Raw genomic sequence first — 72,089 nt, forward strand, 5'->3', positions numbered from 1 at the left:
TTAGGTTTTCTCAGAAGTAGTCACTTAATGGGTCAGTGAGAACTATTTATAATAATGAGGGTAGGGACCAACCCTGCATAGAAACTAGGATTTTCTTTCCACTAAGGAAACAATACCTTAGGTCCACACATAGTAACTGGACTCATATCATTAAGGTAGCTCCCATCAACACAACTAAACCGATTTATTGAAAATAAAGTGGGACTATGTCAGCCCACCTTATGGAAATCTTACAATCTCCCACTTGGGCTGCATACGTCACAAGTTTTGATTTTGAAAATCTTTTAAAATGACTCTCCGATTTAGACAAACTGATTGTGGCCACAAAAGATAGTGTTGAATGAAGTACACCTTAAACCTGATACCTTGGTCCGAATGAAACTATAAACACCCAATAGTGCAGATCATCACATCTAAAGAGACATGGGACCTAACACATCAAAGTGTTTATAGAGTCACCGACTTGGGCTGTACAATATGAGAGTGTGGTATAGAAAATGCATGGTATCATGATCAACATACCAATTTCCAAATTGGTCCAAGCTTGAAAACCGAATGAGCCGCATGAGACAAATACTGGAGGTCTCATTTACCATAACCGTTGCCCAAACACAAACACTTCACATAAGGAAGCTCGTTGAAACTGGGTCCGAATGTCCCAACATACTAGTTCACGTCCTCGAGATCGAATGAGGCTCTTCTAGTGAACAAAATGTGTGTGTATTTACTGAAGGCCTCATATACCAAAGGAGATAAATACACCACATAGCCTCAAATATCTGAAGGAGGCAAATAACCAAGTGTACACAATAGAATCTGCATGTGTTTACTTAATAACTGGATCTGCGTGTATTGACTGGAACCTCGTATATCGAATGAGATAAATACACCACATATGACCTCAATTAATTCTCTATGAGGCAATTAATCAAGTGTATACACATAAACAAATAGTCATAATACAGATGCATGCATATTCTTGAGAATAAAATATTATAAAAGATAATAATGTGAAATCAGTTGCAACTGTTTAGTAAACAAAACTCCCACTAATAAAATGCATCAAAAGAACTAACAAGTTCTATATTACTGTCATACTCTTAAAATTTTTTGGACTCAAGTCCTTAGTAAGAGGATCAACAATCATACTATCTGTTGTAATGTACCCTAATGAGTTTATGACTCATATACTTTCTCTCTAACATGGAAGCATGAATATCAAATTTCCTGAGTTAAAAATTCCCCAACCATAGAGTCTAAACAGTGACATCATAGTAAGCCATAAATCCCTTGTTTGTATATAGAAAAGCAGTCAGTGTCTGTTAGACACTCTTCTAACATATAGTACCATCTGTCATCACTAAACAGATATCCACATGTGGTCTTTTAAGTCATGTTGGCAGTTACCTAATGTGCAATAAGATTTTCTTATCAAAATAGTTGCTATTGTTTTGTCTCAAGTAAAAGGGTAACATTATTACTCACAACAAGAATATCATCACTATTAAATATAAGAAAATATTATCTAACTCCCACTGATCTTCAGATAAACGTTGTCAAACTAAGATAAGAATAACTGAATGATATATCATATAAGAAACGTATTAAGTATTTTATCTCCATTTAACTCAACTTGTATAACATAATTAGTAATTTATAATATATTCACAAACACACTCACACTATTATAAGAACCGGGTGTAAACAACACAAAATCCATTTAAGTGTCCTTTAAAGCTCATTATGAACAATGAATCTTCTGTTTATAGGTATAATGAGTTTCTGTTCCTTAGCACTCTCATTTAAAATGACATTTTTCTTGATGGTTATGTCCATAATGTATATTATGACTATCAGACATAATCGATTTGATTCCTCCCACTTTTCATAAAGACCTTTATCTTCAATAGAGCTGTCAGCCAATGGCTTGGGATGTTTGTCAACTCTAAAATGGCAAAATCCATTCTCATTATAGCCACAGAAAATATTAAAGAATTCATTCCATTCCTTAAATTGGAAACATTCAAGATTTTGATGGAAGATAATTGAAAAGTTAAAACTGGTAACATGATCACACAAAATTTACCAAAATATATAATATGCAATAACTGAAGGCATATCTATATCCCAATAATATGACTGGAACTGATTAATTAGGGTTTATTAATCAGATTTAATCCAGTTTTATTTTCAGTAACTGTAGAAAAATATAAACTGGGAAAAAATTCGACGTCATTGGGGTCATACCTGTGGTGGCAAGATCACCTAACACGTAGTGGAATCTCTCACATGCAAGGCGAGACGCTTGCAACAACACCACTCTAAAGATTTCATCACATGTGATGGCAAGACAAGAACCTCCAAAGTAGCGAAGCCCAAAACGTCACCCTCACACCGTCAAGCGAAATCGACTAAATGATAACTCACCTGTGGTGGCAAGAGCACATCATTCGCCATATGATTTCTTTGACTGCAAACCATCCGAATAGTCAATGACGATCTCACAATCCAAGTAACTAGCCCACTAAGTGGAAGCATAATCACTTAAATCATGAACTCCATAGACTTGGATTGTTACTGAATGCCCATCTTATTTCAATAATGTCCATCAAGATTATTTTTATCATAAACACATAGCCAATATATTTAAAGGAATGTCACCTAAATTGATCCTTTCGTGACATTCAGAATTATCACAGGATGCTAACATCATGAATATGCTACATGCAATTCCTCGTGACAAAACCAAATGTCACAAACTATATAACACCAATGAGCAAGTAAAAATACATCAAATTGGCTAAAAATTCATGAAAGGCCAGTGTAATGCATATAAACCAATGTGTAATGCATCCATCACCCATAGTAGGATAGAATTTTATCTTCTCATAGTGACACCATAAGAAAGCTTCATATAAGTTCTAAACTTTGTTCAAATCGGTCATAAACCAAAAGACCCAAACTGGTCAAAATCAAAAGACCATACTAACAATGGGTCTACTGGCCCCAAAAACCAAGTCGACGGACCGGATTATTGAGTCGACCCAACCTAGTGGAATACGATGATAGAAAAATAGTGCACAATCGTAGGACTAACAAGACGATAGATTCATAATTACGACATCGTAGAAGTTCCAAAATAATAACTGTAAGCACAAAAATAATCCACAAATGTTTATTGATAAATAATTTTTCAAGACCAGAAATGATATATAGAACCAATCTACAGAAGCGATTTCTAGAATGAAGCCAAACACAATAATCATAAGGTCATATCTAGAATTCAGAAATTATTTTAATAGATTAAACTTAAACCGTATGATTTCTAATTCACTTCCATAAACAATTTATGGTCAATCCATTTATAAGACTTTTCAAGTAGGTTTCGTTAAAACTATGATGGAAGTATTTAATCCGTAACTTTATAAGCTGAAGCTTACTGCTTTAATGATCCAAAACATCAATTATATGCGGACATCATGTTCATCTTATACAGAAGTTACAAAAATTAAAATTTCAATGTCTTCACATATTTATAAGATTGCCTAAAATAACTTTATGAGATATAAAATGATGAAACATATGACAACAATATCCCCTCAATGGCAAACTTGTAAATATCAGATATTAAAGATGTGTTTTCCTAAATATCACAAATAACCAAAAGCGTACATCACTGATTATAATACCTCGTGACAATACAAAATGTCATAAATTCCTTAATGTATTATAATATACGTGTGATTTTATATACTACCTAGTGACATATTTAAATGTTATAACCTTAATGGCATTGAATCCACACTAAGAATAATCCAAAATATGATATTGCATATTGCATATGTGACATAGCATAACAGAAAACAAAGCATAAGTGATTAACTAATTAAACAATCAATATGCATCAAAAATTTACTTTATGTATCCAAATAACACCTTAAAAGGCTAAAGGGGCTTAATGCAGTCAAACAGACCCGTATGTGGGAATTTAATTTAATGCCTCTCAAATTGAAAGTATATTTTAACACATTCTTGACACTGTATAGAACATTAAATTACCCTTGACTTAAATTTTATACTCTCACTGGCTCAAGGTACTCTTAAGATTCAGGATCAAAACGGTTCAAAAATTGGCTTAAAATAGTTTTAAAAAATCACTTTTACCACAACTGTTTCCAAAATAGAAATAATTCAACCAATGGAAAATTTTCCTAAAATGTTTTCATGAATTATATCAACAAAAAATTACTTCTGTAAATATAATGAACCAAGTCATTTTCTACGAATAATCAATAACTTGAATTAAACAAAAACAAACAAAATTGAGCCAAAATCTGAATAAAGTTTATAATTACATTGTCCCACTAGTCGAACCATATAATCGGCTCGAAGTACATAATTCCATCTTCCTACCGGTTTGATCAGTCAATATGACAATATGATAAATATGGCATGAAACGATGATAAGTCTTTAACAAAGAAAATTAATACAGGCTTTTATATCCATATTACACATTTTCAAATTTAATGGACTTTATAATAATAATAAGCCACAAAAAATTGAATGGGCTCATTTTATTTTCATTAAAAGCCTCCTTTAAGCATGTAACAAATACAACAGAAATAAAAACTAAATGTTACCATGCAAGAAAGTTCTCTATCGTGACAGAAACAGAACACCACATGATAAATGTACTGCCCCATCGTGGCAAGAACAAACAGCCATGAGATATACATCACATATGCACTATTATTACAATGTCTGCCATCATAAGATAAGTACAAATTAAAACAGATTAATACAAATATCTCGTGACACAACAAGATGTAACAACTTTAAATTCTAATAAAAAATTGGTTCATAATTGCTCAAACTAGAAGAACAAAAAAAAAAAAAAAAAAAAAAAAAAGATTGAACTAGATCCGAACCAAAATAGAATTGAACCAAGAGATGAACCGATCTAAAACCAAGACAAAACCAGACCGATGAAAGGTTGAATGGTCAATCGAGGCAGGGCATGGATAAAAATATGGGCCAGTACATTGGGTCTTTGGATTGGGTTAGCAGGTCACCCGACTTACGATGCATTTTAGCACCATTGACCGGTGCACATTAGCAAATTCATCATCATTATAATAAGACAAAACCCATCCATTATCAATATAATAAAAAACTGTTTCTTTGTCATTATAATAAAAAACAAAACATTTTCCTTAAAATGATGAGGAGTTGCCAAGTGTAAAGCGTTACTTCCACCCCTCTTAAAATGAGGAATTTTTTTTTTTTTTTTGCTTTTTTTTTATTTATGGTAGACTCTTAAAAAGAGCATAATCTTAACAGTTTTTTTTTTGTATTTTTTTAATCCTGACTATAGAATAACGACAAAGACAGCTCATGCGTTTTGTTTTGTTTTTTTTTTTTTTTTTTATAGATTTCATTTTTGTTGAATCAGAATCAAACCGGTCAAACCATCAGGCAAACGGTCAGCATGTTGACTAGTCAACTGGTCCGATCGGGTCAAAATGGGTCACCCAACTGGGTTGGGTAATCTGGCAGACACGACCTGGGTGCACATTAGCAGCCCAGTCTGGCGCACAGTAGCGTATCCCTTATTACCTTTTATCTTTTATATTTTTACTTTTTGACCTTTTGACTTTTCGTTTTTGTTTTTTTTAATTCTAAATGGGGGAATCAGATGGGGAATATTCCCCCATCTTCTTCCCCAAAACGAAACAGAGAAAGTAGTTTGTGTTTTTTAGGGTTTTTGAAAAAAAAAACTTCCCACCACCTGCCGGCTATGGTGGTGGAAGCAAAAGGTTGATTACCAGGGAAGTGACCGGCGAAGTATTGCCGTCTTCCGACGAACATAATCTCGGCCTCAATGGCCGGTAAAACCTTATGGCCAAAACTCTTTTAGGGTTTCAAAATAATAAAAAAAACTTTACAGCCGCCCTTGATGGTGGTCGGACCAGCAACCGGTGGCCACGGATGACACCGGCGAAGGACCCCTTCCCTCCGGCGACCTCAACCCCAGTGTCGATTGGTCGAAAAAACTTTAAAACCCCTATTAGAGAAAATCCGATTGCCAAAAGGAGAAAAACTGGGGGTTTTTTTTTTTTTTCCTTTGTTGTTGTTTGTGGCTGCCAAAACAGGCTGGGAAAAAACAAAGATAACTGGCTATGGTTTCGGCAATGGCTGATCCAATCTTTTTTATTTTTTTTCATCGGTTGGATCGATTCACACACAATAATGATAAAATTAAGAACAATAGCCACATTGATCAACCATGATCAGGCTCTGATACCATTGATAGAATAATACATGTGGAACACTCATGGAGATCAATGAGCATACAAAAATTACAGAGGTGTTCTTGGCGTACCTGGATCCATGGTTTCGGAAGTTGAATTCTTGATGATCCTTTTCGCACACGAACTACGTTGGTCTGGTCTACCCTCTTCCACACAACTTTAAGTTTTCTCAGAAGTAGTCACTTAATGGGCCAGTGAGAACTATTTATAGTGGTGAGGGTAGGGACCAACCTTGCATAGAAACTAGGATTTCCTTCCCATTAAAGAAACAATACCTTAGGTCAACACATAGTAACTGGACTCATACCATTAAGGTAGCTCCCATCAACACAACTAAATCGATTTTGTGAAAATAAAGTAGGACTATGTCAGCCCACCTTATGGAAATCTTACAATATCTTGATCGAACAGTGCAATTTTTTCCCCCTTTTTACAGCTGCTTAAGTTCTTTAGTTCTTATTACTTCTCTGTTAATTTCCTCCATAGTAGGTCAGATCAATAGCTTTCTATTATGCCCTGTTATACTCTGTTCTCAAGTTATTTAGGTTTATCAATATCATCTAGTGCTACTAGTAATCTGATATTTAATGTATAAACTTTAGGTGATATTTTGTAGTATATTTGATCATTAATTCTGAAATTTTAGATCTCTGTTGGTGATTGTTTTATCCTGCTCTGTTCTGGCATCTTGTTCGTTAATTCTTGAATTCCCAATTCTCTAAGTCGATTACATCACCTTTTCGGCCCTTGCGGTTACCATATTTTGCATCCAATTTATAGCAACCTGCAAATCCCCATTCTGTTTTTCTTGAAATTTTAATCATTTTCCCTATCAGACGATTTAGTGTCCCTACTAATAAACCCTAATTTCGGAGCCGCTTTTTACTCTACTCAATCCCTTCCCCTATTCTAACCGCAGCCTTTCATGCTCTTTAAGCAGCAGTATAGTTCAGCCTTATGTTGGAGATTGGGCAATCGCCGCTTAGAGCTACACACACCTAGACATACTGAGAATGGCTGAATAATACCATTCCTTGTGGTTTCTTCAGATTTATTTGTAAGGGGAGATGGTTTGATTTGGAGAATAAGGCAAGGAAACAGTTGAAGGGATTTACATAGTGTAACCTATAATCTCCGGTGACCTTTGCGGCTGTTGTGAATCGAATTGGTTTGAGGCATTTCTTGTTGCATGTCCAAACGTTGCTAGTGTTTAAGTTCTGATGTTTGATAGAGAAAGGATCAAAAGTCATGGCCCATGGGCTAAATCGGATGAATGGGTGAAATTGGTAGGAGGTTCTCACTTATTTAACGGATATGAGGTCGCAAAGATGATGTCGTTCATTTGCAGAGATTCCATTGGACCTACCGGAAGTGATGAAGTCAAGCGAGCCGATGGGAGAGTAGCAGTGCTTCGATGATAAATCTGAGAAGATTTGTTGGTTGACAACGGAGGGGGTTTTGGGGGAAGAAGATGAAAAAGGGGTTTGGGGGTTGAAGAGGGCAAAATTGGAATAAAATTATATTAAGGGTAATATGGGGTTTTAGAAAATTTGTAAATACCCATGTCATCATTTAATGACGTTTTTTAACGATTAGGGTACGATTAATAGAATTTTCAAAAGTAGGGGCGGGCATTAACATTATTCAAAACTTGGGGGAGAGGTTTGATATTATGGATGCTTGGAGGGGAGGGGGATGATATTTACCCAAAGAACTATCAAATACGGACCAACACGAATGTGGTTCATGTCTTAATACGAGGACGGTCCTCGGGATGACGACCGTCTTCGTACAAGGACGTGAGAGGGACTTGACCTACACTGCATCAAATAAGACAGAAAAGAACCCGAACTGTAAATACCCATGTCATCACTTAATGACGTTTTTTAATGATTAGGGTACGGTTAACAGAATTTTTAAAAGTAGGGGAGGGCATTAACATTATTCAAAAGTTGGGGGAGAGGTTTGATATTATGGATACTTAGAGGGGAGGGGGATGATATTTACCCAAAGAACTATCAAATACGGACCAACACGAATGTGGTTCATGTCTTAATACGAGGACGGTCCTCGGGATGACGACTGTCTTCATACAAGGACGTGAGCGGGACTTGACCTACACTGCATCAATTAAGACATAGAAAAGAACCCGGGCTGAACGCCACATAGTCAGGGGGTGTCAAATTTCAGTTCGAATTGATCGGTCTAACTGGCCAGTCTCGACCTTAGTTAGTAAGTTTGCGTATTATATGCATATTAAATGCGTATCCGAATGTTTACTTCAAAAAAACATATTATGCCGTATATATCCGTATATTTACTAAAAAGTGTTGCCGTTTTATATCCGTATAACGTATTAAACGCGTATAATATGTTTAAAAAAAAAAAAACTAAAGGTAAAGTAAGAAAACACGCAAAACCCCTTCAGTTCGCCAAAAAGGAAAAAGGCTCTGGTCTTCTCTTCACTCTTCGAACCCTAGCCGTCTGCTGCAGTGCTGCTCGATCACCTGCTTCGTCTCCGTCTCCATTCAACGGCGGCCGGCGAGACTTCACATAAGGTTCAATACCCCCTAGCCCCTGCTCCCTTCCTATTCTCCGTCTCCGTTCAAGGTTAATTGCAGCGGTGGAGTGGCGGACAAGCTCTGTTCCTCTTCCATTATTTGCCCCTTTCTCCTCCTCTCGCTCCTGTAAGTTATACTATCTGCTGTGAATGTAAATAGCATTATTGAATGTTAAGCCCTTTGTGATTTTTTTTTTTGTCTCATGTGACCATGTCATTCTGCCGCTTCTTATTTCTTTACTCCTCAACCCCCCTCTTTTTTCTCTTGGTTCCATTGTTGTGTTAGTCAATATAACATCTTTTGTATTTTTCAATTCGAAACCCAGATGTGAATTAATGAAAGAACCCAAGTTCTGATCATCATTTCAAACCCAATAAGTTCTTCAATCTTAAAACAGCTTTCCGTTTTGGAAGTATCTGAAGCTTAAGTAATGGGAATAGGTGGTGGTGGCCTGAGTGTTTTGACTAATTTTTAATCTGTTATACTCAAATCAAGCACCATTGCTTTAGAGATTTGGAAATGGCAATTGCAGATTTGAAGATTTATATAGGATAAATAACCCTGCTAAGCTATGCTACAGGACAAAGATTCTAAAAGAACCACCCACTTTAACCCAGAATAAAGGTGTACTTGCATTGGTTCGATTTGCTTTTTTTTTTTTTGAAGTACATTGAATTTTAATCTGAAGATGTAAGCTTAGCTCTCTGATTAAGGCTGTAATTAGTGGAAGTAACACAAGTTGAGAATAGAGAATGATAGAAAATTCTGGTTCCCCAATGCTTCAATTATCTTGGAGATACGACTATCGTTTCTGATTTTGGTTAAAGATTCTAAAAGAATCACACACTAAAATCATTGTGTATATGCTATTATTTTGTTTATTAGGTGGTGAATGTCTGTTGCATAGTGAATATATGCCTGTATTTTTACTTATAGAGTGGTCGTATTAAATACGTATTAAACGCGTGTCGTATTATTGCCGTATGCGTTTTATTATGCCGGATTTTTTAAAAGTATTATTGCTGTCTAGTCCATTTAATTGTCGTATGTATCCGTCCCCGTTCAATTGCCGTTCCCGAACTTACTAACTAAGGTCTCGACGAACTAATACTCGTGACCTAAATCGATAGAAAACCAAACTGATAACAAACGAAAACCGAGAAAATTTAGAAAACTATTCCAAGGGTCATATCTTGGGGGATGGGTTTATATTATGGAAACTTAGAGGGGAGGGGGATGATATTTATCCTAGTTCTGTTACTCGATTCCCTTCTAAATTTCTGTGGAATCTCCCTTGTTGGATCCCTCAACTCTGACCTTAGACAGCGACGGTGGTCTTGCAGTTTTGCACGCTCCTCTCTTTTTTTTCTTGGTAAGTAGTCTTGCACGCTCCTCTTGGCTCTGTGGTTCATCTACTGATCTCGTCTCTAGTCCGCCCCCAGCATTTTCTCCCCCATAACTACATAACAGGGCCCTGTGGTGATACGTGAAAGCCCTGCCCTAGGCCTCCTTCAGGTCATGACATTGGGATTCTGAGAGCGGTGGGCAAGCCAGGTAATACGAATTCTTGCTTGCTTTGGGTCTTATTTGTTATTCTCATGCATCCAAAAACCCTAGACCTCCAGCTTGCTTTGTTTTGATCTGGCTTTTCTCCTCCTTTGGAAGGTTGAAATTAGTGGTTGAACTTACTGCAGCTGATACTCTCGAGTTTTGCAGTTCTTTGGATTTGTTGATTGAGATTGAAAATCTATGGGCTTTGTCAACCCCAAGTAATTTGTTTGAGTTTCTTTTGAAGCAGCTACTTGTTCGAAGAAAGGTTTGAGTGAAAGACTGTATACAGAAATTAGGTAAACTTTGCCTTTCTATATTTAGTTGATCACATATTTATTTGCATAATGGTCTAGGTGGTCTCGCGTTCCTGCATGAACTGATATATACAGCTTGAATTCAGTGAGTTTGGTATTATCCTTTTTGCTGGTGTGATATGTACAATAGAATACAAAGAATTTCTCTAAAGTCATTTTCCACTTATTCTTAATCAAAATGGTAAGATGTAAAGTAATGGTGCCATTGTTATTTTATAGGATGGTTTTCATCTTTGTGATTAAGGCGTTCAATGGGATTTTCTAGTACTTAGTGAAGCACTTCGGAATGAATCATTTCCATGTTCTACAGATTTGCCACTGATGGTTAGATTTTAACAACACATTGGCGATTGGTTATACTTCTAGAGAACATATAAATTACTGACTAAATAAAAACGGATATGCCAGATTTGTGTATCCATGGCCTTTAGGTAGTGCTTGCATGAGTTTTTTTTTTTTTTGTACTTTTCTCTGTAATCAGGTCAGGTTTTCTGATCTGTTCAAGTTCGGTATAATTTGCTCTGACTTGAGGTTCAACTTGGATTTAGTTCTGAATTCTTAATTCTGCTGTTGAGCAGTTATTTTACCTATATTATTTTGGTGTTGAAATAATCAAAGTTTCCTATATTTTTTCTTCTATTTCGAATTAATCTGCTTTGTGCATATTGAGGTTGTCTTCCTGGTTAATTGCACCTGTGAAATCAAGAGAGCAATTGATTCCTCTTCAACTGTAACTGTGCGATTATTCTGGGCCTATGTTTCAAGTTTCATTTCAGCCTGATCCTTTTGACTGAGTTTTCCTTTTCCGTAGTTATTGTACAAGCTGAGTTCCTATTAATAATTAATGTTCTTTTGAAATTTCAAAATCAGCTTGAGTTTCTGCTTCCTTGAGCATGTTCCATTTAGGATATCTAGCTCTCAATAATAGAGGGAGAGGTATTATCAATCCTACTTGAACTAGGATTGGTTTTTTGAAAACCTAATGCAGTTAGGATTCCTAATCTTAGGCTCTCTCTTTAGTTGGATTTTGATTTTGATTTCAATTTATGAGAAATTTTGGTATGATTTTGTGCACCCTATTTATGGGAAATAGAAAGCAATGGGAGTCAAAATTTCGAAATAGCAGGGGAGCTATTTTGGGATTTCAATTTCTTTGATTTTGCAACTCTCTCTCTCGTACTTGCTCCCTCCCTGCCATGCCCTCTCCTCTCCCCTACCTCCATCCCCCCTCCGTAATGGCTCCCTAAAAACCCACCCCACACCCCCCTGATGCAACAACGACTCTTGGTTAGGCCAAGGCAGGGCTGTATCTGCCCACATCCTGGGTTTATTCATACCCATATCAAGTAGCACTATTCCAGCCCATTCTGCCACATCGTCCAGCAGCATAAAAGGGGATTTATTTCCGGAAATAAAGTAGGAGATCAATCAGTTGTATTTGGGAGATTTAATTGCAATTTACTGATTTGTAGGGGGGAATATTTTCCAGAAGTAGTTCCACTTCATGTGGGCCTTATGGCCAACTGTGCGAATTCTTGAAGACAAATTCCTTGCAGTAAAAACTAAAGAGAAGATTAATTCCAGGTTTGAATGGCCCCATGGGTCATGACAGCTGGTGAAGATTGAATTGAATGCAAATTGAAGACTCAATTGCCAATACGTGGAGGACTCCTACATCTGCTATAATTAGTTTTATTAGATAGGTTTCTATTGGGATTTGTTTCCGTTTGGTTTTATTAATAAACATATGTAATATGAAATTAGAAGGTTAGTTAGGATTTAATTTCATTGATAGATTAGGAGTTTAATTGGATTTTCTTTAAATATACTTGTTAGAGCAACTAGGGCTGATTGAGATAATGAATGTTTGAAGTTTTCTTCATAAAGCTGTACGATTTAGTTGAGAGGTGGGATGCCTTGAAAGGGTGAGAGGCCCAGGAGAGAGTGAGAGTCTCAATCCAAATTATCCTTCTTCTATCCCAATCGATTTCAGTGAGAGTTCTGCCCTGAAAGTTGCTGATCTGCTGAAGGCCATTCGAAAGCGTGAATCAACCACTGGAATTGATGTTCCATTGTTACATGAAGGCCTGAGAATATCAGTACATCGATCCTACTGTAGTGTTGGTTCTTAGTTGAACTAACCTCTACATTACCCCCCTCCACAATTGCTCCCTACAAACCCACCCCCACCTACCCCTGCTCCCTGTGCAACCCCCTCCTCCCAACCTGTCCTCTTCCCCTCCTCCACCCCTGCTCCCTGCAAAACACTTTGGGTTTATCGCTTGCTCCGACTTCGACGAGACTCCCAATTTGGTGCCTGGCAACTAGCTGTTGAAGCCTAAAGGTGGAGATTTGGAGCGGATGCTGTCTGCAGCAGGGAAATGATGGAGACGAGGGAAGCATTGACTGCGAGGAGGGGAGAGGGTGCTATGTTAGACCAGAGGTGGGGTTTGATAATGTAGTATAAGGCTTTGTTGGCAAGCTCTTGCCTGGAGAAGGAGCAGGCGGTGGAGGCAGTTGGATTGGAGGAAGGATAGGACAGAGGAGGAACAGGAAGACTGAGGAGCGGAGTTGGGATATCTTTCCATGAAGACCTGTGATGGAAAATCAGACCGAGAATATTGTACTCTAACTTGAAAAATACGGACCATGGATAATTGAAATCGGATTGGGATGGTGCTGTAGAGGTGGCCAGGTGGGTTCATGGTGGATGAGTGGTGGTTACTGATCTGCATCTCTCCTCTCGTGATGGTAATGGCCTAATGGGAATCTTCCTCCAACTTAGAGACCCAAGAAGGAAGAGAGAGAGGCTCAACTCTCAAGAGGAATCAGTTCTCCAGTGGACTACAACAACAACAACAAACTCAGCCTTATCCCAACTTAATGGGGTCGGCTACATGGATCGTAACCCAACTTTGGAACAGAGAAATTGAATAGAAAAGTATTGGGTTTGCTCAACGAGAGTGAGTGTGTGGTTGTGTGTTTCCTCTTCCCCCTGCAACTCTGAGTTGCTGCTCAAACTTCCTCTTCTCCTCTAAACGGACCTCCACCAAGTTGGTATCAGACCATCAGGGCCGAAACACATCCATCCTTCACCTGTTACTGTTTTCCTTTTCCCTGAGCGATTCACCCCAGCAGTATAGGTTACCTCCAACCCCCCCCCCCCCAAAAAAAATAAAATTGAAGAGAAAAGAGAACTCTCTCTCTCTCGCTCGCATGCGCGTCCACCCCTTTCTTCCCTCAAATATATTGCATCAACTGAAACCCCAACCCCAAATCTACCGCCCCCCCTCCCCCTACCCCCAAAAAAAAAGAAGGGAAAAATATAACTCTCTCTCTCTCTCTTTCGCATCCATCCTTTCCCCCAAATCTATTGCATCAACTGAAACCTTAACCCCATCCCCTCGATTCCCACAGGCAGCCACCCTTAGTCTTCACCTCGACGTCGTTCTGGTAGACCTCCTAAGAAGCCACGGGCTATGCTGCGGTGCTTCTCATGCAATACATACACTTTTTTGCTCAGTGTACTAATCGTTTGGTTGCTTTCGCTGATAAGGAAGAATTTTCGGAAGAGACTCAATGGAACAACCTATTACTTCTGGAGTCAAGAGTGCGATCTTGAATGTAGTGAAGCCAATGACAACGATAGTGATGGAGAGCCACAACATTGTTATGTTCTTCGTCTTCTTTTGGCTACACATAAAGCTTTTGGCAACGATGATTGGCGTCGAAATAGTAATTTCCAGACTAGAGTGAGATGCAACAATAGTTTGTCCACCATGCTAATCGACGGTGGTAGTTGCACCAAATATTGTCTCCGAAGACGACGTTCGCAAACTCGGCTTAAAGACCGAGCCGCATCCTAACCCCTCCAAAGTTGCGTGGATGAACAACACTAATCTTAAGATCAATGATCAATATTTGCTCATGTACTCTATTGGTGGGTTGGTCAATAAAGTGTAATGTGATGTCATACCCTTAAAGGTGTGTCACATCTTCTTGGGACCTCCATGGTTATTTGATAAGAAGTCACAACATTGTAGTTATAAGACCACGTAGTTCTGGCACGCCGGACTCGAAATGAAGTTCCTCCCAGCTAAGGACCTTCTGGAAATCAAGCTTCAACAGACAATAGGATCTTTTCTCCTCCAGCGTGTTAAGTTAGATGGTTTCCTCGGTCCTTGTCCAAACTCGACGGAGTTGAGTTCTTTTCAGAGGAAGAGAATCGATGCTGTAAAGAATCCTAGAACCTGTAACCAGTGCCTAGCAAAGAGAAGACAAAAGACAGAAAGAGATTAAGGGAGAGGAGAAGAAGAGAGAACAATGGGAGAAAAGGACGGTACGATAGAATGTATCTTCTACCGTACCAGCCAACATATATTTATATTAAGCGAAAACAGAATTGCAAAAGAAATATAACTCTTACCTAAGTATGCCTAAAACCTAAGCCCTAAACAGAAAACTTAGACTAGGAAACTAACAATTAAAGACATAAAGAAATAAAGGAAACCAACCACGATTGGGGGACTCCCCCTATCGTGTTACATATCTTAGCACTCCCTCTCAAGATGGAGTATACATATATTAAAAGAAAGGTCCAGCTTGGACCAATAAGAACAGATATGAAAGGCAACACCAAAATTCGCGAGGTCTCGGTTTTCCAAGGGGTCGAGACGAGACTTAATACGAGTTCTAAAAGTGCAATATCTCGGTCGAGATCTCGGGTCGACCCAGATCTCGACCCATCTTATCCTTTAAAAGTATCGTAACTCGACAGAACTCGAGATATCTCGATCGAGTTCTGTCCAGAACCTCTTTTCTTCCCCTGTGAAGGTTGTGAACTCATTTTACCTCCGGATTTCAACGTACAACCATAGAACTAAAACTTGTGAGATCTCACGCCTCATGGCAACTGCCTCCCAGTTGTGGGCTTCATCTCATCCTCATCATGACTATGATTATGGCCAGGAGAGCACCGATTCCGAATATAATGGCCATAATCAGTTTGGGCAGTCAACACTTGAGTTATTCAATCAAAGCATGGGACAGGTTTTGGGCCTATATTCCCAATCCCAAACCAGCCACACTCATACATGCCTCAATATGACAGTAGCATTGGATCTCATGTCTTATGGCAACCACCTCCCATGTACCCTAGGATGGGGGAATTGGCATATGTTGATGACAACACTTATATGAATGCTGTGGCAAACTATGTGCAACACTACAACAACACTATGACATTGGAATTCTATGTGGATAGTTTTGGGACTGAATTCATTAATCAATCACATTTTATGTAATCTAACATTGTTAAACAGATTGATGTATTGTACACTTTAACATTTCTAATGCTTATTTAAGTTGTTTTACATTAATTGACTGTTTTGATTGCTTTCTATTACTAAATTATGTGTAGAGTAGGGTATTTTAGTACATCGTCGCCTACCAACCTAGGGCCCCCAAACTCAAACTAGGTTTAAAACCCACCGAAACTAGGTTTCGAGTTGAAAATGCACCAACTCGACCGAGATGTCGAGATATCTCGAGTCAACTCGGTTTTCCAAGAGGTTGAGTTGGGGTCGAGTTCCAAGTTTTAGTCCGATGGTTTTGAACACATGTAGTCATAGACGCCAGCAAGCTCAGAGCAACACTCCAATCAATAAATCCATCAACAATAGCATCCCAAACAAATCCAATCAGCAACAGCAACATGCCAACACCAAAAGCTCTTCCCAAGGAAGATAACAAAATGCAGCTTCGACTACATCAAATGTCTTTCCCAATGAAGACAACAGAATGCAAGTAGTAACCTGCTCAAACAAAGACAAATAAAAGTGCAACTCCAATAATTACACAAAATCTCATAAAAGTGCAGCTCCGATGACTACACAAAAGCCCATAAAAGTGCAACTCCAATGGCTACACAAAATCCCATAAAAGTGTAGCTCCGATGAGGCGTTGACTACACAAAATCCCATAAAAGTGCAGCTCCAATGACTACACTAAAGCCCATAAAAGTGCAACTCCAATGGCTACACAAAATCCCTTAAAAGTGCAGCTCCAATAACTACACAAAATCCCATAAAAGTGCATCTCCAATGGCTACACAAAAGCCTATCTCTAGGAAGGCACTCCAACAACAATCGCAACTCATTCCTTAGTCCCAATCAGACCCACTCCTGAGCTCCAAACACATAAAAAAGGCTCAGATAAAATTTCTTGCAGTAGACATCAAACATCTTCAACCTCCCCCTCACGTGTAGCATTACACGTGAACAAATAACGACCAATAATCAGCATCTCAAAGGAAGGACATCTCAACAAATCTTATAAGCAAGAGGACCAACAAATTAGATCCCGATAAATTAATCTTCAATCACGATCAGCCACATACAATTACCAATAAAGTAAGCACCCCTCATGATAGCAAATTAAATCCCGAACCGATACGATACAGGGTCCACCAAAGCAAGATAATGGCAAATTTGTAATTAACTCATGCAATCCCCTAGTAATGCGGCAACTAGGTCAAAATACCCAATTGAATTCAGTGTGGTCCCACCCAAGTACACAATAGGCAATAGCAAGGGTTAATAACGATTTGGTAGATAACCAGCAATTTCCAATTCCAAGGGGCTATTTGTAAATAAAGGAGAATAATGACAATACTGTAAATATAGCAAAACTAAAAAGGGAAATGGCATGGATGAAATTTAGTGGAAATTCAAACATAAGCACAAACGAAGGCCAAAGGGTAAACTTGGAAGGTATGACAAAATATGGACATGAGTAGATTAATGGTGAAGAAAGGGAAAAATATGGAAATAAAATAAAAGACAAGAAAAAGAGTACTTTAAAAGGTAACGTGAGGAGTCTTGACTCTTGAACCAGAACCCCAACTCCCCCACGACTTCAAGGATCCTGACTTCAACTTCTTGTTGGAGTATTTTCAACCTTCAACCAAGAAAGCTATAATCCGGAGGAAATTGAATCATGAACCATAGGCAGAAAGTATGGAACCAAAACCAGCAGTATATAAATCTTCTTCATCTTCTTCGATTGATCGATCGAAACACCAACCACCAAGGAATTTATTAACAGCAAACACAAATACCAAAAGGGGGTGTTACCATCTTCAGTAACCTACCAAGAACAGCAACTTTCTTGGACCAGGAAATCACCAGCAATCGATTGCATCAAATAGCGGCAAAGGTAACCAATTAAGCAAAAAAATCTTCGAGAGCCATCAAGAAACTGGTTACTATAAGAGGACATGATTCCATAAGATCTGATTTGGATGGTTACCGAGTAAACGCCTTCAACAATAACAAAAAAATAGCGGCAAATAAAATGACAACATACGAAACTGACAGTAGCACGCCAAGAGGAATTGATTCAGGTATAATCAAGGGGAAGCAGCGGCCACTCATCAAACAAATCGACACGGCAGGCTTTCAATTAACACCATCAATAAACTTCGATCTACATAGATTGATCAGAAACATCAGCAATAGATAAAGGGAACACTTTGCAGCATCAGAATCTTAATACTTAGTGTTCAACATACGAAACTCTAGTTCTTCTTCTATGAACTAGGGTTCCCTTCTTCAAACTGGAAACCCTAGACGACTCTCAAAACGACAATCATGGAGAGAACGAGGTATTGGTTACTGCTCTGATACCATATAAAGAATCCCAGAGCCTTCAACCAGTGCCTGGCAAAGAGAAGAGAGAAGGTAGAAAGAGATTAAGGGAGAGGAGAAGAAGAGAGAACAATGGGAGAAAAGGAGGGTACGATAGAAAGTATCTTCTATCGTACCAAGGAGAAGAAGAGGGAACAATGGGAGAAAAGGACGGTATAATAGAATGTATCTTCTACCGTATCAGCCAACATATATTTATATCAAGCCAAAACAGAATTGCAAAAGGAATATAACTCTTACTTAATTAAGCCTAAAACCTAAACCCTAAACAGAAAACTTACTTAGATAGGAAACTAACAATTAAAGACATAAAGAAGGAAAGGAAACCAACCACGATAGGGGGACTCCTCTATCGTGTTACATATCTTAACAGATGCAATAGCACTTGACTGGTTGGACCAGCATGACCGAGTTTGGAAACCTAAACCCGAGCAGAACCGGTCAAACTGGGTTTTTGGTCCAACAAGGGTGGAAGTAGTATAGTAATTCTGTGTCTTTTATTTGTTTTGAGTTGGATACGTAGGAATAGGCTAGTTTAGTCTGAAGAGTTGGATTAGGAGATAGAGTTCGTTTGCAAGTTAGTTTCAGTTTCATATTTCAATCAAGCTTCTTTGATTTTTGTTTATTTAAACCTAATAAGACAACGTTGGAAACAGAATTGAATAGAGAAGTATTGGGTTTGCTCAATGAGAGTGAGTGCATTGTTGTGTGTTTCCTCTTCCGTCTGCAACTGTGAGTTTCTTCTCAGACTTCCATCTCTCCTCTAGCCGGCCCTCCTCCAGCATTATTGCTATTACTCTACATTGTTGTTGACTCATCTATTGAATTTTTCTTCCATATTGAGAACTCAAATTGAACCTGGATTAGCTTCTTATCAACACACCAGAATTTTTTATCCAGCAGTTGCACTAGCAGATTTACCCTATGTTTTCTCCTTTTTTTGGGGCCCCAGGTCAGGAGAACTGAAAAGAGAATCAGTATACAAAGAAGCCCCTGTCTATTTACTGACGATTCCATTCTGATATCGATCCGTTTCAACTAGTGAAGCTAATTTTTGTTTTTTAACAGTCTGGGAAATGGAAACGGAACTTCCTTTTGGTTCTCCCTGAAAACAACCATCTTTTTTTAAACCTATTTTAAAAGAACTCGAAATTTTTTTTTCAAAATCTTGTCAAAACAAGGGAGATTTCAATCTTTCTGGTGTTGGAGAACTCACTAGATTCTCTTGGAATTCTCTCCTTGCTGTTCTCATTTGATTTCTGGTATATATCTCTATTTTAGTTGTAATTTCACATCCGAATTGGTTCAGCTTTCTTAATAACTATTTGGATTAGGATTCTTAAGAATTCAGGATCCTCATAAGAGTGGGATCATTCGGTCCTAGTTGAAATTGCTGTTGTTGAATCCTACTTTCACTAGGTTTTCTCTTTTCAACCATTGTTCCAACTGCGACTTCTAATCCTTATACAAGTGGGACTTTTTTCTTTATTGGCATTCATCCATTGGTATCCTATCTACAGTAGGAAGGTAGGATCCATTGTGTTGCTCTATCTCATCTCTGCAATAGCCTCCTCGCTCAATTGGTCTATGGACTCAGTTCGGTTCAATTGCAAAAGGGAAAGTCAGATCCAAAGGAGCTTTGTGCAGAAGTGAACAAAGTGGCAGATCTTAGTTAGAAGGGATAAAATCATCCAGTTGATGTGCAGAACCATTCAAGAGTTGGGGCTGGTGAAGGATGCACCAGAGAATGGGAAGGTGTTTATGTTAGTCCTTCTTAATCACCCTCCTTCCTAGTTTGGTTCTGTAGTTTATGTTTGAACTGATTGTAGTCAATGAGGGATGCTCCATGTTTTGGATGTTCAATGGCTAGGATTTTGCCTTAGCAATGTCTTTTGGACCATGGATGTTTTTAGGTCGGCCATCGGTGCTTTGTTCAAGCTTGAATTTTGTAAATTTCATAGATTAAGGATGTGTTAGCCTCATGGTTTAAGTTTTTTACTCTGTCGATATTTTTAAATTTGACTTCTTCCATTTCACGTTGAATTATTTTTCCATGGTCTCTTTGTCTTTTACCAAGGGTGGACCTTGGTGCAACAGTTAGTTTGCTCCATTGTGATCCAAGTGGTCACGGGTTCAAGTCTCTGTAAACAGACTCTCTGCGAAGCCATGGGTAAGGCTGCGTACATTATGACCCTCCCCAGACCCCGCAGTGGCGGGAGCCTCGTGCACTGGGTACACCCTTTGGTCTCTTTCTCTTTAGTTGTGTTGCTAGGCTACAACGTAATACTTGATAAGACTATCATGGATTATGGGTTTGTGTTAGATTGTGAGATTCTAAGCTTTACTTAAAGTGTGAAACTCATAGTAATTTATGTGCAAAGTAGTGTAAACCCACATCCCCAAAAATTTAATGCATCTAAACAGCTGAATTTGTAAAATAGATTTCCAATTCCATGGATTTGTTAAATTTACCCAAAATCTGGAAATAACTATTCATGATATTTGTGATACCATGTAATTGGGGATTTCCAAATCAGCGAATCAAGATGCAGATGGTCTCTTTATCTTTCTCCCTTTTGGTTCCGATTGAAGCTTGTGATCTATGCTGCGTGGAGGCTTTTTGGGGGCTAGATTCAGCTTCTCTAATCTCTTAATTTCTTCTTTGCCTTTTCTCTTTTCTATGCAGATGGTGATGAGAGAGAAGATGAAGGGGAAGCTCAATCTTGAAGATGAGGGAGATCCACCAAAGCCCGTAATTGTATTGACCAGTAGCGAAGATGAAGAGGCAAATGAAGATCTTAGCCTCAAAATTGTTGAGAAAGCAAGAATGCGAGAGATAAAGAGGAAAAGAAAAGAGGATTTTGATGAGTTTGAGGCCAGTGAGGGTGTTCGATCCGCTATGGTCATCGACCTCTCCTCGTCGTCTTGTGAAGAAACTGAAGTAGCAGCTGATCAGTGTGGCACCACTGACAGTGGAAATGTGGCCGCAGTGGTCGCAGCGGAGGTGAAGAAGAATAAAAAGAAAAAGAAGAAGAAGAAGAAAAGTAAGAACATCAAACTGGAAGAATGGAATGTAAGCAAGGTTCATTCCTTTTTGCTCTTTAGTCTTTCTTGTGTATGGTTCATTGTACTGGTAATATTTTTTGTCTTAATTGATCAATTATGCTTTTGTCTTCCACTAAATTGCATCCTTTATAGTTCCAGAACTATATTAGAGGTTGATTGTTCAATCATCACCCCCCCCCCCCCCCCAAAAAAAAAAAAAAGAGACAATAATAATAATAATAGCAAATTACATGCACCTCCCCTGGACTATTGTGGAGCTTACAAATAATAAGCCCAGTCCTTTAAGTTGAAACCGTTAGTTGAAACAAAACATTCATAAATGGCCATATTACCCTTCATTAATGTACTTTTACCCTTTTACCCTTATTTTCCAAACCCAAACCCATCTCCTCAATCTTCCATCGTTCCAACTTCATCTTCCATCTCATCTCTTTCTTCTCCGGTGATCCTCTTTCTTCTATGTGCGAACCGGTGATCTGCAAGGACCTCCACTTTCTTCTTCCACTGAACCTAATCTAGCTCATAAATAGCAAGGGAAGCAAATGGTCACCCAACAAAATTAATCGCAAGGAAGAATTAAGCCATATGGGTCCTCTTATTATGTTGTTTTGGCTCCTCTTTGAACAATTACCTGATGCACGGTCTTGATTAAGAAGAAATAAGAACCCACGCATCACAAGCCACACAATACATCTAGTAACGGTAACCACTAACCACAAGGTAATTGCAGTCAGCATTCTTGTTCACTCTGTGTGTTCGGGGATTTTTTATTTCAGCAGAATCAAGATGCTGGTGAATCGTGAAAGGTTTATGAATATGGGATTTTTGTTCTTTAGTTGCTTGACTTATAATCCTTCCAACTTTTTTCTTCTGATTTTGTAGATCAAATTTGGTGAAATAGATTCTATCGCCTAGGTTTGATCTAACACAGCAGGAGCTGCAACATCTATGGTTTGGTAAAGCAGATCAGTTTCTTTCAGTTCACTTTTTGCATCCCAACAATAGAAATCTCTGCTTTACTAGAAAGGAGTTACTAACTCTCCGATGGGAAAAACCAGAAAATGGTCTGCGTCTCACTCCCAGTTTCTCCTTTGTCATACAATATTTCAACCAGAAAGTCTGCAATTTTTCTGGACAATCAAAACTTGGCCTTAAATAAAGTTGAAAAGGAAAGGAAGCTTCATACTTTATGCTAAGAACAACACTTCACTAAACTTACTGTACTCATTTATCCAGGATGGACAAGTAGATCATATATTTTGTTGTCTCAAGGAATTGATTCAAAGCTTCTTGAAAAAGGGTTTGGGATTCAGTTAAAAAGCAAAAGAGGCGAAATGGTTTCTGGATCGCACTCAGCTCCTTCTGCTTTTGGGAAGGAGGTCTAAACTAGGGGAGAAATTGGAGAGTGAATGGCCCCAGGGAGAGATTAGGGAGAGGTCGAAATTGGTGACGGCCTTGAAGCAGTCTGGGATCAAGAAGGGGCCGCGATTCCTGCCATTCCTTCCCTAATTTCTCCAGATCCAGAGCTCCTCAGACGTCTCTCTCTCTCAATTACTGTCTACCTGTTTGGGGGTTTCCCACAAAATCCTCGACGAGATAAGATCATAAGAGGAGATTTGGTTAGTTTCAGCAGTGAATTGAGTAATGATTCTGATGATTGATATAAGAGAGAGACAAAGACATCCAGGTGAATGAGCGAAACCGTGGAAGTCGGAAAGGAGAACTGAGCCTTGGCGTCCACTGTAAATTGCTAGGTGGGATCATTGTGGGACGAAAACCGATGATTGTGATCACGTGAAGGGAGAAGGGCATGGGAGTCATCTTCGCTGGAGAGTTGCTGGGCAAGGGAAGGTCCATCGGAAAGTTCTATTTTCTTCACCTTCGCCGGAGATGATATGTAGCAAACCCTATTTGAAAATCAATTTGGGGATTTTAGGTTTGGAGGATGTAATAAGGGTTAAAATGGTGTTTCAGTTTTATTATTTTAGTTAATGATATAATAAGGGTAAATATGTCGTTTACATTTCAAAACTAACACCTCACTAACACCGTTAGCCTTCATGGGTACGGATGTAATTATTCAAACAACCAGGGTGGTGTTCTGTAAATGGTTCAAACACAAGGGGAGGTGCATGCAATTTGCTCTAATAATAATATAAATAGCAATGATAATAATAATAGGGATTGTGTTATTGACACCCCTCAACGTGTCAAATAATTTGTAACCTTATTTTTTTGCCCTTCTAGTATAACACAACCTTTTCCAATGGGGTAAATATTCATTTCACGTGTACTCGAAAAATGTGCATGACAATGACAGCTTTCAATAATGATATGATGATAAGTCACTTTCAAGTTATTTTTGAAAATCCTTATATACCTCTAACATAAAGAACTTTTAGGAATAAGACAAGGGACAATTAAAAGAATGTGTGAAGTTCTAAATATAACTATAGAGGTATCATTTAGATTTTAGACAGTCCCATAATGATAATAATAATACGTATTAATTATTATTATTATTATAAGAATAAGAATAAGAATAAAGAAAGAAAAACAACTATAAAGAAAGAAAGAGTTATGCAGCTTATGGATAAGTGCATTAGAAAGAAAGAGTTATGCAACTCATGGATAAGTGCATTAAGTAGTTAATGAACTTTATTCAGGATCCAATTTTTGTTCTCCTTTTGCATTCTTCCCATTTGTTTTTCACAATGTTTAACTTTAACCAGATTTTTGGTCATCATTACCTTCAATTTTTTTACGTTGTTCTGATATGGAAAAGGGGTACCAGTAAAATTGATCTTGCATGTTTACATTGACGGTTCTGGGCTTTTACCTCTTTTCTTCCTTAAGGTCAATACTGGAAGGACAGAAGACCATGCTGTGGAAATTGTTTCATTAGTGGAGACGGAAGCAGAAACCACTAAATCTGTTGAAGCAATTAAATCCATGGAAACAGAAGGAGTTGAAGTATCTGACAATATTGTGCTACGAAAGCTTCTTGTGAGTCGAGTTGTTTTGATTGTTAATAAGAATCTGTGAACTGAAATGATTTAGAAGTGCTTATGTTTTCTCCCTTTTTCTTCTTTTTTCACTAGCGAGGCCCGAGGTATTTCAATTCTCTTGAAGGTAGTTGGCCTAAGTGCTATAATTGTGGCAAGGAAGGTCATGCAGCATCAAACTGTGTGTCACAGGAGAGGAAGAAACCGTGCTTTATCTGTGGGAGTTTTGAGCACAATGCGAAGCGCTGCATAGAGGTATGTGCTGCCCTTTTTTGATTACTTTCAATTTGTGTAGAAACTTGAAATTTATTTCAATTAGAGGGATTCATTACTGATCAAGAACTTCAACTTAGTACAGCAGTTGCTGTTGGTAAGGTTGCTCCATTGGGACCAAGTGATCAAAAGTCTCTAGAATTGTTGGATCTGGTCTTAAAAGATCATTATGTTTGTTAATGATCTATTAGGAATCTCTTGGTTATGCTCATGCTGATATAGATGAACTGAATGAAAAATCTGCAAGGTACCAAAATGCAATGATATAGGATTGGCAAGGGTGCAGGCAAACTGGAACCCAATCTGACACATCTGTAAGTTTAAAATCCAGCTGGTTTTGGTTGTTATGGAACTCCCAAGTCACGAGAGGGAGGAAGAAGAGAGAGGACGAACTACCAGCCATTTACGGAAGAAAAAACGAAGATGAATCCTCCTTTAATCCTATCTATACATAACATATTAGCAATTAAAAGTAAAGTTTCTGAAATGCCCTGACTTACAAATGTATTCCCCTAAGATACTAATACGTATCAAACTCAAACTCAAACTCAACTCAGCCTTATCCCAACTAAATGGGGTCGGCTACATGGATCCATTCCCTCCAATGCTGTAATGGTTTTGCAAAGACAAAACTGTCAAATAATCAACAAAACACAAAACTTGTATCCTCTTCCCTCTTATATCTCTCATTGCCAGGTGTAGGAACACCAGCAGGATGGAGTTGTCTAAAGTTATATTTAAAGGAGATATTATTATTTATTGGTAAAATCTCCTTACATGGTCACATGAAAGGAGGCTTATCTAGATGCTGTCATATCTGCCACATGGCAGCTTAGTTACTGATATTTGTGGGTTTGTCTGCCTCACCATTTATGTGCCGTGTAAATTTCAGTCCCAATGCACTGTCGAATGTGAAGATATAGAACTTTGGAAAAGTTCAGAGAACTCTATGTTTGCTGTTCATTTCAACTGTTGAAACTGTAAGGTTTAGACCTAAGAAATAGCAGGCCATATGGTTGAGAAGGGACCCTAAATTTGATAGGTGGCTAAAAGGGGCCAAAGACCTATCCACTGGTGAGTTTGTTATGCCAAGTCCTCCACGTAACTCAGGAAAGGGTGACCAAGCAAGACTCCTTTAACGACTGAGAGTCAAAACTGTCCCCTATTTCTTTTCTCCAATTTTTTTCTATGCCTAATCAATAGAATAGGTAAAGAAATTGATCCATTGAGAATCTTCTGTGCCAAAAATTCTAAAGGATGGTAAATTGTCTTGTGACTTTTTTATTTAGCATTTGATCAAGCTGTCATTGTATCTGCTCCAATGTCTTCCAGGGCCAATATTGCTACATCTGCAAAAGAAAAGGTCATCGTAAAAAGGATTGTCCTGAGAAACACCTAAAGAAAAGTTCAGAGAGTTCAAATACTTGTCTAAGATGTGGAGATGCTGGGCATGATTTGTTTTCTTGTACGAATGATTATTCTCCTGATGATCTCAAGGTGAATTTAATTTTCTGATATTTCTCTGTATGATTATTTTTCATGTGGATTTCATACCCCTTTGTGTATCGTGTATTAGGCCTTTTAGCGGTTAAATTGAAATGGTATAGAGTTCTGGTTTCCTAATTTATTTCTTTCCCTTGGGCAGGAAATACAATGTTACACTTGCAAGGCCTTTGGGCATTTCTGTTGTACTGACTTTATAGATACTGGCCCAAGAGTAGTTTCTTGTTATAACTGCGGTCAGTCTGGGCACACTGGATTGGTAAGTCATATTTTCCACTTCATTAATATAGTTTTCTGTTATTTTTTTTTGATGGGTTGCCTATTGGCAATAAAGGATCTCTATTAGTTCTTAGGGTTAAGCTATTCATGCAGGGATGTGCCAAGTCTCGTGGGGAGACCCATGGTGCAGGGTCATCTACTGTATGCTACAAATGTGGGGAGGAAGGACATCTTGCACGGGGATGCACAAAGTACTCTGAGGTGGTTTGGACACCCTTGTATGATTTAAATTACTGCATAATTATCCTTTTTTATGGAAAGTAATTTATTTTGTTGTTTATGGTTGGAATTTTTTCACTTCTCCAGTCTGCTCAAAGGATCAGCGGATTCTCAACACCTAGAAAGAGATTTCGTAATGAAGGTAGTGATGTCTTAGAATTTAGATCTGCTCATAATCTTGGTAGAGCCTTTAAAAGGAAGAGCACCCAGCATAAGGAAATAGAAATTGCTGCATCAACAAAATCAAGGCGGAGGGGAGGGTGGATCACTGATGATCCAGGAGACCTGCCAAATATAAAGTCCAAAGCAAATGGTTGGTGGTCCCCTACAACACCAGCCAAAAAGGGTCATAAGATTCCCAATTTAACAGCAGGAGGTGACCCCTCAAGTTCTCGATCTCCCTGGAAAAATCCCAAGCTTCCTCCTCTAAGCCCTGGTTCACGTGGTTTAGCAAACTCATATCAGCCCAGATTTTCGGCGTCAAGGTTTGGCAATTCAAGTGTTGGTCGGTTCAGGAGAAATTATGATTGGTAAGAAGTAGGAACTACCAGTTATTACACCTTGATTACCAATAGAAGCAGTAGAAGGTGAGCTTGCAAAAGGAAGCAACAATCCCAGATTTTCCTGGTGGAGTGCATGGAACTTGTTGTAACCTTGTAAGTATCTATTCTTTGGTTTAACCCATTGATTGCTTTTGCATGGTTTACATTCTGTCCTCTCTTTGGATTTGTTATTGTTAGTCATCTCATTCTTTCAATCCAAGGGCATATCTATATCTCATATGTAGAATCAAAATTCAAAACTAAAGGCTTTCTTACCACTTTTTGCCCATTGAAGGAGTCACAACTACCTTTTTATTGGGTCCAGACATATGTTTAGCCTTGAATCATAGGCATGCAATCTGACTTTCTTCATAAAAGGTCACCATGAACCATCCAAAAATACAAAAAACAACAAACTCAGCCTTTTCCCAACTTAATGGGGTCGGTTACATGGATCCAAACAAAACAAGGTAGGGAAAACTGAGGTCTAAACAAAAGAAGGGAATGAAGGGATGGGAAAAGAGGGATGGGAAATGAGATGAGAAATGAAAAATGGAAAATGACAAATGAAAGATGAATGTAAGAGGAAAGAGTTACAACACAGGAAGTCAGGAGAATCTTAGCTAAATGGGGCCTGCTACATGGATCCTTGCTCTCCAATAGGCTCTATTCGGGTTCATACTTGGAACAAGACCTAGATTATGCATGTCCTTTCTTACAACTTCTCCTATGGTCATTTTAGACCTGCCCCTAGCTATTGTAGCTCCTTCAATCGGGATCATATCACTCTTCCTTTCTAGGGCGTTACTAGGCCTCTGTTGAGCATGACCATACCGCCTCAAATGACTCTAGTGGAGCTTGTCATTGATCAAGGCAACTCCCAAGTCAACTCTAATACGTTCATTCCTTACTTTATCCTTCCTATTTTTTCCGCACATACATTAACATCCTCATCTCTGCAACACATAGCTTCTTAATATGACACTTCTTAACTGTCCAACACTCTGCCCATACATCATAGCCGGTCGTACAACAGTCCTATAGAACTTTCCTTTAAGTTTTAAAGGAATACGTGGGTCACATAGCAATCCATCCCACTTTAATTTTCTGTGAAACATCATCCTCTATGTCACCTTCTTTATTTATGATTGATCCCAGATATCTGAAATAGTCACTTTGCGGTATCTCTCTTTCCTCAATTCGCACCATGTCGGTATCCATCATAGTATGACTAAGATTACACATCATATACTTCATGTTCGTTCTACTAATCTTAAAGCCTCTTGTTTCCAAGATTCATCTCCATAGCTCTAACTTAGTGTTAATCCCTACTTTTGTCTTATCCACAAAAACAACATCATCGGCAAATAGCATACACCACCATGCACCACGAGACTTTGTCTTGAATGTTCTTGGTTAGGTCGACCATGATAAGCACAAATAGATAAAGGCTTAAGGCTGATCCATGATGTAACCTTGTCGTAATTGGGAATTCTTTGCCTGACCTCCCATAGATCTCACACTAGGCACCACATCCTCATACATATCTTTAATTGCATCCACATATTTACTTGACACTCCTCTCCACTAGAACATGCCAGATTAAATCTCTAGGGACTTGATCATAGCTTTTCCCAGGTCAATAAAGACCATATGGAGATCCTTCTTGCTATCTTTATATCTTTCCAAGAGCCTCCTCGATAAGTAGATAAATTTTGCGGTGGATCTACCTGACATAAAGCCAAATTGGTTCATGAGATATGAGTCTCTTCTCAAACGGACTTCAATAACCTTCTTCTAAAGTTTCATAGTGTGACTCATTAGCTTTATGCTTCTATAATTATTGCAGCTTTGGATATCATCACCTTTATTTTTGTAGATCGGGACTACAATCCTCCATTCATCTGACATCTTCCTTGTGTTCATAATCCTGTTAAAGAGATTGGTTAACCATTATACCTCACAACGTCCAAGGGTTTTTCAGACTTCTATTGCATTCTCATTTGGGCCTGGTGTCTTGCTTGTTTTCATCTTTCTTAAGGCTTCTTTAACTTCCGCTACACTAACCTTTCGTACATATCTATGACGTGTGGTGTCTTGTTGAATAATGTAATCATCCGGGTTATTTCTTCTCTACCTATCTTCATGTAGTAGGTCATAAATATACTCATCCCATCTCTTTACAATGTACTCATCTCTTACCAACACTCTTCCATCGTCACCTTTGATACCCCTTACCTGATCGAAATTTTTGATCTTTTTTCTCATCGTAGCTATCCTATATATAGCTTTCCCCCTTCTTTTGTGTTTAGGTTGATATAGAGATCCTCATATTTCTTCGCCCCAGCCATCCTCACAATCTTCCTAGTTTCGTTTCTGGCATCATTATACCTCCTTTTGTCCTTTGTTTCTTTAGTCCTTTGCCATGTTTTAAAACAATCTTCTTGGTCTTAATGGCTGCTTGAACTTCATCGTTCCATCACCGAGTCTCTCTAGGGGCCTGATGATTTCCCTTCGCTTCCCCTAGCACATCTTTGGTAACCCTCTTAGTGCGACTCATCATCTCGTTCCACATCTCATTCGTGTCTCCCCCAATACCCCACTTTCCTTGTTTGACCATATTATCAGTAAATGTCCTTAGGGACCAGCTCCCCCTTTAATCTCTACCACCTTATCTTAGGGTACATAGGTTCCCTCCTCTCACATATCCCCACACTTTTGGGTGGTTAGGCTCTCCCCAGCGATAACCTTATAGTCCTTATACACCATTCTATCTGCCCTTCTCGTTAGGAAGAAGTTTATTTGGCTGGTATTATTCCTACTTTTATATTTAACTAAGTGCTCTCTTTTTTCAAAGAAAGTGTCACAATGGAAAGATCATAAACGATAGCAAAGTCTAGGATGGAGGTCCCTTCCTCATTCCTCTCCCCAACTCCGTAACCACCATGGACACTTTCATATCCTCTACGATCACTCCTAACATGTCTGTTTAGGTCACCTAAAAAATTAATCGATTCATCATTGGCCAAAACCGTGCATTAAATCATCCATGAGTTTCCAAAATTACCTCTTACTACTTTCATCCAATCCTACTTGGGTTGCATAAGCGCAAACTATATTGACAACCTCTTTCTCCAATACCAATTTGATGGATATAAACCTTTTTCCTAGTCTTTTGACCTCTACTACATCAGTCTTTAAATCTATGTCCACAATTAGTCAATTATGCCCGCTCTGCTTATATTACTATGATCTCCTGAATACCAAAGTTTGAAGTCATCCAACACCTTAGCTTTGTTACCCTTCCATCTTGTCTCTTGGATACATGCGATATTTATCCGTCATCTCCTCATAACATCTACCAACTCCAGGCTCTTACCGTAAGGATCCAATGTTTCAGGAAGCTAATCTAATCCTACACTTCGGGGCTAAAATATTTCCTCTCACTTGCCCTTGTCTACTTATCATCACGTTTGGGGGTCGGCAGCCGTGTGCTTACGGGGGGACACCCTAGTAAAATGAGGATGGAAAGATATGAGATCAAGAGAAAAGAGATCATAACACAAATGATCCATGCAAAAGGTGATTGGCAGAATATATTAAATTGCCGGTTGCCAACCTGACGTGCACTAATATATATATATATATAAACAAAAGGGTCGAAAGGAGAGGACACATCTAATGCATTAAAAGACACTCTCAATAGGTAAAATAAGGTGCATAAACAAGGAAAGCAATGCCCAGAGATGGTAAAGAGGTGCTTAAAACTAAACAAATAATGATGATAAAGTAAACATGTAGTTCAGATTAGTGTCAATATGAGGAGCATGCAGTACATTATGACAAAAAAAAAAATGCATTAGGTGACTCGCCGATCATAAGATTGAAACAGAACGGCAAAACAGAACCAAGCCACAGATTATATGTGAACCTGAAGACAGTAATAACAAGGAAAATAAACAGTTCTAACTAAATAGCATCCAACAAAGATGTAAGTCAAATCAACCACAAAGGAACTGTAGGTTTAGTATGATGAACAAATTACAAAATCACAAACAAACTTCATGCAAACCAGTAGCAGGCAGAAGAGGCACAAAACAAACATGTAATGAAGAACCAAGACACAGACAGAAAACTACAGGGGGGAGAATGCCAACAAGTAAACAGGCACAAGAAATAGAAAATGTGACCTACGAATAACAATCAAAGAAAGTAAACAGTTCTAACTAACAGCAGCAGACAGAGATGTAAACCAAGTCTAGCAAGATGATCAAATAAAGAATAGATCTAGCAAGATGAACAAATAAGGAAGAGGGTTACTCAGGGTTCCCAAAACAAAAATGAGTCAGAAAAATCTTACCACTGCAAGGACAAGGGTACCCGGCAAATTCGGCCGACCTGTGCCGGAGGGAAGTCTTGCCACGTGTATACCTCGGTCACTAGAGCTCAGGCAATCGCAAAGCCACAGATTTCTGTTTTCTATCTCTAATGTCCGAATGGTAAAGAGGCTGTGGGGACAGAGGATAGGAGAGAGGGGATTGAGTGGGAGAAAGTTTCGGTCCAATCCCTAAAGCAAACGATTCTGTTTTGTTTTTTTTCTCTAAAAATAAAACACCTACTGAGGTGGGGGAGAGGGTGTGGAACAAGAGTCAGAATGGGGATGAGGACGAGGTGGTTGAGTTGAGGGAGAAGAGAGATTCCAGGATGGGTCGAGCAAATGAGGCGGGTAGGAGAGAGACAGTAGAGAGAATGTCGGGTGAGGGGGGGAGTGTAGTGAAAATTTAGGGGTTGGGGCTGGCGAGAGAGTGATCAGGGAAGGGGAGAAAATTCGTAGAGATGGGGTTGAGAAGGGATTGAGGGAAAGGTTGGAGGTGGAGTTGCCTATACCGACCCTGAGAGGGATCCGACCGTCGTTTTTTTTTTAACACCTGTGGTGGAAGTAAGTGCTAGGTGGAGAGGGACTGGGATTCGAAAAAGGGGGACAGAAAATTGCAGGAGGGACTCACCGGGGAACATGGGGATGGGGTTGGGGCATAGAGAGAGATTAGGGGTTGGGGTTGGGTGATAACTATTTAGCGCAGAAGTCGGGGTGGGGTTGGGAGGTAGAGAGAGAGAGAGAGTAGGGATTTGGGTAGAGGTGCGGTTGGGGACAGAAAATCAAGTACCGTAGTATAAGGCTGGCAAGTTTCTGAACTGCACGTACTATCGAACCAGCAAACCAGCAAGAACTTTCCGGCTTTTGTAGTGACCTGCAACTCACCGCTCTCCGGGTCTATATGATATCTCAAGCTCACTGGAGGGGCCTGCTTGAAAACAGGTTCCACAACCGTCAAAGGCAAAGAGAGTTGAGTTTTATGTTGTAGATGTAAGTGATAGGAAGAGAGGAAGTTGAAGGAGAAAGAGGGAAGAAGGAGAAGAACAAGAAGACGAGAGAAGAGTTTGGTTGTAATTGTTTTTGTGTGAGATGATTCTCTCCACACCTATATTACTCAACTAACAGCCCTAAACATATTACATCCTACCCCTTTAGGGAGGTAAAAGATAAAAGGGTAAAAAAGGAGAAATTACAATATAAGGGAACTAGATAGAGTCTAGTTCCTCAAGTACCCCTAGAACATAAATTCTAGTAATTCTAACACTCCCCCTCAAGCTGGAGAATAATTGTCATGCATTCCCAGCTTGCATAGGAGAGTACCAAACTGAAGAGAGGTAAGTGCCTTGGTGAAAATGTCTGTCAGTTAATCACCAGTCCTCACAAAAGGAGTGCAAATACAGCCAGAGTCTATCTTCTCCTTGATGAAGTGTTGGTCCACTTCAATGTGTTTTGTCCTGTCATGTTGCACTAGATTGTGAGCAATACGAATCGCTGCCTTGTTATCACAGTAGAGCTTCATAGGACCTTCAGTACCAAACCCCAATTCTTGAATCAATCGTTTCAACCAAATGAGTTCACACACTCCATGAGCCATAGCTCTAAATTCTGCCTTTGCACTAGATTGGGCCACAACAGGTTGCTTTTTGCACCTCCATGTGACTAAATTTCCTCCCACAAATGTACAATAACCAGAGGTAGATCTCCTGTTTGTGATGGATCCATCCCAGTCAGCATCAGTGAAGCCTTCCACTCTCAAGTGATTGTACCTGGCATACAACAGTCCTTTCCCGAGAGAAGACTTAAAATATCTGAGGATGCGATACACAACATCCAAGTGACCACTCTTGGGGGCATGCATAAATTGGCTTACCACTCCCACTACATAAGAGATATTTGGACGAGTCATAAAGAGGTAGATAAGCTTCCCCACTAGTCTCTGGTACTGTCCCGCATCAACAAGAGAAGGACCACAATCTTCTCCTAGTTTGTGATTCTGCTCAATAGGAGAATTTACTGGTTTGCATCCTAACATCTCTGTCTCTGTCAACAAATCAAGAACAGACTTCCGTTGACATATGTTGATTCCTCTCTTGTCCTTGATACTTCAATCCCTAAGAAGTATCTCAAGGGACCCAGATCTTTGATCTCAAACTGTTGAGCTAAGTAGTTTTTCAGTTTATCTATCTCAGTTGTATCATCTTCAGTGACCACAATATCATCAACATAGACAATGAGGGCTGTGATAGTACTGTTGCCCCACTTGGTAAAGAAAGTGTGGTCAGCTTGGCTCTGGGAATATCCATTCTTCAGAATAGCCTGCCGGAAGTGCTCAAACCATGCCTTTGGTGACTGTTTGAGGCCACAGTGCCTTCTTAAGGAGGCATACTTTCCCTTTAGCTGAAGGCAATTTGAAGCCTGGTGGGGTGTGCATGTACACTTCCTCTTCCAAGTCGCCATGAAGAAAGGCATTCTTCACATCCAACTGATATAATAGCCAATCCTTATTGGCAGCCACGGATAAAAGAACTCTTATAGAGTTGTGCTTAGCCACAGGAGCAAATGTCTCCTGATAGTCAATTCTATAGACTTGACTGTACCCCTTGGCCACCAGCCTTGCTTTGTATCTCTCAACAGTACCATCAGATTATACTTGATTGTGTAGACCCATCTGCATCCAATTGGGATACGTCCCCTGGGAAGATCCACCAATTGCCAAGTACCATTCTTCTCAAGTGCCATCATCTCCTCAGACATAGCTTGTCTCCACATTGGGTCAGACGTAGGGTCAATAACATTCTTAGGAATAGAAGCAATAGAGAGAGCAGTAATAAAGGCAAGACCTGTAGGAGAAAGTGCATCATAGGAGACAAACTAGGATATAGGATTAGTACAAGCTCTTTTCCCTTTTCTAACAGCAATAGGATGGTCTAAATCAGATGGAGTAAAAGGGATGTCACCTGATGGAGAATGAATCTCAAGATGCGGATCTGGATCCAAAGAGGACACTTGGTAGGTTTTCTTTTTTTTCATTATGCAAGCCTTCACCTCTCTTGTATTTAATGTGGTAATCCTTCTCCTCACCAGGATCACTGTCAACAACCAAATCTGTATTCACATCCACATCCACAGTCTTGTGCTTTCCAATGTCAAGCATAAAGGGAGAGATAGGTAGAGGATAATGAAGGAAATCAACAACCTATTTACTTCCATAATTTCCCCCCTGAAGAGGATGCTAAGATGGTGCAAAGAAAGGGATAGACTAAAGGAAAGTGACATCTTTGGAGGTGAGACACTTGCGAGAAGATGGGTGATAGCACTTGTAACCTTTGGGAGTAAAAGAGTACCCAAGAAAGAGACACTTGAGAGCTTTGGGATCAAGTTTAGTACGATGTGATTTGTTAACATGCACATAACAAACACAACCAAAGACTTTAGGAGGAAGAGAGAAAGTAGAAACCTATGGAGATAAGATTTTTAAGGGAGATTTGAAATCCAAAAGTTTGGTAGGCATGCGATTAATGAGAAAGGAAGTAGTGAGAAGAGCTGCAGACCAGAAGGTCTTGAGAACATGCATGCCAAACAGGAGTCTACGGGTGACCTCCAATAAATGGTGATTTTTCCTCTCAGCAGCCCCATTTTGTTGGGGGCTATTAACACACGCGAGCTGATGGATAATGCCATTATTAGTAAAGAAGGCTTGGAGGCCACCAAACATGTATTCTCCTCCTTTATCAGACCCAACAATTTTGATACGAGTATCAAACTGGGTAAGAACCATCTGATAAAAATTCTGAAATGCGTCAAAAACATTACTTTTATGTTTCATAAGGACAGTCCAAGTAGCACGAAAATAATCATCAACAAATGACACAAAGTAACAATAGCCAAATAGAGAGGTAGTAGGGGAAGGTCCCCAAACATCAGTATGCACAATATGGAAAGGAGCAGCAGCTCTATTACCATGATATGGATAAGAAGAAAGATAATGTTTGACAAACATACATGGTTCACATCGAAAAACATGAGAAGAAGCAATAGAAGAAAAGCAATAGAAGAAAATAAGTGAGGGAAGTGTTTCCTCATTACAACAAAAGATGGATGGCCAAGACGACGATGCCATAACATAACAGACTCCACAAAACTACTATCATTACGTCCATACACATAGGACTGAGCTATGGGCAAAAGAGGGTAAAAAAAGTATAGGCCTTGCTCCTCATGTCCACTACCAATAATCCTCTTTGTCACCAAATCCTGAAAAAGACAGTGAGAAGGAAAAATGTGACACAACAGTTCAGAGATTTAGTCAAATGAGTCACAGATAAAAGATTAAGTGTAAGGTTAGGGACATGAAGAACAAAAGTAAGGGAAATAGATAATGTAACAGGGATACTACTCTTACCAGATATGGAGGAAAGGGAGCCGTCAGCTACCCTAACCTTATCCTTACCAGAGAAAATGGTATAGGAATCATAATAGTGGGACGTACCAGTCATGTGGTCAGTGGCACCAGAGTCAATGACCCTAGATATTGTAGTGGAAGCTGAGGTGGAGACCTGCAAGGCTGAGGGTGAAGAACTGGCCATTGTAGGTGCAGGAAATGTGCTCAGCTGTGACATTACCCTGCGAAACACTTCATTGGCCAAAGTAGAGTCATCCTGTATAGCATCTGTCTCAGTCATCACAGAGTGTGCTCTAGCTCCCTCTCTACGGCCACCACGACCTCGTACGCCAGGAGGACAACCATGGAGAGACCAACACCTATCCTTGGTGTGTCCAGTCCTCCCACAATGATCACATTTAAACCTGTCTCTACCAACTCCACTGGCACCAACTGTCTCCACTGTTCTATCTGCCTCACGGTTAGGCCCTTGGCCTCTACCACCTCCACGGGTGTCTTGGAAAGAACTAGAATTGAGAGTTGACCTCTCAAGAGATAATGTTGGTATTGGTTCCATTGCAACATGCTGAGTCTCCTCACTCTGTAAGTGACAACAGACCTCACTAAGAGATGGAAAAGGGGACCGGCCTAAAATCTGGAGCCTAATTGGCTCATAGTTAGGGTTCAGACCACCAAGTAAAGTGAAGACACGCTCCTTTTGAAGAGTCTGATACACCTTTGCTTCATTTTCTGGGTTGGTCAATGGAAGATTCTTGTAGTGGTCATACTCCTCCAAAAGACTAAAGAAAGCATTGTAATACTCAGAAATAGTCCTGTCACCCTGCTTCATTGAGTTAATTTTTTAGTGAAACTGGTAGACCTTGGCAAAGTCACCCACTCTATCAAAGGTTTGGGAGACACTATCCCAGCTTGCCTTGGCAGTTTCTTTCCTTATAAACCTTCTCCCAATCTCTGGCGTCATAGAGAAGATTAACCATGTCATAACTGTAGAATTTTTCGGTCTCCCATTTTTCATAGGTAGGTGAACCAGGCTCTAGTGCTTTAATAGCACCTGTAATGTACTCAAATTTCCCTTTGCTCCTAAGGGAAAGCTTCACAGAGTGTGACCAGTCCAAGTAATTAGTGCCATCAAGCTTCACAAAGGAAATTTGTAGATGGGTGTTCTCATAAACCAATTGAGGAGCTGCTAGAGTGAGTTGTGAATCAGCCAAACCAAGCCTGGAGACATCAGAATCAACCATAATGTAAGGAAAATGGCACTTGACCATACACTTAGGTATCCAAATAAGATGGGGAGTACACACTCAACCCAAATATGCAGTCCCACACAAAGAAAATATCCAGCAGGGAAGAAAAAACGGCATAGACTAAGGTAAAATCCACCTTAGCTCTTTCCAAGAAACAATACTAACTCAAGCAAACTCAAAACATACTGCCAAGACTGTCCATAGATGGTTTTAATCAAGAGAGCCATATATTGCAGCCCAAATATAGGAGAAAAAGAGAAACAGGAATCGGCTGTACTCTGTTAGGTTTCACGAAACTGAGCCAAACTCAAGAAACTTCTTCAAGCAGCTAAAAAGGAACAGCAAGGGCATAACCAACACCCTTGGGCGATTCTAAGGGTCCAACCATAAGTCCAAACACATGCCGAAGGGGAGAGAAATTGGACCTGCAACTGTTGACTGGCAGAAAAGCTAGGAGCAGCTTCAAGTCTTCAAGACAACTTCATATCTTCAAGAGAACTGTAATAGAGTTCAAAGGCTGGCTTCAAAAATCTAAATAGGTTATAAAGAACCTATTCCATACTCCTTCAACACCTAAACAGTTGTTTCACATTGAGGTCTCTTCTTTGGAATCCTAGGGCATAATGGATTCCAAAGAGAAAGAAAAAACAGAGCTGGAAGGGAAATACGACTCTCAGACCTGTATGCTCTGATACCAAGTTGAGTTTTATGTTGTAGATGCAAGTGATAGGAAGAGAGGAAGTTGAAGGAGAAAGAGGGAAGAAGGAGAAGAACAAGAAGACAACAGAGAAGAGTTCGGTTGTAATTGTTTTTGTGTGAGATGATTCTCTCCACACCTATATTACTCAACTAATAACCCTAGACATATTACATCCAACCCCTCTAGGGAGGTAAAAGGTAAAAAGGTAAAAAAGGAGAAATTACAATATAAGGGAACTAGATAAAGTCCAGTTCCTAAAGTACCCCTAGAACATAATTCTAGTAACTCTAACAAAGAGAACAAAGAGGACCCGAAAAGCACAACAGATATGTTAAATCTTTAGTGACAGAGCAAGCTTCAGAGTTCCCACTACGAACCATCCAATAATAAGGGGAAAAAAATAGTACACTCGTTTTCTAAGATCACTTTTATATGGTCTTTTTCTTCGTCCATAAAATTGCGAGGTTGAAAGTCCTGGATGTAAGCCATTGCATGGGAATGGGAGTGGAGACAATTTGTATCCGACCCTTTGAATTGACCATCTCGGCATGAGAACATGTATTTGAAAACTCTCTCTGTATGAGAACATGAGTGGATGTGTTTTGATGTTTTGGCCTTATTATGTCATTAAGTGTATTGTTTCTGAACTTATAATAATTGGTAGTGAGTAGCTTTGTCTTATCTACGTATGATGGGTTCTGGTCTCTCTCTCTCTCTCTCTCCTCCTCCTCTAATGTACTAGCATGTGTTGCATATTAGTTGGGTTGGGTTAGGAGTCATAGTTATCAAGGCTTGGCGACGCCATGGCGTCCAAGCTCCTTGGTCGCCTTGGACGCCTAGCCTACCTAGGTGGTTTCGCCTTGATTTTAGACACACTCCAACACGCCATGTTGCCTTCCCACCTTGATAACTATGGGTAGGACATTTATTCTTACTGTTAAAAGAGATGTCTAACAGAAAGGGTATTTGGCACCGCATAACTCGTTGATGTCAAAAGTGTCCGCTAATTCAGCTGGTAAGGTTACTTTGATCACAACTTCAGACGGGGGCTTTAGAGGGGCGTATGGAATGAGGGTTCTTTTGTATCCCCCTCCGCCACTCCATCCCGGGACCAAAAAAAATAATAATAATGGAATGTGACAGAAAACTCTTAAATTCGTGCATGACTAGTGCATTGGTGTTTCTTTTTTCACTTTGATTTGTAGATAGCATCAATGTTTTTGAGTTTGTAATATGATCAGTTATGGAGCATTAATCTTTCTGAAGCTGAGTTTGTAACTAATAAGAATGCATTTTCCTGCCCTGATACGTAATGCCATGGACCCAGTTTCTTCTCTCCATCCATGGTGAAGAGAGAATGAATCTCTTCATCTACCCCATATGATCCTCTGATTGGACTGAAGATGGGTATTTCGGACCATGAATAATAGGGGGTGGGTTTAATGATGAACCCTGAGTCCAATCATTGCGTCACATCATCATTGGTGAAGAAATTCCCTCATCCTGGGTGAATAATCCTAATGCCATTTGAATCTTTCATTCATGCGTGTTACTTTCAATGATTAGGGTTCCTCTTCTGTGCACAATTGAATGTATTGTGTGGTTTGCTAACAATCTTGAAAGTAATATGCATCAAGAACATTTTTCAATACAATGTCTGGATTATCAATGGGAAGTTCTAGCGATAAAAGCATTAAATGGCTGTGGTAGAACTTGCACCTCTGTATTGTGGGTGATGTCTCATTGTGATGAGTGGATCCTGGCTGTGGCCACTTATTCTCTTGTCCTTTTAACATTTTCCTCAAACATTCTTCTTCTTGATTTCCCCCCCCTTTGTGTTACATCTTCCCGTCACTCTGTTGTTGATTATATATGGGTTCTGTATGGGCGCAGGTCCAGGCCTCCAGATACACTTTTGGTGGTGTCAATCGTGTTTCTGTACATAATTAGATGGGGGAACTGTTGAACTTCAGGGAGCTGATTGTCGGCTCCCAGCTAATTGTTGAGCTTTCTGGAACCATTTCCGTTATTTATTTGTGTGGCTAACTTAAAAATCCTTTCCTATAATGAGATAATATCTGCAAGTTAATGTTTTTTCTATGTAGGTGTTTGGGTTGGTATTCTACCTTACTGCTACCCTATATTCTTGACCGAAAATTGCTGAGAATGACAATTCATTAGGAAGTGTAGGACCTAATTCCTTCCCCAACTCCCATTGGTGCATTGCTATGTAATTGAGATAGTTAATATGGTGAATTATCTGATAAGCGTAAGATGGGGAAAAAAAGATAATTTCTGACAGAACAGTGAATGTTATGGTGAGCATAAAATGGACCAATGATCATACGCCCAACAGAGAAACCTGTAGGCAAAAATCACTATATAGATGGTCTTCATCCATTTGACAATGGCAAAGCAACCTGATTGTTTAACTTCTAATCCTAACAATTAGATTCTGTTTCTTTCTTGGCAAATTCATACAAGAGAACTGTATTCCAACAGAGAATGGTTTTCTCAACATTAGTCAGGTTTAACAATGGGGTTAGCTACATGATCCTAGGAGAACGAGTGAGGAAAGACTTGCATGGCTTATGCTTGTATCAAATATGATCTCGAGTAGAGTTGAGATTGGAGGGCAAGGTTCCATGTAGCCAACCCCATTTAGGTGGGATAAGTCTGGGTGCTTCTTCTTCTTCTTGTAGGCAGGTTTAACAATCCATCTGTGGTATCTATTGAACATTGTGCATATGAGTTTCATACTTTCTTCCTATAAAGCTGGGTCTGAAAGCCTGTTAAAGTAACTACTGCAATCATGAGAACAGTCAAGAGCATAGTTGTCATGGCGTCGCTATGGCGACGCTATGGCGTCCTGGCGCTGGAGAGGGCTGCATGACGACCCTCTTTGATTTCTTCCTCCTGACTCTCTTTCCCTCTTCGATTTCTTCTTCCTGTCTTCGATTTCTTCTTCCCTTTTCGATTTCTTCTTTCCCTCTTCAATTTCTTTCGATTTCTTCTTCCTGTCTTCTTTCCCTCTTCGATTTCTTCTTCCTGTCTTCTTTCCCTCTTCGATTTCTTTCGATTTCCTCTTTCCCTCTTTGATTTCTTCTTCGATTTCTGAATTTTCTTCTTAAAACTTGAGAAAGAATAGAGAAAAAAATAAAACATGGCTTGAGTATACATCTATTAACACATTAAAAATAAAGAAAATAAAAAATAAAACATGGTCGACATGCTCGCCATGGCAACGCCATGGCGGGCGACATGTCGATATATCGACGTGACACCCCTCCACCGACTTGGATCGCCGTGACGCCGTGACAACTATGGTCAAGAGTAATTGGGCCCCGAATAGTAGTTGAGCAGGGAATGACTTAAATGATTAATGTACTGGTAACTACTTAATAATATTTATTTACGGAAAGAGTCATTTTGATGATGGGGACTGTCAAAATGAAACATCTATGGTGTATTTAGAACTTGACACCTTCTCTTTACCCCTTGTTTGATATTTTCAACACTCACTGGTTCTAATATAAAATAGGGGAAGGCCACTTGTGTGGCAACCAATAAATCTCTTCACTTTTTTTTATCCTAATCTACTTTACAGAGTACAACAGGTCATAGTTATCAGAGCCATACTAAGTCGTAAGCAACTGTGTTCAGTCATGGGTAAGAGGTTTCTAATGTTTACTCTGTCATCTGATTAATTAAATTAACCAGACCTTCTTGATTAGTATAGTAACTGTCCAAATCTTGTTACCTAGTCAGTAATCAGGTAAATAACTAATTCCTTGGACCATGTCTGTAAGGTGTTTTTTCAAAGTTTAGGTCCAGTTCTCTGCCAATCACCTGAGTATTGGTCCCATTATATACCCATTTAGTGAGGTTGACTAGCTATTTATTGTTAAGAAGATGCAGTCCGATTTGTGAGAGCTTGTCTGCAGTATCTATGAATAAATCTAGTGACCAATGGCCAGATTCTATACATAGTGATAAATTCAAAGGTGATAAATGAGCCTGTCGTTGTAGACTAAAAGGCATTGTTATAAATGTTGAAAACACACTCTAAATGATAACGCTTCCATTTTTTTGTTTGTGTTTTTGGGTCCGACGCGCTTTTTTGTGTTTGTGTTTTTTGAGCGATTCTGGGTCTTGAAATGATGTATGGTAACCTTGAAAAAAAAAAAAGCATTTCTGAAGTTTAGAAGAAACAGAAATTTGTATGGATCACGCTTAACAAAATCGTTTCTGTTGTTTACAAAAAATTACGTAATTGCTACCTACACCATGACTTTGATACCTATGGTTTTTTTAGTCTAAAAAAAAATAAAAAATAGAGCTGGTAGAGAAGACGTTCAGTTCTTGGTGTTTCAATTCTTGCAACAATCTAACTTGATGGGCAAAGAACTCATCTCTGTAGCAGATTTACAAAAACAGAGATGGACTCGCATTCATCGAAGAAGGTTTTCCTCGTGTAAATCAGCTCAATTGGTTTCTAACATCTACCGAAATTTGTTAAATTTTGATGTATCGTTGGAAGTTGGAACTATCAAATAGGTTACATCAAACTGATTAACGGTTACTGATTACTGATTAACAATGGACTATTGTGTAAAATGCCAAAACTTATACAAGTGGGTCTGTCATTGCATCTTTCCATTCAAGTTTAAACAACACAAAAATTTGGAGGGGGGGAGGGTTGCAGGTGAAGCAAGAAGGGGCAAGGTTCAGTATTTCCTAAGCATATGACTTCTCCCTGTTATCATTTTCAAACAATTTTCTGCAAAATTTGTAACCAATAATCTATTCTGTTCATCCATTCAAGGTTTCAAAATCCTCAACCAACCAATAGTCCATCATCACAAAACTTGACCCTAAAACCCTTTTATCTCTAGTTAACAGATAGCCTAAATCCTAAACTCTCTTAATTACAAGCTAGGAGATTAGAATCTGTGCAACCAGAAACTCAATTGAACTCTGATAAGGCTAGCCAACTCCAAAGTTTTAACTAATTATAGCACCTTTTTCAGTCGCTTGGCTGTATTCAAATCTCTACAATAATTTCCCGGTTCCTACTCTACCTTACACCCTAATTCATAACTTGCAAGTAATCCCACGCTTTCCTTTCATAGTAAAAACTTTCACACATAAACTCAAGAGTTGCCAAAACCTAGCAGTATCCATTAAGATCCCAAATCACTGTATAGAAGCCTGAATCCTCTCCTTCAGTCACCACGGCTTAGTGATTCTGAAGTTTTGAACAAGGGAGGGTTAGAGGAACGCTTGCAGATGAGAGAGAGAGAGCAGGGATTGCCCGAATCACTGGACAGTGCTGTCTTCGTCGGATGGCCAGGAAGTGCTCTTGTTTGCACCGATGGTTGGGGACCTAAGGTTTCAGAAAGTAAGAACGAGACAAGGAGATTGAAAAATAAGGAAGATTGCTATAGATGAATGTGAAAGACATGTATTGTTTAAAATGGATAGCTCTTTCTATTCCAGAACAGTGGAAGACGGAAGAACCTAAGAACAGTAAGCTCATGAGAGTTGCAGATTTTCGTTCTCTTCGCACCACAGCCCTTCTCCAAAGATTTGCAGAGGTCTTGTGAGGGATGATTGTGAGGTTTTAGGGCAAAACCCCCTATTGTTATGTTTAGATGATAATTTCCACTTTTGCCCTCCTTATCTTAAGTTAATCTCATGTTTCTCTGAAAAATTGTAAATGTGTCTCTCAGGTGAGAAACACCAATTTGGTGTTTTGCAAATGCGTGCTAAAAGTGTGCCAAGTGCCCGGTTTGTTTACAAAAAACATAAAATCGAACTAGACAAACCATTCAGATTTTAGCATGTTTCTGTTCCAAAAAAGCGAAAAAACACCAAAAACACTAAAAAAGAACGTTACCATACAGAGCCTTATTGACGAAAGTGTGAGATTTCCCCAACACGAGACGGGAGAAACTCTTGCCCAAAAACAATAAAAGGGAAAAAGAACGTTGCCTGGTCGTGTTTGTTGAGTTTTAGAGTAGAAGAAGAAGAGAGAAAAGCTCCAAGAGAGCAAATACGATTTTGGGTTGTTGAGTTTTTTATCTCAAACTAGAGACAAACTAATTTATATTGAAAAAAATAGATAATTATACAGAGGCCCTTGGCCTTATACAAATGACATAAAGAACATATAAAAGGTGTGCTTGTATACAAATATACCCCCGACTACTATTCTTAACACTCCCCCTCAAGCTGGGTGGTATATGTCATACATGACCAGCTTGTCCAATAAGTAACCAAAGTGATAAGAGCTAAGTCCTTTGGTGAGGATGTCGGCCACTTGTTCTTTTGTCTTCACAAAAGGAGTGCAAATGGTCTTTGATTCTATCTTCTCCTTGATAAAATGTCTATCAACCTCAACATACTTTGTCCTGTCATGTTGAATTGGGTTGTGGGCAATGCTTATGGCTGCCTTGTTATCACAATATAAGCTCATAGGTTTAACAGTCTCAAATCCCAAATCTTGAACAAGTTTCTTCAACCACGAGATTTTACACACTCCGTGAGCCATGGTTCTAAACTCTACCTCTACACTCGATCTAGTCACCACAGGTTGCTTCTTACTTCTCCAGGTGACCAAATGTCCACCAGCAAAGATACAATATCCAGAGGTGGATCTTTTATCAGAAATAGATCCAGCCCAATCAGCATCAGTATAGGCTTCAATCCTCAAGTGACCATTTCTAGAGAAGAGAAGACCTTTTCCAGGGCATGAGTCTGAGGATCCTGTAAACTGCATCAAGATGTTCCATCTTGGGTGCATGCATAAACTGACTTACCACTCCAACTGCATAGGCTATGTCAGGTCGGGTAAGGGAAAGATAGATTAGCTTACCTACTAATCTCTGTAAGCAGATAAAGGATAAGCTTCCTTTGGCAAACATTGATCCCTTGCTTGGATCTTGAAACTTCAATCCCCCAGAAAATACTTAAATGGACCGAGATCTTTGATCTCAAACTGTCGAGCCAAGTAAAGTTTAAGCTTTGAGATTTCAACCTCATTGTTTCCCGTGATCACAATTTCATCAACACATACAATGAGAGCTGTAATAGTGTTGTCCCTCCTTTGTATAAACAAGGTGTGATCGGTTTGACTTTGAGTGTATCCATTCTGTAAGATAGCTTGTCTAAACCTCTCAAACCAAGCCTTAGAAGACTGTTTGAGTCCATAAAGAGCCTTCCTATGACGACACACTTTTCCATTGCCATCAGGATGCTTGAACCCAGGAGGAGAGTGCATATAGACCTCTTCTTCTAAGTCCCTATGTAAGAATGCATTCTTTACATCAAGCTGGTACATCAAGATTTGCAGCCACTAAGAGAAGTACACGAATGGAATTATGCTTGGCCACTGGAGCAAAGGTCTCTTGATAATCAATGCCATACACCTATGTATAACCCTTGGCAACAAGTCTTGCTTTATACCTCTCCACAGCACCATCAAATTTGAACTTTACTGTGAATACCCATCTGCATCCAACAGGATTTCTCCCTTTTGGGAGGTTAACAAGATCCCAAGTGTGATTATTCTCAAGAGCCACCATCTCTGTATTGAGTGCTTCTTTCCATTTTGGATCAGCCATAGCCTCTGCTACATTTTTAGGATTAGATATGGAGGAGATAGCCACAGTGAAGGCAACACCTGTAGGTGAGATAGAATCATAAGTAACAAGCTTGACAATAGGATGCCTGTGTTCCCTGCCGAAGAATAATGGGAAGATCTAAGTCTGAGGATGGGGAAGTAGAGGAAGGTATACTTGTCTTAATAGATGGAGACTCAGGATGAGGAGACGAAGGAGGATTTTAGCAGGTCTTCTTTATGGGAAGCAATGAAGAAGGATTTTGGCTGGTCATCTTTGTATACACTAGCAGCTCCCCCTGTTCTTCGTTCACCTATGCACTAGGAGGCTCCCCCTCAACAACAGTATCCACAAAACTTTTCTTTCCCATGTCAATCTGAAAAGGAGGAATAGGAACAAGAGAGGAGGAAGGAAAGGGAACAAACTCAGGAACTTCTTCAACCTCACCACCAAGGGATGAACACTTCCCCTGAAGAGGTGACTGAAAATACGGTATTGTTTCACAAAAATGGACATCTTTTGAGAGAAGCCACTGACAGGTAGGAGGATGATAACATGTGTATCCTTTAGAGGTAGAGGAAGACCCAAGAAAGAGGCACTTCAAGGCCTTAGGATCCAATTTAATGCGGGCAGATTTGCTAATATGTACATAGCAAATGCAACCAAACACCCTTGGTGGAAGAGAGAAAGAAGAAGAAAGTGAGGGTAAGACATCAAGAGGAACCTTGAAGTTCAAGACATTGGAGGGCATATGATTAATAAGAAATACAGCAGTGAGTAAGGCATTGGACCAAAAGGTTTTTGGAACATGCATTGTAAACCAAAGAGACCGAGCCACTTCCAGAAGGTGGCAGTTTTTTCTTTCAGCAACCTTGTTTTGTTGTGGGGTATCAACACAGGCCACCTGATGGATAATGCAATGGTCAGAAAAAAGGTTTCCAAACCACCATTCATATACTCCCCACCTTTATCAGAACGAACAATTTGAATATGAGTTTGAAATTGGGTGTACACCAAATCATAAAAATTTTTAGACGCGGCATAGACATCACTCTTTTATTTTAATAGGTAAACCCAAGTAACTCGAGAGAAGTCATCAATGAAAGAGACAAAGTAGCGGAAGCCACACAAAGAAGTAACGGGGGAAGGTCTCCAAACATCAGTGTGAACAATGTGAAAAGGTGAAATAGATCTATTACCAGTAGATGGATAAATTGTCTTATAACTTTTTGCAAAAAGACAAGGTTCACAGTGAAAAACATGATTGATAGGAAAAGAGGTAAATAAATGTGGCAACAGTTTCCTCATAACAGAAAAGGAAGCGTGTCCCAAACGATGATGCAAAAGCAAAATATCCTCCTGTGTACGTCCGCCATCTTGCCCACACACATAAGATTGAGCTTTCGCAACAGGGGAGACACAGGTGTCCAAAACATATAAGCCATCTGCTTCACGTCCACTGGCAATCACCATCTTCGTCACCAAATCTTGAAAGAGATAATGGGTAGGAAAAAAGATTTAGTCAATTGGCTAACTGAAAGGAGATTAGTAGCAAAGTTTGGAACATGAAAGACAGACTTCAAAGGTATAAATGGAGTAACCTGGACATCTCCCTTACCAGAAATGGAAGAAAGAGAACCATTAGCAATTTTTACCTTATCTTTCCCAGAAAAAAAGAATAGAAACCATAAAGCTGAGACATACCAGTCATATGATCAGTGGCACCTGAGTCAATGACCCAAGGAGTAGTGCCAAAGGAGGTAGAGACCTGTAGAACAACAGAAGTAGTGGTAGTAGCAGAGGAGGAGCCATCCATGTGGGCTATAATCCGGTGAAATGCAGCTATGTCCTCCTTGGAGAGAGAGGATGGATCAGACTCATGAACTCCAACATGGGCCCTCGGCCCATTCTTCTTCTGTCCTTTCTGTCCCCCAAATGAAACAGTGGATGGCTTCTCGTTAAGATCCCAGCAAAAATCCTTCTTGTGCCCAGTCTTGCTACAATAGTCACAGGAGAATTTGCCCTTACCAGCTCCCTTAGTGGAGGGAGTACAGTCCTGAGGAATGGAAGAAACAAGAGCAGAGCGCTCAACAGTGGGATTAGTCTCCATAGCACCCCTATGGGTCTCCTCACTCTGCAGATAACCACACACCTCCTCCAGTGAGGGAAGACTAGGTCGGGTAAGGATCTGCACCCTTAAAGGTTCAAACTCAGGGTTAAGACCACCAAGAAGGAACAAGACCCTCTCCTTCTGAAACAACTGATGCACTCCCAAAGTCCCGCAACAAGATTATAGTATTCAGAGAAACTTTTATCACCCTGTCGCAAGCTAACAATTTGTTGGAGGAGTTGATAAACCTTTGTAGAGTCTCCCACCCTATCAAAAATACGAGCAACACTATCCCAGATGTCTTTGGCAGTCTCCTTGCTCATAAACCTTCTTCCAATCTTCGGCTTCATCGAAAAAATAAGCCAAGTCATCAAAAGGGAGTTTTCGGTTTCCGATTTAGAATACTCTGGATCAATAGACAGAGGAGTCTTAATGCTCCTAGATATGTACCCCAACTTCCCTCGACTCCAAAGAATCAGCTTTATAGAGCGTGACCAGTCCAAGTAAGTTTGATTGTCAAGCTTGACAATAGGAAGTTGAACATTTGGGGTATCATATGATAGAGATGGAGGCAAGGTTTGTTGAGGAAAGGTTGTTTCAACATTTTTTTCACCCATCTTGACCTTAAACCAAACACTTGGAGGACCCAAACAACAGCACCTCAAGCAAAACAACTTCTTCTAAAAAAACAGCAGTCAAAATAGGAACAACAGTGACAAAAAACTTGAAAAAGCTTGTAGAACCTCACACAATCATCAAACAGTAGCAGAGTAAAAAGGAGAAACCTTCCTTACCCAAAAATGATAATAAGTAGCCCAAAAAAAACCAGCAAACAAAGCTCTATTGAAGAGCTTTTTTCAATCAAGTACCCTGGCTGGTGGAAAAACTAAGCAGAACAGCTTGGCCGAAATGTAGTTCTGGCCCTTTGATGCTTCCAAGAGACTTGAGACGGTACAATGGGAAGAAAGAGGACTTCCAAACGAAACTAGAGCCCTTGGTTGCTCTCCATTTGGATTCCAAACAAGGGAGAAACAGATCTGTGAAGATACCCTACGGTTTTCTTCAAACAACAACAAGAACCAAGAGAAGAAACTAACTCTTAGCCTTCCAAACAATCTTCTATCACCTTCAAACTCCAGGAACAATATGCTCTGATACCATGTTGACTTTTAGAGTAGAAGAAGAAGAGAGAAAAGCTCCAAAAGAGCAAACACGATTGGTTGTTGAGTTTTTTTTTTTATTATCTAAAACTAGAAACAAACTAGTTTATATTGAAAAGAATAGATAATTATATAGAGGCCCCTGACCTTATACAAATGACATAAAGAACATATAAAAGATATGGTTATATACAAATATACCCCTGACTACTATTCTTAACAGTGTTGCCCCTGCCACCAGACACTAGAATGCACAAATTTACCACCTTGCCTTGAGAAATAAAATTCCCATCCATATTGATGCCTCTGTGCATGCTATCATTGGCCCATGCTGGTGCAGGGGTGATTCGACCAGGCAATGATCCCTTGCCCTAAATTAGTTTCTCTTGAGAAGGGATTGTGACTCAATATAGATTATAGCTACAAAGAAGAGAATAAAAAGCTTTCTTATAGATTATAGCTATAATGAAGAGAATAAAAAGCAACTCACTAAGGAATCTCCTCTCTCTTTTTCTCATGAACCCTCACCATTCACTTTCAAGTTTTCTATATTTTGCCTACTTGAAGTTATTTTTATTTTAATTGAGTAAATGGCATCTAAGGTACCTAATATTTTGTGAAATTGCAATAAAGATGCCTTATGTTCCATATATTGTGTTTAGGATACCTAAACCAATATAACATTAACCAAATTATAGTTTATTTTTTAGTTTTTAATTTCACCCTTAATATACCCTATCTTTTCTTCTTCCGTAAACCAATAAAAGATTCATCTTCTATCTCTGTTCTGCAACTCCTCATCCATTACTCTTCGACCCCCATCTCCTACCTGAACAATTCTCTCCCCCTCCCACCTTTACTACTCTTCTTCCCCACTGCCCCATTCCACACCTCTACTATTTTTCTTCCTCACCCCATCTCTCTTGTACCACCCCCACTTCTACTAATATTCTTCTCCACCACCCTCATCCCACATCTCTCATCTTCCCCACTCCAGCTATAGTGATCTATCCCACGCCCCATTCCCGCAACTCCCTTGTCACCCCCCCATCCTGACAAGGGATAAAGTAATATAAAGGATATGACTTGGATAACACGTGTCATCCCAAACCACTATCAGGATCTCGATGTAGTGGCCAATTCACAGTCATAAACCAATATTACACCACAGTAATATCAGAGTACGGAAAGCCAAGAAATAATACATTTCCAAGATGATGAAAAGTAGCGGAAGCGTTACAAACACAAAAGGATTCAAAGTCTACGTGATAGACAGTTTAATGTTTTACATTTCGACCCAAAAGTTTTACTGAAGATTGAAACAACAATAATATTCAAAATTTATACAATGCTCATGCTAAATAAAATAACAAAAGATAAAATTGTGCTCCAATGGCACAATCCTTGAGTGTACACCAGCATCCAGGTCCTAAGTCACCGGCTCCACTCGGTTTACATCAAAAGGAGGAGCACCATCAAACACCACCTGCATACAACTAAAAAGGGTTACGTAATAGGGGGTAAGCTCCACTGAGCCTAGTGAAGGGATGGGGATGCACATACACATAATTCACATATAGTCCATGATGCATGTAAATGTTAATTGATTTTCTACCTGACAAACAATTCTAAGTTAAGGTATATGTTACTGCAATAACTCGGGAAAACACTGTGGGTCCTTCCATGTTCACCACAATGCAGCCTCAATTATTATCATGGGGCCCGTACCATTCGTATCCATCACCACCCAGAGGTAGACCCCAATAACCATTACTAACCCTGGCCTGGCCTCTCAAACTCTCTACAGGCATCAGGTGCTCTGGTTACCCAACACCTAATCCCTTGTTGGTAAGGGTCGTAGCATAGGAAACTGAACCTAACCATAGATATACTACATGCAAATCCTATCATCTAGAGAGGTATTCCGGGTACATCAACGTCCCATTCCATCTAGTACCTGGGTACCAGCATGACACGACGCATACAGACCAATATGACAAGAAAATGGCAATTTATATCATAGGGCCCCGATGCTGGTATAACCTAACACCGAAACCCAACATACATGTATATCTCAAGTCACATCACATATATATCACAATTCACGAAGAAAAGATATCAATGCAATATGCAGCATGCATTAGTAATGATGGGATCATGAGTAATAGATTATATAATAACAAACCCAAACAATCGACCCAAACCCACTCACCAATAGTTTGAATATCGTTCGATGTGTTTGGTATGGATTGCCTTGATACACGCTCTCTCGCATAAGTTAGATAGCCTAGGGATATGTGAAACATAGTGTTAGAAGGTGAGGACGGGTCCCAAGAGGAGTCCCAAGCATTAATGTTGAGCTTGGCAAAATACAACATGAATGGACGCAGGGACGGAAGCACCAACCTGGTTCCATTCAGGCCATGGAGCCAAAATACATGGGATGGATTCAAGGATGAAACCTACTCAGTGGATCCTTTCGTGCATCTGATTGATACCCTGAGAAATACTGAATGGTTCAGAACTACGAATGGAAGCAATCAGGGTGGTTCCGTTCGTGGTTTCACCTGAGCCTGAACATGAAATCCTTAAGTCAGTCTGATTCCCAGCCTTCTTCCTTGAGGTCCAATAGCCTCAAGGTCTAGGGGAGGGTGTCCTAAACCTTCCTAGGGGCATAATGTCACATAGCATTCATTGGTCTTGGGAGATTCCATGAATTGGTCTCACCTTAGGGTTTTCCATTTCTAGGTTGAGGTCATAAGTCCCTTAGGACAGCAAGGGGGGTTATAATAAAGGCCTTTCAAGGGTTGTAGGTAGGAGGTAGAACCTTTTTTGTGACGCTTATTACATAGATAGGCTCAAACCTTGGGTCCAAAGTGGAACCCTAGGTCAATGTCAAATTTCCAAGATTCCCAACTCAAACCAATGAGGGGAAGGGGGATCTAAGGGCATCAAGGGTAGACCTTGGCACCACGATAGGTTACTTAATTAGTATAGTTAATGGGGCACTTCATGTGGTAATTAACCCCCATTAAAATTTATCAAGCCAAACACAAACAACCACGATGGGGGCGAGGTCACAGGATTAAAATTTTGTTCTAAAGTTGCTGTCAAAACATAACCTTAGGGTTTGGTCCCACTGTTGAGGGTCTTTCATTTGGATTGGGTCCAATGTTTCTTCATAAAAAGTATATCCCTATAAGTCTAGTTTACAGCACAACTTGAATCGTGTTGATACGATATGTATAAACAAAGTTATGGCCAAAATACTGAGCAGCGTCAAGCCGTCAGTACTGACGGATTTACGGACGGAGGCACCTATGTGAATCCATTCGTGGTTCTGTTCTCAGTGACCAAAAACCCGAGAGGAACAGTTTAACGGACGGAGGCAACAAGTTGAGTCCATCCTTAGTCCTTTGGGTTATAATTCTCTGAAAGTAGGGAAAGGAACTACAAACGAAGGCACGATGGTGGTTCCGTTCACAGTAGAACACGGGTTTTCAACCCAAAACTCCTCCAAATTGATTCCCAAGACCATTAATGGCTTTAAGGACTTATAGGGATGGTTCCTAAAGTTCATTAGGGTCCTAATAACCCTAATGGAACAATGAATTAAGGCAACTATGGTCTATACCCAATTACTCAACCCAAACTTGGGTTTTTGGGTGAAAACCCTAGGTTTTCATGGCTTGGGTTGTATGGTACATCATTGGGAGGATTAAGGGTGTGCAATGGCACCCAAAGGGACTAAGGCTGTCATGCCCCCATTCCACATAGGAATAAAATAATACAAAGAGGGTGATTGGGATGACACATGTCAGCCCATTACACTACCAGGATCACAGATACAGTGTCCCAATCCACAGTCTTACACTAATATTAATCACGTTAATATTAGAAAATGAAGCGTAAGGAATATTACCATTTCCAAATATTAGAGTATAAACGGAAGCGTTAATTAAATAGTTACAAGATGTTCACAGGCTAAGTGATAAGTACTATAATTTTACACATTTCCCTATGATCATCCGATAATTACAAAAGGTATAACAGTCAATGTTTATACACAAGCTCGAAGCCCCAAAATAATCAAAAGTATAAGTCCAATGACCACTAAGGCCCATAAGCACAATCATCGCATGGACAACCATCACCATGCTCCTCTGTCATGGTCTCTGGATCATCCACGCCAATATCATCATATCCGGAGGCCTGAACCTCGAGACTAGCAAAGTAGCCACCATCTGCAGCATAGTCGAAAAGGTGTGTACATAGGGGGTTAGCTCCACTGAGCCAGTGAGGGAGAAGAGGGGGATGCGCAAACAACAAACACATTGTTACCATTACTCCATGATGCATGTACATGTTAGATTCATTATCCACCTAGCACATAAACTAAGTCAATGGTGTATGCTACTTGTGATAACTCGGGAGTTAGTGTGGGTCACTTATCTTATCGACATAATGAAACATTAATTGTCACTAGGGGGCCTACGTCGATTAAAGCCACCAAAACCACCCAGTAGCAGACCCCAATAACCATTACTACCATGATTGGCTTCTCTCATGCTTCACAGAATCCGAAGCTCTGGTTACCCAACACCTAAACCCCTGTTGCTAAGGGTTGTAGCATTAGGGAATAAAGATCCTAACCGCAGATATGCTACATGCAAGCCTTATCGTCCCAAGAGGTATTCTGAGTTCATCAACGCCCCATTCCATCTATCACCCCGGTACCAGCACGGCACGGCATATACAGACCAATATGACAGGCAATAGAAGGTAATACAACATTTATGGGGTTCTTGCATTGGCGCTTCCCGACACTGTCACCCGATATAGGAAAGAATACATTTCACAATCACATTCACATCAATCAATCAAGATTTATATAATGTAAGTATGCAACATGCTTGTTACTGATACCAGTAACATGATAATATATGATAGTATAATCAAACCCAACCAGTCACCCAAAATCCACTCACAATTATTTCATAGATTATTTGATGAGCTTGGTGAGTATCGCCTCGGTGCACACTCTCCGGTACTAGTTAGGTCACCTAGGGTTGCATGAGACACGATGTTAGAAGTTGTGGTGGGTCCCACGAGGAACCCAAAGTATTTCCATGAACAAACACCCAAGACAGCAGGACCGAAAGCAAGAGTAGAGGCAGTACCACTGGTTCCGTTCCTGGTTCCGCTAGGCCAAGGTTCAAATACAAGGGGGCGGAGCTATGGACGATCACAATTATGGTTCTGTTCGTGCATCCGTCCCAAACCTGAGAAAATACCGAGAGGAACGGAACATTGGATGGAGGCACTCAGGGTGGTTTCATTCTTGGTTTCGCCCTGACCAATAGTTCAAAAGGTATGGAACGGAACTACTAGGGAAAGCCCGATGTCTGGTTCCGTTCGTGGTTCCGCCTCAGCCTGAACACGAATTTGAAGTTCTTTCATTCCCATCTTCAATTCTTGAGGTCACACAGCTCCAAGAGCTAGGGAGGGGAATCCTAGGTCTTCCTAGGGTCATAAAACACCTACCATCCTTTGGTCTAAGTAGATCCCCCAAGCTTTAGAATCAAGTTTAGGGTTTCCAATCTAGGTTTTGGTTGTTTAATGGCCAACACCCTAATGGGAGAGCCTAAGAAGTGCATTGCTGATAAAAGGGTAAACATCAAGCCACCCAAGAGCTGAGGTAGGTACCCCATTAATAACCCTTGGGTTCCAAAGGAACCCTAAGTTGGAACCAATCCAAGGGGTTTCCAAAATGAAATAGGAAAGAGAGGGAATGAGGGAGAGAGTGTGACTCACCTTGGATAGGAACCAATAGGGAGACTCCTCCTCTTTCCTCCTTCTTCTCCTTCCTTTCTCTTCTTCTCCACTCTTGAATGCTTTACTTGGTTGGTTGGTGAAGGTAGTAAATGAGCAATTGAGGGTTGGGTTGTGTATTTATAGCAAGTGGCCCACTTAGGGCCTGTTTGGCTTGGGTCACTTAAGTTGAAACTCATTTTAAAACCTCTAATGGGCTTATGGGCCCACCAACAACACACACAAAATACAAGGAGGTCAAGGGTGGGGTCCACCATGTATGGGAACATAATCACGAGGTCCAGGGCACAGGGACGTGGGCCCCACATAAGAAAACACCCAAAAACTAAGAAACAATATGGGCGGAACGTCGGACGGAGGTAGTACCACTGAGTCCGTTTGTAGTTCTGCCCCTGCTATAAGGGTTCAAACTAAATTAAAATTTATTGGGCTTTGACCCACACTTCAAGGCCACAGAGGGGAGGAATATCATGTATATTTGAGGTTAGTATCTTACCCTAGGTTGTCACAGCGTGGACTCCATGATTTCGAAGAGTTTCCCTACCACGACGCTGACCTCATCAGATAGTGAAGTGTTGATAGAAGGAGACACCGGATGGGCCTTCCGATATGCCTCACTCTTGGGACTCGTACTAGGAGGGAAATCTATGAAATCATTGTCTATAAACCTCCCCCACTGCAGGTTAAGGAACCTTTCCTCCACAGGCAGGCCCGTACTGAAGTCAATGACCTTGTAGCTGGGTTTGACCATCATTGCGAACAGTTCACCAGCGTACATGGTGGCAGAATCTACACGTCACAAGGGGAGGAAAATAAATAATTAGTTCTCGAGGTACGGGTATAACACTCCCCCTACTTTACAAGAAATTTTGTCCCCGAAATTTGACGTACCATCTATGAAACCAAGGAAACGATACTTTTGTTAAACCCATGCCCAAAAATATAGGCTAATTTGAATTTTTGATTGAAGGTCCGAAATCGGAGGTCAAAGCTACCAGTACATTGTGGTGCATTGATCCCATGGTTGAATTTAATGAGGTAGCTCTGTTGGTGAGAACCTACATACCATTAAGAAGGTAAACACCAACTCCTTGTAACTATACAGTTCACCATCAAATGTGTAGCCTAAGGTAGGTACCATCCCTTGATTTCTAGGGCCCTACCTGAGTACATGATGCATTAGGCCTTTGAAACATTTAGGGAAGGTTAATAGACAAAAACATTAACAATGGGGTGATTTGGCACTATTTCATTAAGGAAGAAAGAAGAATAAAAGAGAGGCCTAGGCTCCTAAACTTAGCTTGAGTGTGAGAAGCCAAGCTTGGAATCCTATCAAATTGCTCCCAATTTCTAAGGTAAAGACCCCGACCTAGTTAAATTCTTTCTCCCAGCCTATTCTTAAACATAGGGTTGGTTGGTATTATGAAATTAAAGATAAGAAGTTAACACCCATCATGCTTGCATGTGTTCTATCTTGTTTTGGGTCAATTATAAACCCAATTCCTTTGCATGCATGCTTAAACTCAACCATAGGACCTAATCCTAGTTCTAGGTTAAACTAATGATTATCCTCATCTCCTTAAATGTTTGAGTTAAAGCATTTTCAGACCAAACATCAACTTGCATGTTTGATTTGATGGTGAGAACTTAATTCCTTACATGCATGTTAAATCTCAACATAAATATCAATTCTGCTACTTTGGCAGATTGACCCCCGCTTAGTTAAAATGATATAACTCCATAATACGAACTTCATTTGCTTTGATTTCATTTTTTTTAGAAACTAGACTCATAGAGCTGCATTTCCTTAGAAGGAACCATTGTCCAATTGTGTTTCTAAGTGAGTTGAAATTTCACTTCAAGTTGTTGTCCAGAATCGAATCCTTCTGTTGGACAGATTGACCTTTGTTTAATAAAAATATTATAACTCCATCGTCTGAACCTCATTTCCTTAGATTCCAATTTTGTTAGAAACTAGACTCATGGAGATGCATTTCCTTAGAAGGAACTATTATCCAATTATGTCTCTAAGTGAGCTGAAATTTCATTTCAACCCAAGCAAAAACAGTAAAACAGGATTCTCTGGACGATGCACTGGACGATTGGCCCAAAGGTCCAGTGCAAGCTCCAGAGATGCTGAAATATGTATTTTTCCATTCCAAGCTTGTGAGAACTGAGTATATTGCTTGCAAACACCTCCTATATGTACCTTGGAATTTTAGGAACCATCCCCCATCTTGGAATCCATGTGGGCCCCACCTATATAGCTAAACTGGGCAAGAAAAAATGCATTTTGGTTGTGGGACTATATAGCCAAACAGGCCCTAGTTCCATGTAAACTATAAATAGGGGTCCCCGCTCAAAATTTAAACCCCTACTGTTTCAAACATCAGTGAAGAAAAGAGAAAGAACAAAAGAGAGGAAGAAGGAAGGAGAAGGGAAGGGAAGGTGAGCTTGTGGCTTGAGCAGCCTTGGCCAAATTCTTTCACATCCTATGGTAAGCTCACCAACCCTAAACCACTCACATAATCATGACCCCATTTTTGTTTTCTGATTTTGGACCCAAGAACCTTAGTCATATAGCTTGTCTCTATAGGAATCTCTATGGAATCACCACCTGGAGCTCCAGGACTGCTTGGATCATCCATGCAAGCCTAGTTTTAGGAAATTTATATGATTCTACATTGTTTCAGCTTACTAATATATGCATCTTGAATTTCAGCCATGCATCTAGCTAGATTTCATGCCTAATCATGCATGCAACCAATAGATGATGAGCTAGGAGCATGGATCTTTGCATGCATGGGGTGTTTTACATACTAGGGTTTAGGATCTTGGCTGTAATGCATGTGCATGTTTGCTGTTATATGTATTATGGTAGTTTGTGAGGCTGCATGCTTAATCTTAGCCTTGGATACTTGAATTTGTGATGTTTGAACCCAAATGCATCAACCACTTGGCAAACCCTATTTAGGAATCACCAAAACCATTGCATTAGCTTAATTATAAGCTATACTACCCCCTGATATCATCCCAAATTGAAGATGGGATGAATCTAGCAGACAAAACCAAGTCTTGAGCAAGAAAACCCGTGTCCAACAGGGACTGGATGATGCACTGGACGTTTGGACCAAACATCCAATGAAACGTCCAGTGTTGCTGTTCAGGGTCAAAATTGATTTCAGCCTATTGGACCATCACTCGCAGGCCTGAAATAGTATGGGGGGCATAAAAGTCACATTAAAACCCTACCCCGACCATCCTTGCTAATATCTGTACATTGGGTGTATGAGTGGACTCAAAAAGGGGTCAGAAACCAACACTGTAACTTAAGCCAAACCTGAGAAAAGAACCTTGCTACTGTTTCCCATGATTGTTGAACAATGAATGAGCAAACGTAGACCATTCCTAGAACTCTAAAACCCTTTTGAAACAATGTTTGACATATTTTAATGGTCTGGTTAACATAGGTTATAACCCCGAACACGAGGTGCAGTGTCAGACACCGGCTAGGACCGAGCCGACTTAAGAACAAGCGGGATTTGCACAAGGTGAGTGGAATTACAACATGGGTGTAGGTGTAACATGACTGATGGGTCATGACAACAACAACAACAATATTTACTGTCTTTATTCATTTAAATTACTTATTTTCCTATTTAATTTCTGATTCATATCTGATGGCTATGGGAATTGAATGCTGAAGTTATACATGTGAAAATGCTAGATTAGATGTCGTAGTCGGCTTGGAAATGAGACTTGTGGTGGCCTGTAGAATGGGATGTGGGGCACCACCCGACTCATACTATGTTATATAGAATGCATTTGGTTAGGGTATCATCTCCTATGCTATGAACCCTTTCCAACAGGGGTTAAGGATTTGGATACCACAATTATGTGAGGTCAATATCCCGAAGGAGCATTGGTCGTTCAGTAGACTCATCGGGTCATTAGGACAGGTGATGTCTGTTACACCCACACCCCAAATATCCCCTTATACCTTGGGGCAATCCAGACCTTACCCAATGGGTAATGCCTTATGGCCATGGTCAACACTGATGAACTCGAACTGAAAATAGTATAATAAGAACCCTCTCAAAGACCTGGAAGTGTGGGCTAAAGCCCCACAACTTTTCTTGGAGTTTGGGCCTTGACAGCAACACCGGAGTCACGAACGGACTCACTCTTACTGAATCTACTCGAGGATCCGCTCGTGCTGTCATCTATTTTTTTGGATTATTTTCCTGTGAGACCTACATGCCCGTGTCCTAGACACCCTAATTGAACCATTGGACCATATGGACCCCTACCCCTACCAGTTATTGGTTAGGTGGGGCCCACAAAGCCTAACTTAGGTGAATAATAGGTTTTCATAACCTAACTAAAATCAAACAAGATCTAAGGGCTAATAGGTCTAAGTAAGGCTTGGACCCTACCCAAACAGATCCTAACTAACTAAATGGACCTAAGGGCCATGGCTTGGACCAAACATGGCCTAATGCTTAACCCAAAACCCATTTTTAGCCTAAGAACTAAACTACATTCTAAGACCCCTAACCAAACACACCCTAAGGACCCTTCTAAACCCTTAAAGCTAAGAGAATTCCCTTCATTCCCTTATCTCTCCCCCTCCTAAAAACCGTGGAGGAGAAGAGACAAGAGCAGGAGAAGGAGGAGGAAGAAAGAGGGAAGAAGTAGAAGTGGAAGAGGAATGAGAGGGGAATGGGAAGGGAAGAAGATGGGAGCTATGCCAAAATGGCTGCCTGCCCCACATCTCCTTCTCTTGCTGACTGGACAAAGAAGGAAGAAGAAGGTGAAGGAGAAGAGATGGAAAGGAAGGGAGGAGGCTAAGGGGGCTCACCTAGCCTTGGACTCCACTCCTCCATTGGAGGATCTCACCAGGGTAAGATCTGAAACTGGTTCTCCTCCATTTTCTCTTTTGATTTTGGTAAATTCCTTGAGCTTGGACTGACCTAGAGTTCCATTTGGGACTCAAGGTGGAGTTCGGTCCCTAGTTGGAGCTCAAATGGAGCTGACCTAGGTCTGGTTTGGACCCCTTGGTGCTTCTCCGTTGGGCTAACCTCTAAAAAAAAGAGAGAGAAAGAGTTCAAAAAGAAGAAAGTTCAAAAAAAAAAAAAAAAAAAACAAAAAAGAGAATGGTGAAAAGAGCAAAAAAAATGAATGAGACTTCAGAAAGAGAATGATGAAAAGAAAAAAAAGGGAGAGATGCAATGGTCTAGAATCTTATAAGAAAAAAATTTGGGAACAATCATCAATCAGACCATGTAGGCAAAAATTGCCAATTTTCTTTTGATAAAATTGTCAAAATTTTCAGCCGATCTCTGGGACGGAATTGTCAAAGTCTTCAGTTGAAGTATGAGAGGAATTGTCAAACTTCTTAATTGTACTTCTAGAAAGAAAAATTGTCAAAAGAACCCAATGAGTTCAATTACTAGATTCCTGGTTGAATTTTGGGAGCAGAAGGGTCTAGTTATGGTTGGACCCTAGGAGCACATTTGAGCCTTTACCATCCTTTGGAATCTAGTCCTACGCCCAACCTAGTAAATTCCTCTTGGGCTAAATGACGGTGGGATTGTCATCAATAGTTTCGACCTCACCCGGCTATGATGGAACTTAATTATCAAGGCTTTGACATTAAGACATCTTTGTCCTAAACTACGTTCGACCTGATCCTTATTTGGGGTACATAGGCAACTTGGTAAAGCAACAATCAAGTTCGGTCCTTCCACATGTAAAGTTTTCCATTCATCCATTTTTTACTTTCCATTAATTCGTATCACATTACTGTTTTCCCCTCTTTCCTGTCAATCTCTCTCGTGTAATCCGGTGATGTTAAGAAAGAACAGAAAGAAGCATGTCTACCAAGATCAAGGAGGTTTATAGCTTATGAAGGGATGATCATGATGATTGAAATGTCAGTTGTAGTTTACTCAGTAAGGTGACCATGGGCATATTAAAAGAAGAATCAGCTTGTCGGTGGGACAATCCCTATCCAAGATAAGGAGGATAAAGGATAACAAAGAAAAAGATTTGTTTCCTTCGGGCAATCTACTAAGCAAGAGCATGTGAAATTAAAGAGGTGTGTTGTCCATGAGGATTGACTCCCAATCATTGAAGAGTCTCAGCCTAAGAGGCAAGCTGACCGTACAGAAGAGAAGAATAATACTATCTGGGATAAAATGCCATGACTCTCTAGGGAGGAAGGGAAGAATGACCTAGCCACCTATCTTGTTCATAGCCATTCCCACTGACTCACTTTGTCAAAATTTCACCCAATGCCCGGTCGATATTGGCCCATCGATGTTTGACGAGCCTACGCATGTAACGGAGAAGTGAATAATATACTTATGTGGAATTGTGCATTACTAAGTTAGAATGTGAATGACCATAGGTTTTCAAAATGAATTGCTTTTGCAAATAAAAGTTTTTTAAAAAAAAATATATATATATATATATATATATGTACCTAAGGTAAATCACAGTTATGGAAATTGTTTGAGTGAATCCCAGATTGTCTCTACCAAGGTTTTTGGTAATGACATCACATGTAATTATGCACTAAGCATTTGTAAAGAACAGGTGTTGTGCAACACAAAAATGAAGAATATTTGGTAAACATCTAGAGTTGTATGTGATTGCATTTCACTTGCTCGTATTTATGTCATAAATATTTGCATAAAATTGGTTACTTGCATAGGATTGTGTTTTCTTTTTTGTATGTCATAATTTGCATTAAGACTGTGTTTCCCTTTGCATGCCAAAAAAAAAAGTTACTTACATAGGATTATTTTTTTTCCTGTTGCATTTTAGATCTTACTACTCGCGCACTACCTGACTTTTAATGGTAGACATGATAGATTTCTTTTCCATTTTCATCATGGGTCCACTTGCATAGAATTGCATTTTCCCTTGTATCTTCTTGTACTCTCATTTCTGTCATCTAAGTGCCCATGCACTGCTTGACTTCTAATGGTATACATGTTGGATTGCTTTTCCATTTTTCATTATGGATCTAAATATATGGGATTGTATTTTCCTATTGTAAGTACCGTGGTCCCTCGGGATTAGGATTTCCTCAGCCCTTATGGTATATGGCGACATAGGGTTTTGGGAGATGTATGTGTATGTATATATGGATATAGATAATATTGATAAATAGGGGATTGGGATCATGCATTAAAATATGCTAATATAATGTGAAGTCGCCACCTAGGGTTAGGGCCTAGGACCCATTAAGTGTAGCCCTACCCGTTGTGAGCAGAATCGGGCTACGTGACTCCATATGATCTGACCAAAGGTTCGGGTAAGGGGTCAGGTTACGAGTATGGGAAGGTGTTAGGCACCCACCTCGCCCGGCCGAGACCGGTCTCTCTATGTTAGATGCTACATAAGGACGAATGTTCTCTCTCTTTTATTACGGGGATGGGGGACATTATAAACTACATTTAGATGCTATGAATTGAACTAAAGCATAATAAACTACATTACATATATGAAAAATACGGACTAAAATGATGAAATATGAAAGGACTACATTGAATCAACAAAAATGCAATAATTATACCTGTATGGTTGTATTCCCCTGGCTCAGGGGAGATAGACGAATGGACTGACGCTGCTTCTTTCTCGGCAGAGTAACGGCTCTTTCAAGTGATTTGGAGAGGAGTAAACAGACAGAATAACGTCTGTAACAAAGGAGTTTTGATGGTTATCCGTGCACAGATGGGATACCGACGCCAAGGAGCCAAAGCGCTCTATACTCAGAGGGACAATCGAAGGATCTGTCCGCCATAAGAAAACTTCAAGCACTCACACACTCATGAGAGAAGGAGGAGAAATGACGGTGAAAAGGGAGGAAAAGAGGCTGGGAATCACTTGGGGAGGGTCTCTCTACCCAAAATTCCTTGGGAAATGTGGGAGGGGACCCTCCTATTTATAGGGAGGGACCCCTTCTCTCTCTTGGCCGGATAAGTCCTCCACGGCGCAGTGGGTGACGTCAGCAGGCTGATGTCACATCCCCTCATGGTGCCGTGAAAATCCGGTACACATCCCCACGGTGCCATGGGAAGGTGCCCACGGTGTCGTGGGAAGACATCCACGACGCCGTTGGAAGAGTCCACTGCGCCGTGGGAGCGCAGTGCCATTTTTCCTTGTTTTTGGGCCTAAAATGGGCCATTTTGTGCTCAGCATGGTTCTTGGTCTTATGGGTCAGGTATCTTTGGGTCTGAAAAGAGGGAGAGTGCATCGTCCATCGTCCATGTCCCGTTGTCATCATCGCCAATTAGGGGGTGACAAAAAATCAGCGTCTACAGTTTGCCCCTCTTTGGCCGAGGCCTGTGCCAACAGCTGAAGGGTAAAGACAAAAGACCAACTAATTTTGTCACCAAGAGCATGTACTGCTGACGCTTTGCTCAAAGGCGGCAGAGTTGCTAAAAATAGGCGGTTAATCGCGATGAAATCTTTCGATAATCCTCAAAAGAAAAACTCAGAAGAACCAAATCTTTATCTTGTGAGCATTGCTCAAACAATTTTTGAGGGTGATAAGGCACCGCTCGACCAAAGACCTAGATAAGGCACCACTCGGCCCACAAGATTGAATATGAGGGACTCCACTGGGATAGAATTTTGAGGGTGATAAGGCACCACTCAACCGAAGATTTAAATAAGGCACCACTCGGCCCGATGATCAAATTTGACGGTGATAAGACACCACTCAATCGAAAGTCAAACTTGGATGGTTATAAGGTTCCACTCGAGCGAAACCATCAAGTTTGGAGGGTGATAAGGCACCACTCGACCGAAGATCTAGATAAGGCACCACTCGGTCCGAAGATCCAATTTGAGGGTGATAAGGCACCACTCAACCAAAAGTCAAACTTAGATGGTTGTAAGGTACCACTCGACCGAAACCATCAAGTTTAAAGGGTGATAAGGCAACACTAGACCGAAAGTCAGTATTGAGGGATTTCACTGGGGATTTTTTTTTTGGTCCACGGCACCGTGTGGGGGTCTGCACGGCCCCGTGTATGGGCGGCACTGTGCTTGCACGGCCCATGTGCACGGCTCCGTGCCAGACTTCACGGCCTAGTGGGCAAACCTCCACGGCGCCGTGGGCCGTTGTTCCACGGGACCGTGGAGAATTCCACGGCGCCATGGGCGCGATAGAGAATTTATAAATAGAGGGCTCCCTCCCTCATTTCTTCACTCTTATTTCTACTGCGAAGCTCTGCTGTTTTTGATTTTTGACTTCACTCCCTTTTTATTCACTCACATCATGTCTTTCCGTCGACGAGGACGCCAGTCTCACCGGGAGCCACTACTCGATACTACTGCTCGCGATGCACGAGCTGCATGGTATCTTTCAGGGGTTACCCTAGCCGACACTGCCCGCCATGGTTGCCGCTCCATATGGGGCCAGGTCAGTATTCTTACACTTTCCCTTTCAATTCATGCATTTTATTTATATTAGCTTCATACCTCACCACATAGATTCGAGGTAACGTCCCTAGATTCTGCCCTAAGCACCTAATGGCACGCAAATCTAAGTAACGCCTCTAGATACCATCCTAGGCACCTAGTGGCACGTAAATCAAAGCGATACCATCAGACACCACCTTAAGTGTCTTTTGGTACGAAAATCTAGGTAACACCTCTAGATACCATCCTAGGCACCTAGTGGCATGCAAATCAAAGCGAGGCCATCAGACACTATCTTAAGTTTCTTTTGGCACATAAATCTAGGTAATGCCTCTAGATACCATCCTAGGCACCTAGTGGCACGCAAATCAAAGCGATGCCATCAGACACTACCCTAAGTGTCTTTTGGCATGCAAATCTAGATAACGCCTCTAGATACCATCCTAGGCACCTAGTGGCATGCAAATCAAAACGATGCCATCAAACACTACCCTAAGTGTCTTTTGGCACACAAATCTAGGTAACGCCTCTAGATACCATGCTAGGCACCTAGTAACATGCAAATCAAAGCGATGCCATCATACACTACCCTAAGTGTCTTTTGACACGTAAATCTAGGTAATGCCTCTAGATACCATCCTTGGCACCTAGCGGCACGCAAATTAAAGCGATGCCATCAATACTACCTTAAATGTCTTTTTGGCACATAAATCTAGGTAACACCTCTAGATATCCTCCTAGGCACCTAGTGGCACGCAAATCAAAGCGAAGCCATCAGACACTACCCTAAGTGTCTTTTGGCACATAAATCTGGGTAACATCTCTAGATACCATCCTAGGCACCTAGTGGCACGCAAATCAAAGCAAAGCCATCAGACACTACCCTAAGTGTCTTTTGGCATGCAAATCTAGGTAACACCTCTAGATACCCTCCTAGGCACCTAGTGGCACGCGAATCAAAGCGAGGCCATCAGATACTACCCTAAGTGTCTTTTGGCATGCAAATCTAGGTAACACCTCTAGATACCATCCTAGGTACCTAGTGGCATGCAAATCAAAGCGAAGCCATCAGATACTACCCTAAGTGTCTTTTGGCATGCAAATCTAGGTAATGCCTCTAGATACCGTCCTAGGCACCTAGTGGCACGTAAATCAAAGTGATGCCATTAGACACTACCCTAAGTGTCTTTTGGCACGTAAATCTAGGTAATGCCTCTAGATATTGTCCTAGGCACCTAGTGGCACACAAATCAAAGCGATGCCATCAAATACTACCCTAAGTGTCTTTTGGCACATAAATTTAGGTAACACCTCTAGATACCATCCTAGGCACCTAGTGGCATGCAAATCAAAACGATGCCATCAAACACTACCCTAAGTATCTTTTGGCACGTAAATCTAGGTAACGCCTCTAGATACCATGCTAGGCACCTAGTGGCACGTAAATTAAAGCGAGGCCATCAGACATTACCTTAAGTGTCTTTTGGCACCTAAATCTAGGTAATGCCTTTAGATATCGTCCTAGGCGCCTAGTGGCACGTAAATCAAAGCGAGGCCATCAGACACTACCCTAAGTGTCTTTTGGCACATAACTCGAGGTAATGCCCCCTTTTTACAGTCTCTCCTTCTTTCTCTTTTTTTTTATTTATTTAATTGTTGCCCCCATTATTTTGGCTAACCATTTGCCTTATTTTTCTTTGCAGGGCAGCTCCCTTCCTTCGCCCAAGAAGTATTGTGGGCTGGAGGCTGTTTTAGAGTGGTACCGTACACTTTGCTCGGTGGTACAGTTGCGGGTAGTTCGGACCTGGCTGGGACACATCGACTGCGAGGGCTCTGATAGAGAGGTGGTGGCCGAGAACCCATACGTTTCACCTTCCCTTTGGTGAGGCGACGGTCACCCCCTAGATTTCTACATGATTACGGGATTACCCTTTAGTGGGTTACCCGTGACACTGACTCTGGAGGAGAGGATTATAGCCTCGACGGATCCATCAGAGCGCTTGGAGTATTACAGGCAGTAGTTGGGGATTGACGTTACAGGGAGAGAGATCCCTGCATCAGTCTTGAGGGGTAGCTGGGATGAGAGGGTCGTTATAGACCAGTCATCGTCCGTGCTTCAGGATCAGCAGGCTCGATGCTTCCTCCTCTTTTTGCTGGCAGAGGTGATCTTTAGCGATATGACTGGTACGGTGACAGTCGATGCCGCATATGTTTGATTTTTTGAGCACTTTGACTTGGCTGCGGGCTATGATTGGGGGGGCTCAGCATACGCCTACTTCCTGGATATGTTAGACTATCTGGTTGTGGGGTCGCCGAACCTGATCGGATGCTGCTATGTCCTATGGGTTAGTTCTCTCAACTTTGCCTTTTTCTCTTTTCTTTTTTAGTTTTATCTTATTCTTACTTTTTTGAGCTCATTTATGATTGCCTATTGCAGACATGGAGCTATGAGATCCTTCGATTCCGGGTCCCTACTTTCAGACCTGGGGATGACCCCAGAACCACCTTTCCTCGGACTACGCGACGGCGTAAGTCCCACTTGCTCAGGAGCGATCGCCATAAGGACCTTGGGTCCATTCGCGGCCTCCTGAATGAGCTGCAACCTACCGAGGTAAATTTAAAGTGGTTGTTTATCTTATTTTCTCTTTTCTTCTCTTCTTTTTTTTTTTTTTTTTTTGCATTGATCTTGACTCTTACTTGACAGGCTTCTCTCCGTCCTTATTTGGGGGAGGTGATTTTAGAGCCGGACATGTTTGACAGGGCCTCAGCTCTCTCCACTCGCAGGGTCCTTTTTGAGGGCCCATGGGGGTTTGCCTTTTACTTGGGAGAGCAAGTGTCCCTGCAGTGGTCTGAGGATCGCTTGGTGCCCTGCCCTCCTCCCGCTCGGGTCCATCAGCCAGCCTTGATGGATCGGGATGAGATCAGGCACTGGAGGGTTGGTGAGCCTGCGACTGGGCTGGTGCTAGCCGAGACGGACTATACCGACTTCCTTCTCTGAGAGATAATCTGCGTCCCCCTCACCCGCGAGGGACCTCAGGTAAGATCTTCTCCATTTTCCCCTCTTCTCCTTAGATTGTTAATCTAGCTTTTATTTTGATGTGTTTCTCTTCTTGGCAGTTTCCAGGTCTCCCCATGATTCCAGGGGTCTATGGTGGTGGGAGCTCTTCTCGCGCCTCCCAAGTAGGGGAGGTGGAGTCAGGTGTTGGGCCTTCTGGAGAGGTTCCAACCCTGCAGATTGCTAGTCCAGATGACCACATTCCAGGGTATCGTTCATGGTTTATTCGCCACCACGAGCCTGGGATGGTTGAGGTCATCTTACCACCTCCTCGAGCTGCAGACACAGGCCTAGGCCTCCCTCTTCCTTATGATGGGGTAAGCACATCCAACTTTCCTAATTTCATCCGTTATTTTTCCAATTCTTGACATCTTGGATGATTATCATGTTTAGGTGGATGCGAGCTGATACGCCGACATGAGGCGCATGATGGCGAGCATGGATGAGACGATCATCTCGCGTGTGGATGCGGGCCATAGGATGGTAATGCTTTGTCTCTTTCCCCCCCCCCCTCTTTTCTTTTTTTTTTTGTTCTTATTTCAATTTTTCATTATTATTTTTTTTTCTTGCTTATCTTTTGATTTTCCTCTCTTTCTCTTTCTTTTTTTTTTTTTTAGAGGGTTGAGCTCGACCATTGCCGGAGAGAGATTGAGAGACTCAGCCTTGCAAATGAGCAGCTGTAGTTCAACCTTACGCGGGTTGAGGTCAAGAGGGATGCCCTGATAGCGTCCCAAAGCGGAGAGGGGGAAGGCTTGGATGTTGACGATTACTCCCCTGAGTCATGATCGCTCCTCTTTTTTTTATTTTTTATTTGGAAGTATTGTTACAACTATGTACATTTATTCTCCTTCACCTCTTCTTTTTTGTTTATACATTTTGGTATGGATACTGGTGCAATTTTTATGTACACTTTTCTTCTTCCTTTTTTTGTACACATAAACGAATTGTTTACGAATTCATTGGATATTTCTTTCTTTGAAATGCACATGAGACTCCATCCCTTTCCTTAGAAGCACAAATTCCATTGGTAATTGAGAAAGGACAGACAAACAAGTAAAGATAGGAACATCAAATTGATATCACGTATTTGTAATATTTTTTGGATAACAGAGTCACCACTTCTTGTGTCACATCTCCGGGATTCTGAAATTCTCCATCTTAGGTTGTTCCTGCCTCAGAGATACTAAGGAAGGGATATAAAAATTGGTGTGAGTTAAACCCATGAATCTCACATAATTGTTCTCTGGCGTTTCTGATTTTTCTATCTCGGCCTTCATCCAATGGCAGTTCCATTGGATTTCTTGGACATCTCTCTCTTCCAAATATTTCTTCCAGTCTTGAACCTTGTGGAATTCTGACTTTTCCCTTTATATTTGATAATGCATAGGCCGGAGGTGAGGACACGGAATTGGTGTGACCAATTTTAGTTTTTCCATCAACCACATTTGGAACACCGTCGGAGATCCATGAAGGAAGTCTATTCCGTATTTCTGAGACTGACTCATGGTATCAAACCCTTTGAATGTTTATGCTAAAATGGTAGGAGCAATGTCGCATCCTTCTTCAATTTGCCTAACCACTTCTGCAATTATTGGAGACATGCCTTTTCCCGGAGATGCTAACAAATACCTCCCAATCATACAGAATAAGTATGCCCACTTTCTGCGTCGGATCTGTCTTTCTTCTTCAAATCCATTGTTGTTGAAGATCTTTGCAACTTTTGACGCATCCACCTTGTCATAATTGAGAACTTGCTTTAACTCCTTCTTATTTAAGGCAAAGAAATCTCCCAAATTTTTGAAGAGCTGTTCTTTCTTTATAGTTGGGAGGAATAACTTTCCTCGAGGGGGTGACATTATGCAAGCCCAAAATTCTTCAATGGTCGAAGCCAGCCAGACTTTTTCGAAGTGAAACGCGTGCAATTGGGGGTTTCAGCACTTTGACACTTCCCTTAGTAAATCATGATGGAGCTAGAAGCAACCGATCCTTCCCAATACTATCAGATGGTGATCCTCTAGAAGTGTAGGTTCGTCCACATTCATCCGGAGAGTCCACTGACGCAACTGTTCGTCGAGTCCTTCTTTCTTTGGTCCCCTCATACTACCTGCATCAATGATTGGGTTAGCATTTTATGACACAGAATGAATAAATCCTTTGTTAATAACCAGCTCTAGATGACTTTACTCCTAAGCTAGGTCAAGGAATAGAAGGCCAAATGGCGAGATTTACTCATATGTGCAAGGGACGCCGGTTCTCGGAATTTAAGGGAGGAAACCAATACAATGCCCTCTCTTTTTTTCTTTTTTTTTGAGACCGTACCCGAATACATCAAGTTGCCTACGTATCCCTTTGGAGGAATCAGGTCAAACGTAGTTCAAAATGCTTTGCATATTTCAGACAAAATACTTCTTTAGCTGGTCCACATTGACCAGACCCCGAAGATCTTCTCTGTCAAGATCAGAGAGTTGGACTGCCTGTCCTAGCAATATGGTCTTAACTTTGTAGGGTCCACTCCAATTGGGTCGGAACTTTCCTCTTGGGTCGTGGATTGGAGCTCGCTGCTCTCTAAGGACCAAATCTCCTTCTTCAATGCTCCGAGTGCGGACACCCTTATTGAATGCCCTAGCTATTCTTTGTTGATATTTCTTGAGATTGTTCATGGCCTTCATCCTTTTCTCATCCAGGAGATTGAGCTCTTCGTATCTGGCCCTTACCCATTCCCCTTCTGGCAATTGACTATCGAGTAAGACTCTAAGAGAAGGGACCTGAATTTCTACCGGCAATACGGCTTCCATCCCGTATACCAGAGAATATGGGGTAGCTCCGGTAGAGGTTCGGATGGATGTCCGATATGCCCATAAGGCTAGTGGAAGTTTCTCTGCCCAGTCATTGTGTGTATCTGCCATCTTTTGCAATATGACCTTCATATTCTTGTTGGCTGCTTCTACTGCTCCATTAGTCTGTGGCCGATAAGTAGTAGACTTATGCCTCTTAATGCCAAATTGGTTACAGAGTTCTTCCACTTTTCCCCTGAAATGCAGGCCTTGATCTGAAATCAACTGTTGCAGCACACCGTATCTGCAGATGAGATTCTCTTTTATGAATTTTACCACCTTGGTGGAAGTTAAAACTACATAAGATTGAGCCTCCACCCATTTTGTAAAATAGTCGATAGCGACTAACACGAATTGATGTCCATTTGAAGCCTTTGGAGTTATTTTACCAACTACATCAATTCCCCAGGTAGAAAATGGCCAAGGGGCATTTAATGAGTGCAACTCTGTCGGAGGAATATGAATGATGTTGGCAAGTATCTGGCATTTATGACACCGCCTTACGAAGGCAGTATACTCAACTTCCATAGTGACCCAATAGTATCCCATCCTGAGAATTTTCTTGGCCAACATCCTTGCATTCATGTGTGGTCCACATATTCCTTGATGGATTTCTTCCATAATGATTTGAGCCTGATCCTCATCTACACATAATAGTTGGATACCATCATAAGACCTCTTATACAACAAGTTTCCTTGGAGGCTGAATTGAGTAGCATATTTTCGCAAATGCCTCTTCTCTCTTTCTGAAAACTCTTCAGGATATCTCCTTTCCTTGATGTAGTCGACCACTAGAGCATACCAAGGCCTTCCATCCTTGGTGAGTGTATTGACTGGTTCTCCATATACTGGGCGGGTCCTTCTTTCTATTAGGAAGGGCTGGATCTTGTCCCGAGTATCACATTCTACCATGGACGTCAAAGTGGATAAAGCATCGGCGAACCGATTGCTATCCCTGGGCCGATACTCAAAAGAAACTTCCTTGAAGCATTGCGTCAGTTGTTCCAGATAAACTTGGTAGGGCTTCAGCTTCTCATCCTTAGTCTTCCACTTTCCTTGTGTTTGATAGATCACCACAGAGGAATCTCCGTAAACTTTAATTTTGTCAACTCCTACAGACAGAGCCATTTCTAACCCAATAGCACAAGCTTCATACTCTGCTATGTTATTCGTACAACTAAATCCCAATCTGAAGGCCATTGGCAAGTAAAAGTCCTCTGGGGTTATCAATAACACCCCTGCGCCTAATCCTTTTTGATTGGCGACTCCATCAAAGTGCAGTTGCCACCCCCTAGTTGGTCTGGCTTCTATGGAGTGCAAATCTTCATCTGGGAAGAGGTCCTCTGTTGCTCGGGAATCATCCTCTGAGGGAAATGCGGCTAGATGGTCAGAGATTGCTCGCCCTTTCATAGACTTTTGACTGACATAAGTTATGTCGAATTCTGATAATAGCAACAACCACCTAGCCATTCTCCCTGTCAATGTTGGTTTCTCGAAGAGGTACTTAATTGGATCCATTCGAGAGATCAACCTGACGGGATGTGATACCATGTAGTGCCTCAGGTGTTTAGTTACCCAAACCAGAGATGTACATGTCTTTTCTACTGGAGCATATCGAGTTTCATACTCGAGGAATTTCCTGCTTACATAGTAGATTGCATGCTCTTCTCCATCCACCTTATCAACTTGGGCCATCATTGATCCGACCGCTGTTTCTCCTACTGACAAATATAGGAGCAAAGGTTCACCGAACACTGGAGGGACAAGTATAGGAGGATAAAGTAGATACTCTTTGATTTTCATAAAGGCATCTTGGCATTTCTCGTTCCATTCTTTCGGCTCTTTCTTCCTTAGGAGTTTGAAGATAGGTTCACAAGTGGATGTCAACCGAGATATGAATCTACTGATGTACTGGATGCAGCCCAAAAACCCTCGTACCTCTTTTTCTGTCCGGGGTGGTGGCATTTCTATGATGGCTTTTAT

At 40.6% G+C, this 72,089-nt stretch overlaps 1 protein-coding gene across 1 annotated transcript; it reads left to right on the forward strand.

The window, feature by feature from the left end:
* The first annotated feature begins 10,473 nt into the window (after positions 1–10,473).
* On the forward strand, positions 10,474–40,144 carry LOC122662969. Its single transcript, XM_043858677.1, has 9 exons — positions 10,474–10,720; positions 21,131–21,577; positions 24,286–24,516; positions 24,612–24,770; positions 26,121–26,285; positions 26,434–26,550; positions 26,664–26,771; positions 26,877–27,445; positions 39,949–40,144. The coding sequence occupies exons 2-8, from the start codon at positions 21,131–21,133 to the stop codon at positions 27,321–27,323; spliced, it is 1,674 nt and encodes a 557-aa protein (XP_043714612.1). The 5' UTR covers positions 10,474–10,720; the 3' UTR covers positions 27,324–27,445; positions 39,949–40,144.
* Positions 40,145–72,089: the final 31,945 nt, after the last annotated feature.

This window comes from Telopea speciosissima, chromosome 5 (genome assembly GCF_018873765.1).
Source record: "Telopea speciosissima isolate NSW1024214 ecotype Mountain lineage chromosome 5, Tspe_v1, whole genome shotgun sequence".
Taxonomy (NCBI): Eukaryota; Viridiplantae; Streptophyta; class Magnoliopsida; order Proteales; family Proteaceae; genus Telopea; species Telopea speciosissima.

Excerpts from the sequence above, each read along its gene's own strand:
- LOC122662969 (XM_043858677.1), top strand. The coding sequence starts at position 21,131 with ATGGTGATGAGAGAGAAGATGAAGGGGAAGCTCAATCTTGAAGATGAG. Across the intron at positions 26,551-26,663 it reads AGTCTGGGCACACTGGATTG|GGATGTGCCAAGTCTCGTGG; the intron begins GTAAGTCATATT and ends CTATTCATGCAG. Across the intron at positions 26,772-26,876 it reads GATGCACAAAGTACTCTGAG|TCTGCTCAAAGGATCAGCGG; the intron begins GTGGTTTGGACA and ends TCACTTCTCCAG.